The sequence below is a fragment of the Scyliorhinus torazame genome, chromosome 11 (genome assembly GCF_047496885.1).
Source record: "Scyliorhinus torazame isolate Kashiwa2021f chromosome 11, sScyTor2.1, whole genome shotgun sequence".
In the NCBI taxonomy this organism is placed as follows: Eukaryota; Metazoa; Chordata; class Chondrichthyes; order Carcharhiniformes; family Scyliorhinidae; genus Scyliorhinus; species Scyliorhinus torazame.
The window spans coordinates 228,859,161-228,931,249 of NC_092717.1; the positions used below are offsets into that span (position 1 = coordinate 228,859,161).

At 44.1% G+C, this 72,089-nt stretch overlaps 1 protein-coding gene across 1 annotated transcript; it reads left to right on the forward strand.

The window, feature by feature from the left end:
- Positions 1-19,536: 19,536 nt before the first annotated feature.
- On the forward strand, positions 19,537-51,450 carry LOC140385829 (guanine nucleotide-binding protein G(s) subunit alpha). The gene is made up of 7 exons (XM_072468395.1): positions 19,537-19,588; positions 27,629-27,702; positions 28,948-29,006; positions 41,888-42,008; positions 47,025-47,155; positions 48,171-48,238; positions 49,544-51,450. The coding sequence occupies exons 3-7, from the start codon at positions 28,949-28,951 to the stop codon at positions 49,688-49,690; spliced, it is 525 nt and encodes a 174-aa protein (XP_072324496.1). The 5' UTR covers positions 19,537-19,588; positions 27,629-27,702; position 28,948; the 3' UTR covers positions 49,691-51,450.
- The last annotated feature ends 20,639 nt before the right edge of the window (positions 51,451-72,089 follow it).

A 72,089-nucleotide genomic window follows, 5' to 3' on the forward strand; every position in this document is an offset into this window, starting at 1 on the left:
TTGCTACACCTTCCCTCGCCATTTTTTCATCATATAATCTGGAACACTGGGTGCCAGGGCGTAGCACTATAGGAGAATTCACAGGCTACACAAAGCCTGACTGGCTATAGTGTAAACAGTCCTCCTGCGATCTTCAAAGGGGAATTAGGGCATGTACAGGAAAGTTTGATCAATACAAAAGGGAGAAGGGGCTGGAATGATGTGTCAACAAGCTCACTGAGAAAGGCTCATGTGGAGCATAACTACCGGCATGGATCAGTTCAGCCAAATGGACTATGTTCTGATCAGTACATTTTCTATCATTCTAATTATTATCAAATTACTTCAATGCACTGCTTGAATATTTTACAAATATACACTGAGTAGTTCTGGATTGGGACATGTTGGGATAAAGACAGTAAACGTTAAAACAAATGTTTGGTTAGTTCAAACAATTTTGAACACCGTAAATTACAGAATCCCAAATGGCCGATATGCAGATACTCACAGGTGGACCATCAGCCCTTCCATATGTGTATCTTTTATGCTTTTAATCTGCTAGTAAGTGGTAGTTTGAGAACATTATTTGCAGTGTCTGTCTAGATTCTGGGATTTCTGCAGTCAGCAAGATTTACTGCTTGGTGACTCTTGTACAACAGCTTTCCTGTAAGGCAGTGATACTCCAAGTACAATATCTGAATATGTAGCTTTAACTTGCAATTTGTTTTACACACTTAGCTAAAGCGACGTTAACTCACATTTCTTTCTATTTAAATATTATTGTAGTTGTCACTTCAGGAATGTGTATTGTACAAAAGCATAAACATCACTGGGGAATAAGAGAAGCCAAAAATATTTGCCCCGATCTTCTCGGGAGTGGGGGAAACTGCTGGCCAGTGGATACGTGTTATGCTGGATTCTGTGTCAGTTTCTCGGCCTTGCATTAAGTGTCGGGCGATGTCAGGTTGTAGGTTTATTTTGTCAGGGGTTCCTGTCGTCATGCGTTCCAAGTTTGTTTCAAGTGACTGCCTCAAAATGTTGAATCATATCTACCTGAAATTTAAAAATGTGATTCAGGAGTCATTTAATTGCTGCCAACTCTTTTTTTAAACAACATTTTATTAAGGCATTTATGATTTTATAACAACAAATACAAATGTAAACATGACTCAGTAAATACCCCCCCAACCAACAACCATATCCAGCCAACAAGGCTTATACATACAATTCCTCGGTCCCTCCTCCTCTCGCTGATCCCACCTATGCTAAACTAAACTATCTCCCCCTAACCCCCATCCTATTGTATCTGCTATCAGTTTAGTTTTCCCCAAAGAAGTCGATAATGGTGCCACCTCCGGACGAACCCTAACATTGATCCTCGTGGGGCGAACTTGATTTTTTTTAAGCCTGAGAAACCCAGCCATGTCACTAACCCATGCCCCCGAGTCCCTCCACGCTAATAGGATCCGTCTCTGGACTACCAAGGAGGCAAAGGCCAAAACGTCAGCCCCTTTCGCCCCCTGGACTCCCGGGTCTTCCGACACTCCAAAAATCGCCACCTCATGACTCAGTGCCACCCTTGTCTTTATGGACGTGGACATGACATCCGCAAATCCCTACCAGAATCCCCTGAGCTTCGGGCCTGCCCAAAACATGTGGACATGATTTACGGGCTCCCCCGCACACCGCCGACACCTGTCCTCTACTCCTTGGACAAACCTACTCATCAGGGCCACCGTCATGTGTGCCCGGTGGACCACCTTAAATTGTAACAGGCTGAGCCTGGCACATGATGAGAACTCTAAGTAAAGTTATCAGTGGTTGTGACTTGAGAGCAGTTGCTCCCAACTGACCAGAAAGGCAGCCTTAAAAACCCAGATTTTACCTGCGAATTTGGTTCCATGATCCTTGGGGAACAGCAAAGGAGGATTGTGGTCAATCATACTGTCAGACTGTGGCAATATATGTTCAGGGCAGTACGGTAGCACAAGTGGATTGCACTGTGGCTTCACAGCGCCAGGGTCTCAGGTTCGATTCCCCGCTGGGTTACTGTCTGTGCTTAGTCTGCACGTTCTCCCCATGTCTGCGTGGGGGTTTCCTCTGGGTGCTCCGGTTTCCTTCCACAGTCCAAAGACGTGCAGGTTAGGTGGATTGGCCATGATAAATTGCCCTTAGTGACCAAAAAGGTTAGGAGGGGTTATTGGGTTATGGGGATAGGGTAGAAGTGAGGGCTTAAGTGGGTCGGTGCAGACGCGATGGGCCGAATGGCCTCCTTCTGCACGAAATGTTCTATAGAACATAGAACATACAGTGCAGAGGGAGGCCATTCCACCCATCGAGTCTGCACTGACCCACTTAAGCTCTATCCCCGTAACCCAATAACCCCTCTGAACCTTTTTTGGTCACTAAGGGCAATTGATCATGGCCAATCCACCTAACCTGCAATTCTTTGGGCTGTGGGAGGAAACCGGAGCACCTGGAGGAAACCCACGCAGGCACGGGGAGAACGTGCAGACTCCGCACAGACAGTGACCCAGCAGGGAATCGAACCTGGGACCCTAGCGCTGTGAAGCCACAGTGCTAATCACTTGTGCTACCATGCTGCCCAGTTCATGTATTAATATTAAAGCAAATTAATATGTCCTTGTTCACATTATGCCACTTACCAAATTCTGCATCGTAATTATATATTGAGGATTGTGAGGACCTTTCTGTTCAATGCAGTTAGAATCATATTGTGTGGAAGGAGGCTGTTCGGGCGTCTATGCCCAAGTCAGCCCTCTGGAAGAGCTGCCAATCATTTCCACTTCACCCTCCTCTTTCCTCTTAGCCTTGCAATTTTTCCTTTTTTTTTTTAAGTGTTTTTATTGGGTGGTGTACATGGTATAAATACAAATATGCACACACAAAAACAATGGATGAAAAAGCAAGTAATGGGAAAGGTTTTTTCCCCCCTTTTCTGCTGCAGAACGAATAGAGTGGAGGTGTAGACCTTGGGTAGGGTGCTCTTTCCAAGAGCCGGTGCAGACTCGATGGCCCAAATGGCCTCCTTCTGCACTGTAAATTCTATGATTCTATGAAAACAGGGTGGGGGGACATCTGGGTGGAGCCCCTAGTGCTATTTACATTTTTGTTAGTTTTTTATTGCTATTCAGTTGCGTAAACTTCGGCCATGGGTCATTTCTTCTTTCCGTTCTTTTTTCCTATTTTCGCCATGCTGTGTTTGTTGTGGCCATTGTCCTCCCCTGTGCTTTCCCCACCGTTTGTGTTTCCTTCTCTTTTCTCCCTTCTGGTTCTCCTGTTGTTTCATACACCCCCCCCCCCCCCCCCCACCACCACCCCCCAGGCCATCCCGCTCACTCACCCCCTCCCCTCCAATAAATCGCTCAACTTGCTGGTCGCTCATTCTTCCCCCCCCCCCCCCCCAACATCACTCCCTCACCCATTTGCTCGTCCTCTCACGCATCCACACCCATCCACCTACATACAAGACTAGTCTTACCTGAATACTGCCACTAGTGACATTAAAAGGGAGCATGTCCTCTCTTTCCTTCTAATCTCCTGTGCCCTATGGACCGAGCCTCGAGAGGCTGCACTGATCCATTTCTGCTTCAGCCAAAATCAGAAGTCCATGCTGAAAATGAGCAGTGCTACCAGGTCACTGAAAACATTGCCACTGACTGGAAGATCTGGGCCGGTGTGTTGATAAAGATTTGTCTCAGATAACTTTTTTAAATGATATGTTCCTATAACTGGTTTTGAATTGATGTTAATTTTAATTACACGGGGTTTTTTATAATCTTTATTGTCACAAGTAGGCTTACATTAACACTGCACTGAAGTTACTGCGAAAAGCCCCTAGTCGCCACAATCTGGCACCTGTTCGGGTACACAGAGGAAGAATTCAGAATATCCAATTCACCTAACAGCACGTCTTTCAGGACTTGTGGGAGGAAACCGGAGCACCCGGAGGAAACCCAAGCAGACACAGGGAAAACGTGCAGACTCCGCACACCCACCTCCTCTTCTTCCCTGCTACCCCGCAATTTTTTGTTTTAACGTATTTATCCAGCTCCTTTTTGCAAATGACTGTTGAATCTGCTTCCGTCACCCTTGCAGTTGAACATTCCAGTACATTGCAGCTCAGTTTGTAAGACCCCTCTGGGTCTTTTGTTAATTATCTTAACTTTGTGCCCTCCTGTCAGTCGAAACAGTTTCTCCTAATCAGAACTCCACCCACTTCCTCAGTATCTATATCTGGAGGAAGAAGTGCACACAATAATTTGGCACAGGTTTATACCAGGTAATCTTACTGGATCACTAAACAGTGAGCCTTGCTGGAATCATACAGGTGACTAAATCAGGTGAAGAGTAAACCGGATACAGCAGTGAAAAGCATTCTGGTCAAAGAATTAGCAGAGCTTAAGGCAGGAGTTGGACAGGGAGCGGGACACATGAAAAATCAAAAGTTTTTCCAATGTTAGCTAGTTTAAACTTCCTGTGTTGGGTTTTAGCACCAGCAGATGCCATGCGGAAGCTGGCCAGATTTTATTTCTGTTGTGAATTGTTCCAAGAGGATTGTAGTTATTGGTGGGGATGGTTTTGTCCATCTTTTCAGTTGTTATGTCCTTTAGCATTCAAACGTGCTACATCATCAAAGTAATCTTCCCTCTTTTCCATTCCTCTCCCTGAGTTCAGATGCTACAGTTACTTGGTGACTGGCTGTAGTATAAACTACTTTTTGGGAGTCAGTTAGCTCAGTTGACTGCATGGCTGTTTTGTGATACGGAGCGCCACCAGCAGCGCGGGTTCAATTCCCGTACCGGCTGAGGTTATCCATGAAGTTATCCTGAGGTTATCCTTCTCAACCTTGCCCCTCGCCTGAGGCATGGTCTCTGAGGATGGTCCTCTGGGACTATGGCAACTTTTATTTCATTTCAGACTACTTTTACATCATTTGTGCTCCCTTAGCTTCCTTGCATTATTTTATGCTTTTATTCAGAAAGCTTTCTTGAACCTCACGAGCAGACTATTTTCATTTCTCAGGTGTCATTTTGCAGTGCATTTTAAGCCAGCTCTTTCATACGTGGCGATCTGCAAGATCTGAATAGCTACAAAGTGCAACATAATGATTCATTCCTCATGTCAGGAGGTGGGATGTCAGCGCATGCCAAGAAGCACAGACAGCACGTTTAATCTTCATTGCATATTTTTCTGTACTTCATAACATGATTATTTTTAAGGATTTTATATTCCTAAAGCTTGTGCTGTCAATATAGTGTTAGCCATCGAGTTGAATAATGTTGTAATGATGGAGAAAAATATATACCTAAAGAAGACTTAGCTCACAAAAGTGGAAGCGTCAAAGTTTAAGGTCTTTAAACAGTGCTTTTTTAAAAAGAAAATAACATTTTATCATTCCTGATTTTTCTGTAAAACATTAAGCAAACCCAGTTCCCTTTCCCGTGTCCCTCAGGCTCTAACTGTTCGGGCTTTCCTCCATCAGTTTGTCAATTACCATCTTCTTCAGCACTTGAGAGAAAACGGGGAATAAAAAGCACACCATGAGGCCAGTCGCCTTAGAATCCTCCCCTTTTCCCTTTTGAACATCTGCTAAAGATTCTTTCACAGAACCGCCTACCCTTTTATGGGATGATATCCTCCCAGGGACTTAAGTGCAAGAACTGTCTTGGGAATGAGGTCACCTTTAGCTTCTATGTTCCTCCCGGCCCCAATGTATTTAAGAAAGAGACTAAAGAAAGCAGCTTGAAATTGCAGCCTTGAGAAAACCTTGGAATTTCTAACTGTTGCACTTGTCCTTGTTTTTTTTTGTTATATCAGCTGCCTAATCTGCCCTGTATTTCATTTATCATTGGCAAGGGAACTCAGTAACTCTATCAATATTTCTCAAAAGAAATTATTTAGCAAATATGGCTTTCCCATAAACTGCATTCAGTTACAATGAAGTTATTTTGTGTGAGATGTCACTGGGCACAATTTATCTATCTGCCTACGTAGCTACATCTATCTATGTAGCTACCTATCTATTCAAGACGGGACGGGACGGTAGATCCTGCGAGAGACCTCTTCCGAGATTTCCGGCGGTCATTACGCCGCGTGAGCTGTAATGAGATCTCACGAGACATCGCAATCTAGATCTGCCCACAATGGGTGGGATCCAGACTTACATGGATAAGTGAGCTTAACTGCTGAATTAACTGTGCCGACACACCAGATCTAACAGGCCCTCGGAATCTACCGGCCTTGTTGAGGAGATCCCTGCTGGGCACTGATTAGCACTGGTCCCCACAAACCAGGACCAGGCAGAATGGGACGTGGAGGGAGGGGGAAGGGGGGGAGGAAGGAGGGGGGGTCCCCTCCAGGCGATCAGAGAAATCTGGGCAGGGTGCCAAGCTGATGGTGCCAGGTGGCATTTTGCTCATGCTGAGGGTCAGCCCCAAGGATGCCCCACCCATATGAGATGGGGTACGGGGAAGCTCGAGGACCCCCAAACAGGTGAGTTGGGGCTTTGGGGCGGGGGGTGTCCAGCGGTTGCATCAGGGGGCCGAGATGACCCCCCGATCTCTTCCTGCATTTGCGAGTGGAGCCCCTCAGTACAGGAAATGCAACTGATTGCAGCCTCAGGCCCGAAGTGTCGTTCAATGGAGGGGTCTCTCCCACCAAGAAGTCCAGGACTTCTTTTTGTTCAATTGCGCCTACTGCCTCTTCAACACTTGGTATCAAGACCGTGAATTTATTTTTAAATAAAATGTGGGGAATACTATTCTTCAAACAAGAGAAGATCCTTTAACTGCTTTGTTAAACAAGTTTAGAATGAATTGCATTTGTGTAGCACCTTTCACAATCTCAGGACATCCTAAAATAGTTTACAGCCAATGAAATACTGTCGTCTTGGTTACAATGTGGGTACTGAAACCTGCTCAGGAAAACATAGAATAGAATCATTGAATGTTTACAGTGCAGAAGGAGGCCATTGAGCCTAAAATGTCCATTCTAGCTCTCTCAAATAGTCCCACGGCCCAACCTTTTTCCTGAAGCCCTGATTTTGTTTCCTGCTTTCAGGTGCTTATCCAGTTCCCTTTGAAAGACACACCTGGATCAGCCTCCATCACACTCTTAGGCAGTTTGTTCCAGATCCTAACCACTTGCTGTATACAAAGGGTTTTCCTCGAGTCACCATTGGTTCTTCTGCCGCTGGTTTTAAACCCGTGTACCCTGGCTCTCAACCACAGCATGAACAATTTCTGCCTATCTACTCGGTTTAGATTATAACACCCCTATCAAAATCTCATCTCAACCTTCTCAAATGAGAACAGCCCTTTATTCTCCAATCTACCTTTGTAGCTGAAGTCCCTCAGCCCTGAAACCATTCACCTAAATCTTTTCTGCCCTCTCCGTAAAGCCTTCACACTTTTCCCAGAAATGCCCAGAATCGGGCATATGGCTCCAGTTGAGACTGAACGAATGAATCATAAAGGTTCGTCATAATCACCTTGATTTTACACACCCCGCCACTGTTTATAAAACCCAAGATGCCGTCAGTCTTTTTTTTTGAAAGTTTCACGGGGCATTCAGTTGGGTTATTTTCTCGGCAGCCCTACCGGTTCCATCACCATCATGGCTATTCCCAATTTTTGGCTCTTATTCAAGATTTGACCAGATTGCAGCTGGATACCATTGAGATGGAGGTAGTGACGTGTGAGGTGGCTGTACATTTCTACAGACGCAGAACTTTTTATTTCAAGAATATGTTGATGGTTGCTGCTGTGGTTAAAATTTGTGCGCATCTTTTTTTGGGTGGTTTTGATTGGCTGCTGCGGACAGGAGTGAAATCTGAGACTTGTTTTCAAACCATTGTTAATGCTGATTTTGCAGTTAATAAGGGCAATTCATCCAAATGGCTGATTAAACATTATTCTTAAATAGCACTTTTGCACCCCGCCACAGCTTCCATAAAGGTCATGTTCTCTAGGTTTGAACCATGTACCGACCTTGAGCACTAACAGTGTAAGTCCTGCCCCAATCACTGTACCAGATGCCAAACAGTTGATCTCACCAAGTCGCTACCTCTGATGCTGTGCACCTGATTTGGAGATAGTTTGTTTTAAAATGTGATTGTTCCATTTTGATAAACTGTACTGGATGTATCCAAAATGCGCACACAGGAAAGTGAATTTGATATGTAGAGTGGATTGGAAGGGTAGATGGATGGATGGATGATGCACTGGGGTCGAAGGCTACATGGCATTCAATATTCTGGCACACCTGAGTTTCTAGTTTCCTCAGTAAGCGGATGTTTTCATTGTGCAGTTGATTTTGACCAACGGATGACGCAATAGGGAATTGACTATTTAGAATGGTGTTGCATTGTTGTAAAGAGCAGGCTGCGGAGAAAGATGACAGCTGGCCACATAGTGTATGTAGAGAGTAGAATGCTGCACTTTTCCATCAGGATACCTTGCAGCAACTGCAAGAGTCGAGCACAAGTTAGTAAGTGCAAAAAGTATAACATTTCTCACTCTGGTTCAAATTTTAAAAAGACATGCACGCTGATTTTCATTTAGAGAATACAATGCCCCTATTGCTTTTTGGGCTCCCCCGGGTCCTTATTACACATGATGGCGGTCCCGAGCTTTACCCCCACCCAGGAGGAATGTTTCAGATTCTGCTCCACAGTGACCTAGTTATCCATCATAAATAACACAGAGCCCTGTAATTTTATAGTGCTGCTATAAGTAAATCAGAACAAAATGGCCAGGCACATATCTGGAGCACAATAAATCATTGTGGAATTTTTGTATATCGAGTTGTTGGCTTTAATGGACTGGCAGTTGGCCATGTGTTCCAGAGCATATCCTTGTGTTGCAGCACTCGCACTCATGAAATGGCAATTCCTGGCGGACGGGAATAGTGTGTTAAAACTGGCCGCTGATTTGGGATGTTACTCTCACCCTGCATTAGACTTGGGGTTTTACAGAAATATGAATTTATATCCATGCTATTCCTGTCCTTTTTTGAATTTAATTCTTCTTTATTGATTCTGATCACCCAATAATTATTGAACCACACCGGTGCAATCATTTGACATCAGCTTTTGTGGGACAAGTTGGCTTCATAAGAAATCGACAGGTAGACTGATTAGTTTGTTGGCCCTGGTTTTAATAAGTGTTTATTTTTGTAGTCATGCTCCAATCAGTCTGGTAACTCTCCCAGAGTCAGATTTTATGTGGGAACGAATAGAAGTTTTGGTCGACCACTCCTGGGAGTTAGACACTCCACTCACCTCTGGGGCCAAAGCCCACCTAAGCCGAGGAGGTTAAAAGTCTCCTGTGTCTGGTCTGCACAAAAGGTCTATCTGGGCAGTCTCAGTTCAGTTCTTTCATGGTTACAGATCCACGATAATAAATGTTTAAAACTCTCTTAATTTGACGCTCTTCGGTATTAAATTGGCAGCAACCTCACTCAGATTGAATGTTGTGGGAAGTGGAAAATATAATATATCATGTTGGTGCAGCAGATGCTCTTCTGAGACTCATCGTTCGGGCCAGAGCAGATGGAAATTGTGTGTCTGACAAGGATCGACATTGATGGTAGCTGCCTGGAGTTTGATATGTGCAATATTCACAAAAATAAATTGTTGAGAGTGGGGATTGGCTGGGGCAAGGAAGCTTATTTGAAGAAAGTTGCTGTTTGCAGTGAATTGAGCAGCCCACATTTCAATTCATAGTAAAGTTCCCAGATGGCATAAGCGTTGAGCTTTACCTATTTTCACTTTGTTCTTTCAGTGTGTAACGATACTCTGGACTGCGTTTCAATTGTTTTTTAATAAATTTAGAATACCCAATTCATTTTTTCCAATTAAGGGGCAATCTGACGTGGCCAATCCACCTAGCCTGCGCATCTTTTGGGTTGTGGAGGCGAAACCCACGCAGACACGAGGAGAATGTGCAAACTCCACACGGACAGTGACCGGGGGCCAGGATCGAACCTGGGACCTTGGTGCCGTGAGGCAGCAGTGCTAACAACTGTGCCGCCTGACTGCGTATCAATTTTGATGAAAATTCCAAGCTCTCAGTTTTGTGGTAGAGAAGGAAAGTGGGTCACTGTTTTATCCTTTTTAGGTACTGTTTCACTTGCTTGCTCCAGGACACTTCGCCACTTGTTTTGGGATTGTGGGAATCTAATGACAATTCGTCGGAGCTAGATTTAACCACCATTCTCGTGGTAGCACTGCCATTTTTTAACTAATATCTACAAGTCCTCATCCAGTCTTCACTGGACAACACGGCTCACTGAAAAGTATTGTTTTTAACTTCACCTAGTGACTTGTATTTTTACTTTAACATGAGGCAGCGTGTTCTTTTTAGGATTTAAGTGAAGTGTATTAAATTTTCATACTCTGCCCATTGGCATTGTGGAAAGTACCCAGCAGTGCATGGCTGGTTTTGCTCAGTGGGCTAGACTGCTGGTTTGTGATGCAGAACAAGGCCTGGACCGCGGGTTCAATTCCCATACCAGCTTACCCGAACAGGCGCCGGAATGTGGCGACTAGGGGCTTTTCACAGTAACAGGGGCTGGTTTAGCACAGGGCTAAAGAGCTGGCTTTTAAAGCAGATCAAGGCAGGCCAGCAGCACGGTTCAATTCCCATACCAGCCTCCCCGAACAGGCGCCGGAATGTGGCGACTAGGGGCTTTTCACAGTAACTTCATTTGAAGCCTACTTGTGACAATTGGCGATTTTCATTTCATTTTTTCATTTCATAGATTCTGCTATTCCAGATTTGTGTCAGGAGAGCCATATAAAGCCATGTTTTTAATGCTGACGTTTGTTTTGTTTTGATTGTGGGAGAAAGGTATCCATCCATGAGCTAGATGGTATCCCTCCACCTACGCCTGTGCTCACTGACTCACTGCGTAAGCTCCCTGTCTGACAAGGACTCTATTTTAAAAGTCTCATCTTTGTTTTCCAATGCTTCCAATTACCTCACCCTTTCTTATCTCTGTAACAGCCCTACAACCCTCCAAAGGTTTTGGTCATTTGTCCCAATATCACCTTCTGGGCAGCACGGTAGCATTGTGGATAGCACAATTCCTTCATAGCTCCAGGGTCCCAGGTTCGATTCCGGCTTGGGTCACTGTCTGTGCGGAGTCTGCACATCCTCCCCGTGTGTGCGTGGGTTTCCTCCGGGTGCTCCGGTTTCCTCCCACAGTCCAAAGATGTGCAGGTTAGGTGGGTTGGCCGTGATAAATTGCCCTTAGTGTCCAAAATTGCCCTTCGTGTTGGGTGGGGTTACTGGGTTATGGGGATAGGGTGGAGGTGTTGACCTTGGGTAGGGTGCTCTTTCCAAGAGCCGGTGCAGACTCGATGGGCCGAATGGCCTCCTTCTGCACTGTAAATTCTATGATAATCTATGTCACTGGGTGTCAGATTCTGTTAGATAATTCTCCTGTGAAGCACTTCGAGACATTTCCTACATTAAAGGAGAGTATATAGACACAAGCTGCAGTTGTAATAACTCTGTCAACCTGACCTTTTGTGGTTTAAAGAGGGGCCGAGAATGCAGATTGAAGCTATGATCGTCTCATTGGAAATCCAGCATTATGATTGTGACTTCCTCTCCGACGGTCTGACTTTGTGCCAAAATCTCTCCATAGTGTGCCGCACTTGCGAGCGATAAAGCATACCCCATGATCTTTGAAAGACAATTAAAAACATGTGTGGCTGGAAATATTTTTGGAAGTTGTTCCAAATATAGTTTGATGATGCTGGCAAGAGGAGCTTGGGGATATTTCAGATTGCTGAAACTCAATAATTGCTAAAATTACAAAAATCGCTATTGGTTTGACACGAAGTTGCCAACCATAGTAACCAGTTTTCTGGTATTCCATAATTACTCCCTTATTGGGGGGTGTGACCCTCTTAAAAACTGAGCTATTTTTGGTAGGCAGCTGGCTTTTATTTCTTTAAACCCATTCACATAGTTCAATTCTGTTGAAATGCTGGAGTGCCAACACTGATTAGCTCCAGTGGCTCTTGGCCATGTTCACAGGTCACTGCTGGCTGCTTGTAGTCAGTATTACTGAAGATTCTTTTTTAACACAGATATAGTCCCGATTTGTTCAGGTAACGGTGCTAAAGACAGCTGTGAGTGTAAAGCGCAGGTATCCTGAAGGGGAATTCCCCTTCCATATCATTTTATTAAAACAATAAAAAATATATACATGGCCAAAAGATACAAACACTAATTTTGTGTTGGAGAAACAGGGTACCCTCCCCTCAGTACCAACATACGGGAAGGGGGGGGAGGATACTCTGATTATTAAAACAGTTCACAACACAGTTGTACAAAAACAAACGGTACAAGCATCACCAACTCACTCACTCAGCCATGCAACCACTAATTCTGCCTTGATGATTTAACTAATTAGGAATTTCTCCCACTAGTCTCAACTTCATAAATCGAGTGATTCAAGTTGACTGACAATTGCATTGGGCTCAGCCAATGTCAAACTCAACTGCATTGAACTGCTTTATTGTACCAGGCTTCTGAGCCTAGGCAATCATCAGCATTTAAGCCCATACCAGGCAAATATGACTATCTACTCTGAGTCTAAATTAGCTTCTGGAAGTGACAAAAATGTTGTTTCCCCTTTGCATGAGTACCAACATTTGCTGAGGGAATTGGGACTACTGCCAATGGCATGGCATCCATATTTGAACACACACCCATGTCCCATTTACGCATCACCCCTGTGCTCGCTGTGGCTCCTGACCTGGCAACACCTCAATAGTAAAATTCCATTCCATGTTTTCAGATTCACCTCGATGGCCTCATTCATCGCTCTCTCTCTCTCTCTCTCTCTCTGCCTGTGTAATCTCCTCCAACCCTGCTCCCCTCACAGATCTCCGCGCTCCTCCAGTTCAAGTTTGTTCAGCAACCCCAATTTTAAGCAGCCCACGACTGGGGAAGGTGATTTCAGCTGCTTTGGTCCTAAATCTCTTAACCTCACTCACAATCTCTCCTCCTTTATAATGGTCCTTAAAACCTACCTCTATGAACAAGCTTTTGATCACCTGTCCAAATACTTCATTATATGGTTTGGTGTCAAATCCTGTTAATGACACATCTGTGAAATGCCTGGAGACATTTCACTAAAAGGTACTTTATAAACGCGAGTTGGTGTTGTGTCTTGCCAAACAAAAATATGGTGTTGGTGCAAAAGAATTCTCATAATATTGTTCCAGTTCTGTCACTGAAACATTTACGTCTAGAAAAACTCATCTCCCTTTTCGCCACCGAGCAGTTGATAGAAAGAGAGAGATCAGGTAATTGGAAGACATCTAACACTCGGGAGCCGATAATGCCATCTAGAGGAGATATACATGCACTGAAATATAGTCCAGCTGTGAAGACCCAGACAGAGAGTTTCAGGCGAGTAGAAATATGGAGGTGAAAATTTCATCTGCTGTTACACTGATAAAATTGAGGCCTAGCAGACAGCAGCTTAAATTTGCAGAGAGTAATGTGGCTGCTTGTGGTGCCCAGACAAGATGGGAAGGCTTAGGCCCAAAATGGATTATTGAAGAAACCGGAATGTGAGCCACTCGTGGGGTATGTTTGGGAATGTAACGGTGCACATTTAAAGGAGCGGCACGCGTACAGTCACAGATTCTAAAACCTGCTGCTTCAGGAGGAGCGTTACAGCTAGATCGAAGAAACAAGCAATAAAACTGATGGGAGTGGGGCCTGCTTGCCTTTATAGCAGAAATTCAGAACTGGAGAGATGGTGTAATTGGGGTATGGAGCTGGAAATCCACCAAGAAAAGAATGTAGTATGTACTAAGTGGAAGGGAGCTGGTCGTGGCAGTGTGCACCACTTCCTTAAATTCCAGGCCACATTTCCAGTGCAGGAAGACACATATAAGAGGAAGTTAGATAAGTATATAGAAGGAGTGCTGATAGTGTTAGATGAAGCTAGATAAATATATGGAAGGGGTGCTGAGAGGGTTTGATGAAGTTAGAAGGAGACTCATGTCGATCAAACACACCATAGCAGGATAATGCTGTTTTTTAAAATTCTCTGCAAAGAACTTTAGTGATCTCAACTGTTTATTCCTCCCCGAAAACTCTTCCACATGTATGGCATTAATTCATGCAACTGGGACCTGATGGTGGGGAACAGCAGTTCTGAAGAAGTCCTTTGTGTTGGAGTTTGGTGTGTCTGATGGAGAGGGTCATAGACTTTGCAGGAAACGGACAGAGCTGGAAATGGAAACACCCTCGTAATTAGTCCCAGGGGCAAGAAGACTGCAGACTTGACAATTAGGCCAATTAGGAATAGCAGAGGGTCAGGGTCTGAAATGGAGGCATCCGTCCATGCCATGTTAGCCAACCTCAAAGCGATTAGGAGAAGGTTATGACCCTTGAACTGCCACTGCTGATACCTAAAGCTGTTGATTCAGATTTCTGTGGCATTCTGCTCAAAGAAGGCCGATGCTCAATGAGCATCACCCTCATGGAGAGGCTTTCATGAGACAGATGATACGGGTGATATCAATGTCCAATACAACCCAAGAAGGAACCGACACATTGCGATGCTACATAGAATCATAGAATTTACAATGCAGAAGGAGGCCATTTGGCCCATCGAGTCTGCACCAGCCCTTAGAAAGAGCACCTTGCCCAAGCCCACGCTTCCATCCCAGCAACTCGACCCAACCTTTTGGACGCTAAGGGGCAATTCAGCATGGCCAATCCACCTAACCTGCACATCGTTGGACTGTGGGAAGAAACCGGAGGAAACCCACGCAGACACTGGGAGAAAGTGCAAACTCCACGCAGACAGGCATCCAAGGCCAGAATTGAACATGGGACCCTGGAGCTGTGAGGCAGCAGTGCTAACCACTGAGCCACCATGCCAGTCGTGGCAGCACAAATAAAGGCATTGTTCCCCTTATCCGCCAAGATGAACACCTCCAAACTAGTCAATTAGTGCATCCAAAATGGAAACATTTCTCCTGATTTTGTTTCAACGGAGGCGATTAAAGGGCGAGGAGAGATGTTTATGATAAAAACGGACCATCTCCAAATTTTGTCAATCTTCTAGAATAATTTAGGTTATTAGTTATTGAAGGAAAGGGGGATAAATTTTGGGGGAAACGGGGTGGGTATATAAGATAAAGCTTACAGCTCATGTGGAGGATAAACACTGAAATTGGCTGACTGGGGCCAAATGACCTGGTTGTAACTTCAAACGCTGGGAGATTGTTTGGAGAGAGTGAAGGAAAGTTTCTGAAAGCTTTGTTCTTTGGAATGACTTCTTTCAGTATCTAAGAACAGAAAACGCTGTAAATGCGGGTCTGACAGCATTTGCAGAGAGAAACAGAGTATAAACACTTCCAACCGCGCTCAACCTCACTCGTTTGTGAAGCACTAGAATCATAGAATCCCTAGTGTAGAAGGAGGCCATTCGGCCCATAGAGTCTGCACCGACCATTTGAAAGACCACCCTACACAGATCCAATCCCCGCCCAATCTCTGTAACCCCACCTAACCTTTGCACATTTTGGGGCAATTTAGCATCCACCTAACCTGCACATCTTTGGACTATGGGAGGAAACTGGGGAACCCGGAGGAAACCCACGCACACACTGGGAGGATGTGCAAACTCTATACAGACAGTCACCCGAGGTCGGAATCGAACCCGAGTCCCTGGCGCTGTGAGGCAGCTAACCACTGTAACCACTAGGGTAGACAGAAGCTATTTCCATTGACTGGGAGTCTGGGATTAGAGGACAAGCTTAAAGTTAGAGTCGAATCTTTCAGGGATGACGGTAGGAAACACTTCAACATGTTAATGGTGGTAGGAGTATAGTGCTCTCACAAATGGCAGTCGATGCAAGGTCCATTGTTTGTCTTCAGCATGGTAGCACGGTGGTTAGCACAGTTGCTTCACAGCTCCAGGAGCCCTGGTTCGATTCCCAGCTTTGATCACTGACCGTGCGGAGTCTGCACGTTCTCCCGTGTCTGCGTGGGTTTCCTCCGGGTGCTCCAGTTTCCTCCCACAATCCAAAAATGATTAGGTTAGGTGGATTGGCCATGATAAATTGCCCTTAGTGTCCAAAAGGTTAGGTGGTGTTGCTGGGTTACGGGGATAGGTTGGAGGGGTGGGCCTAAGTAGGGTGCTCTTTCCAAGAGCCGATGCCGGTGCAGACTCGATGGGCCGAATGGCCTCCTTCCGCACTGTAAATTCTATGTTCAGTATGGAATTGATCATTTTTTCTGAGGCAGTAATAGTAAGGGATATGGGGCAAAGGTAGGTATATGGAGATAAGCCACGGATCAGCCAGGATCTCACAAAATAGTGGATCAGGGGTTGAGGAGCTAAAAGGCCACTGCTGTTCCTTTGACAGCTTGAGTGGAAGGTTAGCAGGCTTTGAAACAGTGAACCAACCAGGCTGCTGCCCTCCGCTCCAAATAGTCTTGACATGAAATAGACCCAGCAAGCTGAAACTTCCCCACAGCCAAAGTGATTGCAGTCCCATTAGAGCAACCTCATGGGTTTTTGGATTTTACAAACCCACACTGTAGTGTGGTGCTGAGAAGCGACTAACCACAATACAGGTATTTTCATCTGACCTTCAAGATGTTTCTTTGTTTCAGGAAGTTGTATATGTCTCAGCAACTGGTAGCGGAAACCACAAAGCACTTAATTAACCCTTGCTGTAGCATGAGTCAGTTAATCGTATCCGGGTCCTAGCGGCTGGTTACACAACCGAGAGCATTTGTCAAATGGGAGCTCTCGGCTATTTAAAACTAGAAAGTGAAGCCAGAGGCTGACCTACTCATATCAGTAAGAGGACCTATGTTTTCTATAGTGCCCAGCTCAGGGACACTGACAGGCCAGAGATTTGGAGGGGTACCAATGATTTGTCTGTGCATAATAATGCACAGTTTACCTATTTTCTATCTCTCTTTAACCTGTTGTCACAGATGTATCTGTTGTTAGGTTGAATATCAGTGTCGCTGAAATTAATCGTCCCCGAAGCACTTGTGTGGTCTAAAGTGTAAGCATCACCTTCCTGGACAACTCTCCAGCCCAAATGGACTGTGTGTGACTTTAGCAGTGTTTGTGACCAAGCAGTCAGCTTCAAACACACATTCTGTGGCCCGTGATGTACGTTCAGGACTGCTCACTTCCACCTCTGTAATTTTCCCTGCCCTACTTTACACTGCTGTGCCCAAACACTGTTATCATAGACTTTACAGTGCAAAAGGAGGCCATTCGGCCCATCGAGTCTGCACCGGCTCTTGGAAAGAGCACCCTACGTCAGCCCACGCCTCCACCCTATCTCTGTAACCCAGTAACCCCACATAACCTTTTTGGACACTAAGGGCAATTTATCATGGCCAATCCATCTAACCTGTGTATTGTTCCTTGTGTCTGAATAAAACTCGTAGCCCTACAGTTGAAGTAGATGCTTTATTGTGTGAGTTTGTTCTCTCTCCAGCGCTTATACTATATGTTACATCTGAGCTGTCTGCCTGTGTCCTGCTTACCAGCTGCCGTTCCTGTGAAGAGTGCCCCTTGACTTCCTGTTTGTCTATTATATACATCTCTGGTGCTCCCTCTAGTGGTTACTTAGTTGTAGTGTATTTACATTAACTCCTTGTGTATATACAGTGATGCATATCATTACAACCTGCACATCTTTGGACTGTGGGAGGAAACCGGAGCTCCCAGAGGAAACCCACGCAGACCCCGGGAGAAAGTGCAGACTCCGCACAGGCAGTGACCCAAGCCGGGAATCAAACCTGGGACCCTGGAGCTGCGAAGCAACTGTGCTAACCACTGTGCTACCGTGCTGCCCCCACTTAAGTCTGTTATCCACACTTCCTGTCTCTCTTGACTCGCCCCTCTCCCACTCTCTTTCCCCTATCTACCCCCACCATCTGCTTTCCTGACTGCCACCTCTAGGCACCCCATAATTCTGCCTCCTGCACTCAGTGGAAAGTTAATGGACGAGATTCTGCGTTTCTGAGACAAAGTGTTGATGCCAACGCAGCAGTCGTGGACTTTACGACAGCAAAACTGGCGCCAAACCTGGGTCGATTCAGCAACTGTTGAGGTGTTAGCACCTGCGTCACGTGGAGCACAATCGATTCCAATGAAAAGCAGTGTGGGATTCGCCGGGTCTGTGATTGACAATCAGGAGGCTGATGTGGCAACCACATGTACACACTTCACTCCCCACGCACACTATCCCAACCAACAAGATGGCACTGGTTGTGCTGGACCACGCCCATACAGCTGATGGGTCGGCTGGGGCCACAAGGCACCTAGGGGGATGGTCCTGGTGGGACCTATACGACCCGTGGCCCTAAGTTCACAGTGTGCTGTTAGCAGCGCGTGCAGCTGCATGGCTGCCTTGCAGGCTGCGACAATGGTGTTCCGTGCCCGTCCACTCCAACCCAACAGCCCACTCCTGACCACCTCCGCTCCTCTCCCCGGCCCTGGCAGAAGCCGCCCGGCCAGCTGTCAGCAAACTGTGGTGATGTCAGACACTTTCCGTACCCCCCCCTCTCTCTCTCTCTCTCTCTCTCTCTCTCTCTCTCTCTTTCCCCCCCCCCCCCTCTCTCTCTCTCTCCCTCAGCAGCCATGACGCTGGTTTCACAATTTTTAAAAGCACAAGTGAACCTCGCCGTCAGGAACTCGGCCCATCAGAGGCGGAGCATTGCGGAGGCCCCGGAGAATACCGGGTCGGGCTGCTAAGGACATGCAAATGGTGTTTACTGTACGTACGTTCCGGTATGCATTGATACAGCAGTCGAGGTGACGGAGAATTGCGATTTGGCGTCAAATCGGCGCCAGTCATGATTTTGCCATCAGAACCTATTCTCCCCTCAATCACGTTTCCCATTTCAGCGTCAATGTTTTTCCCTTTGCCTTGTCCACTTTTCTTGTTCTGAATACATTATGCAATTAAGGAAATTGAAGTACACAGCACTTAAGTGACCTCACCACTGACATAGCTAATAGTTTAGTCTTGTGCCTGAAAGAGGGAACTCCACATGTAGGATATTTACGGTAAACACAACTCAGATAAAAAGTACTCTGTTGCCCTCTGCAGGCTGAACGCAAAATAATTTTCAGCACCTTTGAGTTTTCAAGAAAAATTCAAGTGACCCAACAGCATTAACCAACTCGCTGACTGCTCAACAAGTTAAAACTACGCATTCAGTACCAGCGGTTTATTGGATGTAATTAACTGGCTAGGGTATGTTTAAATAAACCTGCTCTGTTTGTCTTTCAGATCGTGTTCATTTTTTTATACAAACAGTAGATTGATTACGCATATAATTAGCTGTGTAAAACTAATTTGTATTACAGCAAGTACGTTTATACATGTGGAGATGTTCAAATTGCACTGTTTTCTCAATTGATTTTTCAGCTGTTTTATAAAATACATGTTTTACTTTCTAGGTTTGAGACACAAAACAAAGAACTAAATGGATAATTATTTTCTTTCAGCTTTTTAGACAGAATTGACCAAGTCCGACAAAACGATTACTCCCCATCAGATCAGGTGAGTGACTAAAAGCTTTAACTAAAGAAGATGCACCGCCAGTCTCCTCTGGTTTCTCTTGGACCATAATGGTATATAAAACACCATGGGCGGGATTCTCTGTCCCTCCACACCAGATTTCTGGTTCAGCACGCCGTCGGGATTCTCTGTTTCGCCGGCTGATCAATGGGATTTCCCATTGTGGGGCAGCCCCGCGCCGTCGGGAAACCCCCGGGTTGCCGGTAAACCGAAGCATCCCGACGGTTTTCAGCCCCGCATATACACTCGTGATAGTCGAGTTTCTAAGATGTACAACGTTAATGTTTTCAAGAGGTTGACATGTTACATTGGTTTGGACCAAGTGAAGTCCAAATAAATGGAATAAAGCAAAAACCAACACAAAATAATTCATATTCATAGTCCAACATTTATTTTCTTGCAGTGCAAACTATATAATGTTCACCCATATCAATTATCTAACATCCAAGTGTTTTGAGCGTTTATTTACCCGTATTCGTTTTCATTAGTATTTATATATTTACAGTGAAAACAAATCACTAATATCCCCAGGATTATACTTGGGTTCTGAAATATCTGGGGTGCGATTCTCCGCTCCCGCGCCGGTTGGGAGAATCGCCTGGCGCGCCATTTTTCCCCGCGACGCCGGTCCAACGCCCTCCCGCGATTCACCCAAGCGGCGAGAACGGTCCCGTCGAGTTCTGCGCGGCGCAGGCCAGAGAATCGCCCGGGACACCCAAAATGGCGATACTCCGCTACACCCACTATTCTCCGGCCCAGATGGGCCGAGCGGCCTGCCCAAAACGACGGCTTCCCGCCGGCGCCATCCACACCTGGTCGCTGCCGGCGGGAACAACGCGGGAACGCTGGGGGGGGCGGCCTGTGGGGATCGAGGGGGTTCTTTCACAGGAGTAGGACTCAAAAGGAGTCTGGCCCCTGATCGGTGCCCACCGATCGGCTGGCCAGCCTCTCTGAAAGAGGACTTCCTTTCCTCCATGCCCCACAAGATCCATCCGACATCCTCTTGCGGGGTGGCCTCGCGTGGTTGCCGTCCTCCCCATGCGCGGGTAACGCCAGTTACGCCTTTTACGCGGCGCCAATGCCCGGCGCGCGCTGCCGACGCTGCTTTTGCAACACGACCCCGAGTTTCTCGCGGCCCCGATCCTAGCCCATTTTCGGGACCTGAATCGGTCGAGACCGGGGCCGTTTTGCGCCGTCGTGGACCTCGACAGCGTTCACGACGGCGTGGGCACTTAGTCGCGGGAGCGGAGAATCGTGCCCCTGGGCTTTGATTCCTGAAATTTGAACACCAGGGACATGAAAAATTTTGGGATTTTAATGCCAAAAAATCAAGAGGTCGACTTTTACATGAGATCAGTTTGTACACAACCATATAGGATAGTAAACGCCGCAGCAAGAGTCAAATGTACATTCATGTTTGCTTTATTTTGAACTATAAATTTTCTGCAGTTTACCCGCACAGAATGGTTATAGAAATGGTTTTGTCACCAAAGTAAATCCTATCTCCCTCAATTACATTTTGGGATCACAGGACAATGCAATCAAAAGTAATTCTTTGATTTCTAAGTATTTGAATTTCTTAGGAATTGAAGTATGCATGCTACAGTGTGCGTGCATGGATTGCATGTACTTCCAGTAAGGTTGCTATGCACATTCCCCACAGTAAACATGAGTACTACCACAGGAACTTTACTGTAACAAACCTTTTGTGACTAAAATCCTTCCTGGAATTCTATCCAGTAGCCATGAACAGATCATCCCATTTAATTGCAGTTAATTGATTTCTTTGCAGTTTGCATTGCTTCAATTTAAAACCTCAGATGTGACTTTTCCTTCTCCCTCTCAAACTAACAATTTTAGGCATATTATGGTCACTCTTCACAAGGTTCACCCTTGCTATTAGATTATTAACTAATCGTGTTTCATTATTCATCACTATATTAAGAATGACTTGTTCTTTTGTCAGTTTTAGAAAATATTGTTTCGGAAAAAGCTTTAGGTTACAGTATACATTACTTCCCATTAAGGAAGTTAACAGGTCAGGGAGGCCATTTTGAACTTGCTGATGGCCAAACTCAAAAAGCATGTTAGTGCACAGCCATTGACTGCACAGCTGGGAGATAACAAGTAATGTTTTAACTGAGGAAACATTTGTTGGTGGTAGGGTTTATTGTTTCAGGTGGGATACAGTGCCTTTTTAGATTCATTTTCACAGCATGCAAAGAGGCCCTTCGGCCCAGCACGTCCGCGTCGACCATCAATCACCTAACTATTCTAATCCCATTTTCCAGTACTTTGTCCGCAGCCTTGTATACAATGGTGCTCATCTAAATATTTTTCAATTGTTGTGAGGGTTCCCACCTCTACCACGCTTTCAGGCAGTGAGTTCCAGATTCTAACCATCCTCTGGGTGAAAAAGTTTTTCCTCACCTCTCCTGTAAACCTGCCCATTACCGTATATTTATGCCTCCTGGTTATTCACCCCTCCACTAAGGGGAAAAGTACCTTCCAGTCCACCCTATCCATGTCCCTCGTAATTTTATACATCTCAATCAGGTCCCCCCTCAGACTTCAATGTTCCAGGGGAAACAACCCCAGCCTATCCAGTCTCTCTTGATAGCTGAAACGATCCAGCGCAGGCAACATCTTGGTGAATCTCCTCTGCACCCTCTCCAGTGCAATCACTTCCTTTCTATAATATGGTGACCAGAACTGCACACACTACTCCAGCTGGGGCCTGACCAGCATTTTATACAGCTCCAGCATAGCCTCCCTGCTCTTGTATTCAGTGCCTCCGTTAATAAAGGCAAGAATCCCATAGGCCTTCTTAAGCACCTGATAAATCTGTCCTGTTGAACCTGCACACCAATGTCCCTTTTATCCTCTGCACTTCCTAGGGTCCGACCATTTATTGTATATTCCCTTGCCTTGTCAGTCCTCCCAAAATGCTTTAGCTCACATTTTTCAAGGTTAAATTCCATTTGCTCTCTTCTGCTCATCAAACCAGCCCGTCTATATCGTCCTGTGATCTAAGGCCTTGCTCCTAACTATTTACCATACCAACAATTTTTGTGTCACCTGCAAACTTACTTATAATACCTCCTACATCTGCATCCAGATCATTAATGTATACTACAAACAGTAAGGGACCCAGCACTGATCCCTGCGGAACACCACTGGACACAGCTTCCAGTCTCAAAAATAACCTTCAACTCCTACCACTAAGCCAGTTTTGGATCCAGTCTGCCAAATTTCCCTGGATCCAATAAGATCGGCCTCCCATGTGGGACCTTGTCAACTGCACTACCCTCATCTACACACCTAGTCATCTAGAGGAGTTCAGTCAAGTTTGTAAGACAAGATCGCCCTTTGACAAAACCATGCTGATCATCCTTGATTAATCCTTGCCTCTCCAACAGGGGCTGGTTTAGCTCACTGGGCTAAATCGCTGGCTTTTAAAGCAGACCAAGGCAGGCCAGCAGCACGGTTCAATTCCTGTACCAGCCTCCCCGAACAGGCGCCGGAATGTGGCGACTAGGGGCTTTTCACAGTAACTTCATTGAAGCCTACTCGTGACAATAAGCGATTTTCATTTCATTTTCATTTCAAGTGATGATTAATTCTGTCCCTCAGAATTTTTTTCAGTAGTTTCCCTACCACTGAGTTAAACTCACTGGCCTGTAATTTCCTGGTTTGTCCCTACTTCCCTTGAATAATGGCAGCCCCACATTAGCTGTCCTCTGGCACCTCTCCTGTGGCCAGAGAAGATTTGACATTTTTGTCAGAGCTGTTGCAATCTCCTTCCTTGCCTCCCACAGCAACTTGGGATACATCTCATCTGGCCCCAGGATTTATCCACTTGTTAAGTTGTTGAAGTAAATAACAGTGCGCCTCCCTGATTTCTATACCTGCATCATCCTCCTCCTTCGTGAACACAAATGCAAAGTACTCATTTAAAACCTCACCTATATCTTCCAGTTCCACAAACAAAATAGGCCCTATTCTTACCCTGGTCAACCTCCTGTCCTCAATATACTTATAAAACACCTTTTGAATTTTCCTTTATTTTACCCGCCAGTGCTTTTTCATGCCCCCTCTTCGCTCTCTTAATTCCTTTCTTAAGTAACCCCTACACTTTCTATATTCCTGTTGGGCTTCCGCTGTTTTCAGCCCTCGGTATCTGTCATGGTCCTCCCTTTTTTCCTTATCCAACCTTGGATATTCCTTGACACCCAGGGTTTTCTGGACTTATTACTCCCATCCTTTACTCTGATGGGGACATGTTGGCCCTGTACTCTACTTCCTTTTTGAATGAATCTCACTGCTCTGATGTAGATTTTCCTACAAGTGGCTGCTCCCAGTTAACTTTAGACAGATCCAGTCTTGTTTTATTAAAATTGGCCCTCCCCCAATTCAGAACCTTAATTTCCAGTCGACCTTTGTCCCTTTCCATAACTACCTTGAATTGTACCAAGTTATGGTCAGTGTTTCTAAAATGCGCCCCCACTGAAACTTCATCCACTTGCCTGACTTCATTCCCTAAAACTAGATCCAGCACCTCCCCTCCCTTGTAGGACTTTCTATGTATTGGTATAAAATGCTCTCCTGGATGCATTGGAAGAACTCTGTCCCCTCTAAGCCTTTCACACTTTGACTAACCCAGTTCATATTGGGCAAGTTGAAATCCCTGACTATTATTACCCAATTTTTCTTACAATTCTCAGAGATTTGACTCCATATCTGACCTTCTATCTCTCCCTGATTGTTTGGGGGCCTATAGTACACTCAGCAATCAGATCGCCCCTTTTTGTTGCTAAGGTCTACCCATATGGCTTCATCTAAGGAACCTACTAAGATATCATCCCTGAGTGCTGCTGTGGTGTTCTTCCTAATCAATAATGCAATTTCTCCCCCTCTTTTACCTCTCCCCTCTATCACGCCTGAAACCTACACTCTGGGACATACAGCTGCCTGTTTTTGTGATTGCAATAATGTCATCATTCCACGTGCTGATCAACATTCTGAGTTCATCAGTCTTACCCATCAGGCTCCTTGCATTGAAATAAATGCAGTTTAATCTGCCAGTCCTCCATGTGCCTTATACCCTGTCTGCTCCGCACACTGCACGTGCCTGGTTTATGCTTTATATTTGACTCCATCTTCTCACCCACTGTACTGTTACTTTGGATCACCCCCTCCCACCTTCCAAATTAGTTTAAAGCCTGCCCAGCAGCATGAACAAACCTCCCTGACAGGATATCTGCCCCTCACCAATTCAGGTGCCACCCATCCCTCTTATACCGGTCCCATCTGCCCCAGAAGCGATCCCAATGATCCAAATATCTAAAGACCTCCCTCCCGCACCATCCCTCTAGCCACACATTTACCTGACTTGTTCTCCTATTTCTATACTCACTCGCCCCTGGCACAGAAAATAATCCCAATATCGCAACATTAGATTTTCTGTTTTTTAACCTTCTGCCTGACACCCTAAATTCATGTTACAGGTCCTCAACCCTCTTTTTCTATCTCCATCACTTGTACCCGATCTTGCAGGAGCTGCAGCTGGAGACACTTCCTGCACACATGCGGGCCCTGGGAACTGGAAACCTTCCTGGTCTCCCACATGGAGCAAGAAGAGCAGTCGAAAGCTTGGAGATCTTCTGCTTTAAATTAAATTCATCCTTTTAATATCAAATAGTATTAACCAGTATTAACTATTATTAAAAAGGGGCCTTCGCCAGTCCTTATTATTATAGAATACATAAAAATGTACCCAGCCAATCAGCTGTTTTGATTTCCTGGTTCTGCTTTCAGATTTACTTTTACTTCACTCTTTTATTTTTAAAGCTTCATCCTAACTGCTATACGTTTCAGTTATCTACGTTTCAGCTCTTTAGACACAGTCCCTAATATCAGTTACTCACCAACCAATCAGCTTACCGCTTTCCTGTGATGTTAATCTTCATGTTTTTTTATTTTTTTTCAAACCCAGCTGCTGCTTAGGCAGTGGCTGTCCCTCCGGGCCTCACGTTCCCTTTAACATCTGCTCCCAGTAGATTGTCCCTTGCAGGTCCAGTGCCCTTTGCTGCCTAAAGGTGAGTGAGGGCCTCAAACCTCGCTTTCCCTTTATCCTGTGCCCCCAGGCGGGTGTCCCTCACAGGTGCGGTGTTCTCTGCTGCCTGATGGTGACCGTTTGGCCACCTCTGCATGGTGAGGCTGTTGAAGCTCTAATATCATGCATCCGCTGTTCTGCAAGGCAGTGGCAGGCCCCGTCATGGCCACAATCTGCCTTTGAGGATTGTGCTGAGCAGTCACCTCCTGCCTCCGGGCAGCACTAAGTATCACTAATTGGACACCGAGTTTGCCACCAGCCCAATTAGATCATCTAAATATGAAGATGACATTACATGAGCGACGCAGGCATAGGTCAGGACCAAGAGATTATCCAGGCTTCGGATTGTCCTCGGGTTGTAAATCTCGGTCAAGGTCTCTGTACAAGAAACAGGATGCAGATGTCCTGAAGAAGGTGCAAAAAAACAATTCACAAATATTCAAAAGAATGGGAACAAAATGGAGCGATTCCAGTTATCAGAAAGGACAGAACAGGTTCAGGTTTCACAGAGAAGTCTCATTGATGGGAACATAGGATTTGGGAACAGGTGATGCGCAATCTAAGCTGGTGTGTGGACCACATAAGTGGCCCTCCTTCATTCATCACAGTAGGCCACAAGATTGAAATTGGGTTTGTTCACCATCCATGACCCCATGAATAAAATTAAATACATTTAACACGCCTTGAATATTTCTTAAATTTCCCTTTATCTATCCTGCTAGTTACCCCCTCAACGAATCTAATAAATTTGTCAGGCATGATTTCCCCTTCATGAAGCCTGACTGATTATTTTATGTATTCCTAAATGTTCTGCTACTACACCCTTTATAATGGAGTCTAACATTTTCCCAATGACAGATGTCAAATTAACTGGCCTATAGTTACCTGTTTTTTCATCTCCCTCTTTTTTTGAATAAGGGAAATAAATTGGCAATTTTCTAATCCCCTGGGACTTTTCTAGAATATAAGGATTCTTAGAATTTCCCTACCAGTGCATCCGCTATCTCTAGCTACTTTATTTAATATCCTAGGATGCAATCCATCGGGTCCAGGGGACTTAACGGTCTTCAGCCCATTAGTTTCCCTGGTACCTTTTCTCCAGTGATTGTTATTACCACCACCCTTGCTACCACCCAGGGGAGACCATGGTGCAGTGGTAATGCCACTGGCCCTAGTATTCTAATGTCCTGGGGACACGGCACCTGGTGGAATTTATATGTAATTAATCAATTCAGTTATTTAACAAAAAAGCTGGAATTGAAAGCTAGTGGTGCCATGAAACTATCATTAATTGACATAAGAGCACACCTGGTTCACTAATTTTGTTTATGGAAACTGTATGTGACTGCAGCCCAACAACAATATGGTTGCCTCTTAACTGCCCTCTGAAATAGCCTAGTAAATCTTTCAGTTGTACAAAACTGCCAGCGAAAACTCAATGCTGGATCAATATCCTGGAACTCTCCTCATATTGTGGGTATACCTACACTGCAGCTATTCGAGAAGGTGATTCATGACCATCTTCTTGAGGGCAATTAAGTATAATCTACAAATGCTGGCCTTGCCAGTAACCCTCAACTCCCATGTGGAGTAGTTGTCATGATGATCATAGTTGTATTCATGAGGAAGCTGAATAAACACGAGAGAAAGGAATAGGCTGATATGTTGATGGGGTTAGATGAAGAGGAATGAAAAGAGACTCACAAGGAGCATAAACACAAGCATTTCAGTCTGTTATATACACAATAGATATCCCAAAAAACACACCTATCATCAATCCTGTTCAGGTGAAGCTTTGTGCAGAGGAGTTTGCCACCATGGCTTCATCTTTGCTTTGTTGCACAGATATTGTTGTAGCAATTTTCTCAGCCAGAAATATTTGTGAATACCCTTCTCCTTTCCACCAGGATTTGCTCCGATGCAGAGTTTTGACATCGGGGATTTTTGAAACAAGATTTCAAGTTGACAAAGTAAATTTTCAGTGAGTATGTTTTTAAGATCATTGCTATAATTTTGCTGTCACAAGAACATGTTGAATTCCTTCAACGAAAACATAAGTAAAGTAGTTCGGGAACATCCAATCTGAAAGGAACTCTTGGACTATCCCTTTGAAGAGTATTTGCACTGTTGGAGGGATTGTTTTATTGAAGAACTCCACAATAATCATTAGGAATGGGCAACAAATGCTGGGCTTGCCAACCACATCACGGGAATACAGGGAGGCGGGGGAGATATTCAAGGCTGGTACTTCAATGGACAACTGAGGTTTGCTCCATAGTGGACAATGCTGCAGGTGAAATGTTAACCTCCTCTCTTTGTCTACACAGGCAAAGGTAACAGATCCCATGCTGCTATCCAGTGAACAGGGAATTCTTCAGTGTCCTGACCAGCAGATCTCCCTCGTCCTAAAAAATACTCCAGTTATTCATTCATTTGCTCCATGTCAAACTGGCTGCCACCTTTGTCTACACTGCAGTAACAGTATTTCAAACGAGTCATTGCAAAGTGCAATGAGCTGCCTTGTACAAATCCAAGTTATTTTAGTCATTCTTGTTGAGGAAGCACTGAAATTCAACTCATTTATTACTTTTGTGAATTTACAGTGTTCAATGAAGCCACCTTCATATATTTTTTTTACATTGTATGTACTCTTCTCAAACTCCTCTCCTGGCACTAGTTCCCAATTTGTTTTCTCAGTCACGGGTGACAGCTGTAGTCACGTGATGACTTTCTGGGCTTTGTGAAGACTTGGGAGATGCTAATTGAGAGGTGCATGTTATAATTATTTCCTGATAAAGAGTAAGGACTATCCAAAAAGGATATTGAAGATGCTGGTATGAGGATAGGAAGTAATGCTGAAAAGTCCTAACACTGAGTTGGATCAATACAATCTTGGTGGACAGTGGAATTTTTTGGAGTTTCAAATTGGCTTCCTCAATCATAGAGGAAAGTGTTTAAACTGAGCTCTGTAGTTTAATTCTGGGTAGCAATTAACAACCAAGTCATTACAAAGATGAGGCAATCATTGCAATATTAAATCACAGCAAGAGAATGTTCTGCCATCATCAACAAAAAGTCATTGTGTAGTATTCCTTGTAAACTGATCCCCCGCTCTACTTAGCAAGTCACACTTTCTCCCACTCCCCCAAGCAATAACCTTTGTGTATTTCAATATCTAATATACAAGCAAGACTCCTAACTATGTTGTCTTGTCTTTCTTTTCCAGTATGTTTGATGTGGGAGGACAGAGAGATGAACGTAGAAAATGGATCCAGTGCTTCAATGGTTAGTAATCATGGAGATGCCTTTAATGTGAGAAAAAGCCTTCTGTTGTTCTCCTGGATGTCTCTTATTAATGTTCCACAATTACATGGCTACTGAATTTAGTGCACACTACTGAATTCTTCCTGCCATTTACTCCCCTTCGTTTATTTTACCCTGTTGTCACTTAATCAAATAATTAGTTTACAAGGATCTGTTCCAAAAAGCATGGAGTGATGGCCATGTCTAATTCCTATTCATAAATTAGTTCATTAATCACTACACGTTCTGCACTTTGCATAACTAACAGCTGAAAATATGCAGGGTGTGAATAGGTGGAGGTTAATGTTAAGCATATTGATTTCAGTTTCTTACTCAACTTGTAGTTTCAGGAAGTCCAGTTTAGCAGGTAAATCCACATTGGTGTGACGTGCAGCTAGGGATTGGAAATGAGCAGTTTCTCAATTCACCACCCTGATCCAGGACTTGAGGTATTAGTTAGCTACATGTTACTGTCACATAAAGGTAGCTGTTCCAGTAAACGGCAGAGGAAAGGCGAGTAGAACAATCTGCTTCCTGATGCTTTTGGCGGGGGTGAGTTTGAGGAAAGAGGCCGGGGGGTCAGCAGTATCGGGTCCAGCAGCTGTGGAACGTCTGGGGGATGGTGGTGGTCCTGGAATTGGAATAGCCCAAGGCAGTGGTGTTGTATCTTTAGTCTAACAGAGAAAAATAAATAGATTGGCGAAGCACATGGGTTTAATGCAAGATCAACAGAGGTTTATTGACTGTCTTCACTGTAGAAGGTTTGGCACAAGACTCGCCTAAAACCCGCAATAGCCAATGATATCACACATGCCACGTGATTCCCTTCTTAAAGAGACATTGCACACAACTACAATAGCCCACATATATAACATCCCTCCCCTTTTACTTCTCAGGTCCAACATATCTAATAACTAATGTTTTAACATAGTCATTTATATATATATGTGCAAGTGCAGATATCATATTATTACAATATAATAACAGTCAATAAGATAGACAATCAGGTGGGCATCGGTATTTCTCGCTGCCTGCCTGTGCACTTCCGGGACTTTGTCATTCTTGACCATAGATATATTTTCTGGTCCTCTGGTCGATGTGTCTACCCTGGAAGGCATTACAGTCTCTTTTTCTGAGGAAAGTCTAGTAATAGAAGGTACTTCTGATACAATCTCTTCCATAGATGAATGAGAAGTTACAGTCAGATGGAACTGAGAGTGTTGCCTCTGGAGGTAGTTCTGGTACTGGCACACAAACACATGTTGCCAATAATTGATCCGCACGGTGTCTCCACGCTTGGACCTTAGGTTATTGCTTAGTCTGAGCTAATACTGTTGCAGGGACGCACTTCTCACTAGTGGTGTATCTGCGCACCTTGTTCTCCTTGTTGAAGTGAGTGTTTCCTTGAGTTACTTTCCCGTCTCAACATCTGCGTGTTGGTTTCACTCTACTATGTCAGATGTCTCCGCTGGCAAGAGTAAAGGTAGTGTTCAGCTTCCTTTTCATCAGTAGCAAAGCTGGGGAACTTTGTGTAGTTGCATGTCGTATTTTGTTACGTTGCTAAAAATTTGTTCACACGGCGATGAAGTGAACCTTGATCCTCCAAAGCTTTCATTGCCTGCTTCATTGACTAGACATAACTTACGGTGAAACCATTCATGGATGGGTGGTAAGGTGCTGACTTAATATATTGAACTCCACAGATTTTAAGTAGTCTTCGAACCCTTGGGCTGTAAACAATGGCCCATTGTCGCTCATGATCTGCTCTGGTTTTCCGAATCCCATAAAGATCTCGTCGAGTTTCTGAATAGTGCCACTTTTATAAAAAAAATAAAATAAAAAAAAATTTGAGTACCCAATTAATTTTTATCCAATTAAGGGGCAATTTAGCTTGGCCAATCAGCCTACCCAGCACATCTTTTGGGTTGTGGGGGCGAAACCCACGCAAACATGGGGAGAATATGCAAACTCCACACGGACAGTGACCCAGGGCCAGGATCGAACCTGGGACCTCGGCGCCGTGAAGCTGTAGTGCTAAACACTGGGCCACTGTCAATAGTGCCACTTTAAATGTGCATCTACAACAACCATGAACATGTGCCCTTCGACCACCAAAGACAATGTGTAGATGTTGCCATGGCATTTTAGGCCACTCCCATGGAGACAATGGGGACACCGGCAGTGCGTTCCTTACCCGCGCACCCCAGCATAGTCCTGCTTTTTCTTCTCTTCTACTTGGGCATCAGTTCCTGGCCACCAGAAGTAGCTTTGTGTTAGTTCCTTCATTCCTTCATGTAATTGTTCCAATACTCTTTGACACAAATTTTGAGTAATAATTACTGTCATCCCCCACAACAGCCATCCACCCTGTGCTGTTAATTCAAGTCTCCTGGAAATGTGCGGTTTTAATTCGGGATGTTTTCCGGCTATCCTCTTCTTTAATACCATTTCCAGCGCCTTCCCCATCACAGGATCATTTCCGGTTAGTCTTTGGACTTGAGCTGCAGCCACTGGAACATTCTCGATCTGTGAACAGTAAAATATATTATCATGACTAGGTGTTGTTTGACCAGCTAGTGAAGGTAAGTGTGATAATGCAGTGTTTTTCAAACATTTTTTTCCCGGGAACCGCTTTTACCAACCGCCCGACCTCCGTGACCGACGCCACCCGAACTTCGCGACACACTATTTTTGCTTACCTTTAATGTGACAGGTGAACCCGCGTTGTCCTCACAATCTCACTTGCCTTGTCATTCAATGTTAGATTTCTGCTAAGGACTTCAGCTGATGATTTAAGTTCTCATGGTCGTGCAGGCTTGGAGGGCCAAAGGGCCTGTTCCTGTGCTGTAATTTTCTGTGTTCTATCTTCTCGTTGCATCCTTTGAAAAAAATCAAGAAGTTTGTCCTCGAACCCGCCATGCTTATTCTTCAAATGCCTTTGAGGGTTTTAAACTTTCATTTGCCAGTACTTCCCGCACATAACACACATGGGCTTTGCATCCACATTTGCAGTGGCACAATTAATGAAGCCATACCTCAAGAAATCATTCTTGTACTGCTTTGTTTCCGATTTCAGCTTTGTCTTAATGGGTTGTTCATCAGAGGCCCTGGAGCTCACATTAGCACTGCTTTGCCCTGCCGTGGGCTCTCCTGGCAGCTTTCTCCAGCAGATTCAGTTGTGAGATCCTGGCCTGTTTGTGTCTCTGGTCCTTTCTTCCTTGTTACAAAATGATTAATCTTCAGTTCTTCACACAGTCCTGTTGCCTGCTTGCTGGCAGTTTATAAAATGGAGGAATTGCTCCGTGATTTCGTACTCAAAGTACCAAGTGATGTTAGCGTGACGTTAGCATATGTACAGGTGTGTGTTGGCACTTCTCCCGTGACCGGGAACACCGCAACAGATCGCTCAGCGACCCTCCAGGCCACCCACACGCGGGTCGTGGCCCTGAGTTTGAAAAACTGAAATAATGCATGCACGTTGACATGATTTTTGAATTGACGTTATTTGATCTCGTAGGAATTTGCAGATAGTATCAGCGACCATCGTTGGAATTTATTTGCAGTCAACGAAGGGATACCTTTGTGTGGCCCAAAAATAGCTGCTAAGTGTCTGTGGTCCATCAGCAATGTGAAGTGACAGCCATACATGTATTGGTAAAATTTCCATACACAAAATACAATACTCAACGCCTTCTTCAACTGAGCGCAGTTAGATTCTGCACTTGTTAATGTACGAGATGCAAAAGATATAGATCTTTCTTCTGCTGAAATTAGTATATATGTGATACCACTGATAAAACACGGTACGGTGAAGCATCACAGACAAGTTGTATGGTAACTTCAGGTTGAAATATACCAACACTCCTGACTTTCTCATTGCTTCTTTTGCAGATTAATATGATTTTTCACATTCTGTTGTCCATTGCACACGGCAACATATGTAAGGGTTTCAATAGGGTTGCCAGATTCTGGACAAATTGTCCATCACAGTTGATTAACTCTCGGAATGACCTAAGTTGAATGACATTCATTGGTGGCGGAGCCTCCTTAATAACTTTCATTGTTTTTAGGTGCTTTATGCAAACCCTTGCTATCAATTAAATGTCCGAGATATTGTGGAGATGTCTGGAAGAAATCACATCTCTCTTTCCTGACACCAAGCCCCTGAATTTGGAGTCACTTCAGTGTAGCTTCTAAGTGTTGTAAATGTTCTTGTTTATTTGTGCTGGTGACCAACATATCATCTAGGTCAGGGTTTTTCAAACTCCGGGTTGTGACCTGCAGGTGGGTCGCGGGCAGGTGTTGGGAAGGTCGCAGAGCAATCGGTCCCACCGTTCCCGTGGTGGTTCCCGCTGTTCCCGTGGTGGTCCCGATCGCAGGAGAAGCACATAACAGCCACTACAGGCTTTTACGTGGAGAATTGCGGCCACTGCCGCCTTTTAAATGGAGGTACAGATTAGGCTGCTGATGGAGTCTTCCAGCCAGAAGCGGCAGCAGAGAGTGGGTCATGTGAATTGATATGAAGCGCTGACCAAAGACGTGCTATTGGCGCCAAAGCAGGGAGCAGAGTTGCTTCGACTTTGTAGCTGTTGGCAAGCAAGGCAAGTGAACTGTGCAGATCAATGTTTTTTTAATAGTAAGAGATGCCCAGAATCTCAAATAGGCAGTTTACCTCTTGGAGAGCATTTCACAACAAAAGCTGCTGGAGAGAATCCAGGGCAGGGCAGGGCAGAGCTAGTGTTAGTGTTAGAGCTCCAGGGCCTCTGAAAAAAGAAACAACTCGGGACAAAGAAGTATAAATGATTTCTTGAGGCCTGATTTTGTCAATTGTGACAATGCAAATAAGGAGGCAAAGCCCATGTGTGTTATATGCAGGGAAGTATTGGCAAATAAGAGAAGTTTCAGATTTTGAAAGTGAAGTGGTGAGTGAAAAATTCCTTTTGAGGCTGAGACCGCAGAGTCCGGTATTAACTTACAGCTGACACAAAATTAAAAGACTACGCTGCTGCAGCTTGCCTGTAATACCATGTGAGCCAAAAGCTCACGAAGCCATCAGCATTCTGGTGTAGCACTTCCCAGGAATGTCCAGTGCTGAGTAAACGTGCATTCCGTGGTTATTGCCGTCACGACGACCTACATGTGTGAGGTTGGATTTTTCGTTTTCATAAAGATGAAATGACACAAATGAACTGGCTGAGGCCTGCACACGATATGCACATTGCCCTCTGCTCCACTGACCCTGATTCAAGTGAGATCATGAGGACAAACCATTAAAAGGTAAGCAAACATGGCGTATGTTGCAACGGTCGGTCGCCGTATGTCACGAAGGTCGATCGGAGAATGTCACTAAGGTCGGTCGGAGTATTTCACGAAGGTCGGTCAGCGTGTGTCATGAAGGTCGGTCGGAGTATGTCACGAAGGTCGGTCGTATGTCACGAAGGTCGGTCGGTCGTATGTCATGAAGGTCGTTCGGCATATGCCGCGAAGTCAAGTCAGCGTATGTCGCGAAGGCCGGCCTGAGTATGACGTGAAGGCCAGTTGACATGGGTCACAACGGTTAGCTGGCGTAGATCGTGAAGGACAGCCGGCGTGGGTCGTGAAGGTCAGCCGATGTTTGGCCATTTGCCAAAAGCAGGTCCGAGGAAAAAAGTTTGAAAAGCACTGATCTAGGTAACACTGTGCCCCCTGTAAATCTCTACGGATCTGGTTATTTGAGTTTTGAAATAAAGCTGGTGCAGACATTATTCCAAAGGCAATCAATCTCTTGTAGCGGAATACGCCTATGTGAGTGATGATGGTGAGCAGGTGTGGAAATTCAGCTGCCGCATTCATTTGTAAGTAAGCCTGCAATAGATCAGTTGTTTTAATACATTTAGAGTGCCCAATTCATTTTTTCCAATTAAGGCGCAATTTAGCGTGGCCAATCCACCTACCCTGCACATCTTTGGGTTGTGGGGGCGAAACCCACGCAAACACGGGGAGAATGTGCAAACTCCACACAGACCGTGACACAGAGCCGGGATCGAACCTGGGACCTCGGCGCCGTGAGGCAATAGGGGTGATAGATCAGTCTTGCTGATCTTCTGTCTCCTGCTAGGCCTGCAAACAAATTTAATCAATAGTAGAGGGTATTGATCTGCACATAAAACCAGATTGATTGTCGTCTTAAAACTCAACAGATATGAATTGTACCATCCTGCTTCGTGACAGGTACAAAAGGGGTTGCCCAGTCACTAGTGGTGATGGGTTTGAAGACTCCCGTTTCCACAAGCCTCGGTGGTTCAGATTCTACCTTTGGCGGTATTGGATAGGATATGGCTCCAACCATGGGACCATAGAATCCAGACAGCGCACAAAGAGGCCATTCAGCCCATTGACTCTGCATCAGCCCTCTGAAAGAGCATCCCACCCAAGCCCACTCCACCGTCCTATCCCTGTAATCCCACCTAACCTGGACACTAAGGGGCAATTTAGCATGGACAATCCACCTAACCTGCACATATTTGGATCATGGAAGAAAACTGGAGCACCGGCTGAACCCCACGCCAACATGGGGAGAAAGTACAAGGTCTACACAATCACCCAAGGCCGGAATTGAACCCAAGACCCTGGCACTGTGAAGCAGCAGTGCTAACCACTGTGCCACCCCTACAGACAACCTTGATACATTTCAGCTGGCGACTTTCCTTGATGTTCAGGGACACTTGTACACCTTTCATGGACCCCAGTGTGTCTTGAAAAACTATGCTGTATTTTCCATTGTAGTCTGTAAGTATGATTTTGAATCAACTGAACTGTTTACAGTGCTCCAGTTCAGTTTAATCCTTTCTTACCAAGAGCAGTCAAAGAGAGCTGGAAACTTCCTCGCACCACATGGAGTGGTAACTCTGGGGTTTGTCCACTTACCTCAACCTTGACTGTGATGTAACTTCTCAGTGGCACTATCTCTCCAGTAGAGCTCCTCAAGATCACATCTGGTTTCAAGGCAGGTGTTAAGTTTATGTTCATCGATGGTCTCAGGAATTCGGGAGATGGCACCTCCACATCGAGCTCCATTTTAATAGGTTGCCCATTTAGTTTTGGCACTATCCAAAAGCGGTGTGACTCACCCTGGACTGTTCAACTTCTCATCAGAATGAAATTCTCTAGTTTGATTGAGGTTGTTGTTTTCTTCCACATTGTGAATTTTCGTAGTTGAATTTGTTTTGTTTCTTCATCTGGAGAAGGTATTTTACTCCAGCAAGCTCTTGCTCTGTGACCAGTTCTGCAACAATTCTTAATTGGCTGTCCTTGCTCCAGCAATCAGACTGTGAATGGCCGTTTTTGCACAGTGATGACGGGCCTGTTGCTGGGTGGATGTCTTCTGGGCTGCATCCAGTTTATGGATCATCGTGCTCGCTCTGAGCTGAGAAGCATCCTGAGCTGTGAGCTCCGTCAAAACAGCAAAATCAAATGTCAAAATCTTCAGACTTAGATTGCATTCTATTAATAACCCTCTTTGTATTGCTTCATTTTTCAAACCACACACTAAACAATCTCTAATTGTGTCATCTAACAAGTTGCCAAATTGGCAAAACTCTGCAAGTCCCTTGAGGGTTGGAGTGAACTGCGCAATATATTCCTCTCCTCACTGATTTCGATGAAATCGAAGCCTCTCTACAATAACCAAGGACTTTGGTAAATAATGATCTAATATTTTAACCAAATCTTGATATATCTTATCCCCAAGTTCTTGGGCTGAACTAAGTGTCTTAGCAAAGTAAAAGTTTTGCTTCTAATTGTACTTGGGAATACGGGGACTGTAATCTCTTCTGAAATTTTATTGCTAGAATATAATAATGGAATCTCTCTGAAAATGATTTCTAGTTCTCCAAGTCTTCATCAAAAGAGCCCATCGCACCAAAATCTTGTGCCATTTCTCATGATGTTGGAATGCTCTCCCCTTCGCTTAATTAATAATAATCTTTATTATTGTCATAATTAGGTTTACATTAGCACTGCAATGAAGTTACTGTGAAATACGGTGGTTTAGTTCATTCAAGAATGCTTACCAATTTCAAATAGCTTTAACTTACATCACCATTGACTTGCAACTGCTTTAACTTGCATGCAAGTTATGATAATCTTTTGTTCTCTGCCCCACTCTACCTTTGTATCTTACTGTATCGCACATGGTGAGCCCCACTGCCTGACTCCTCAGATTGCTGGTTCAAAATTGGTATGGGCCCTTCCTTTGAATTTTTGGCCATACCGATTCCGATGCCAATGATTTCTGACCTTCTGTTAATCTGTTGATCAATCGATTTTCTTTCTTCTCATCCGTTCCTCATCGTCGGTTTCTTTTTGTAAACTGTTGCATCTTTAGGCTAACGGTGCAAAGGAAATAGATTGCTGAAGCACATGGGTTTAATGCAAGATCAACAGAGGTGTATTGTTTAGGTCTTCACTGTACGAGGTTAGGCACTAGATTCTCCAAAAGCCTGCAAAGTAGCTGATGGTGTCACACATGTCACTTGATTCCATTCCTAAAGAGACATTGCACACAATTGCAATAACCCACATATATACCAAAATGATGGCGCAGATTTATTCTTGTGCAGCCTGGAGGATCAATTCTCCTAACTCAACAAAAATAATTTTGATTCATATAGACCAATCTGCTTATTGAATCAAATAGACCAATCTCCTTATTGAATCCTGTAGACCAATCTCCTTATTGAATGTGGATGCCAAACTGTTGGCAAAGATCCTGGCCACACGGATTGAGGATTGTGTCCCGGGGTAATAGGGGAAGATCAGACGGGATTTGTTAAGGGATGACACCTGGCGACCAATATTAGGAGGCTCTTGAACATAATCATGATGCCTACAGAGGGTTACGAAGTTGAGGTGGTGGTGGCTATGGACGCAGAGAGGGTCTTCGATCAGGTGGAGTTGGAGTACTTATGGAAGGTCCTGGGATGGTTCAGGTTTGGGCAGGGATTTGTTGGCTTGTTCCGGTTGCTTTATCAGGCACCAGTGGCAAACATGCAGATGAATCGGGTGAGGTGGGTGTATTTTAGACTGTACTGGGGGACGAGGCAGAGGTGTCCACTTTCCCCACTGCTGTTTTCCCAGGCCATAGAGCCTTTGGCAATGACGCTACGAGCTTCAAAGGTTTGGCAGGGAATAGTACAAGGGGGGGTGGAGCATTATACAAGAGATTTGCTCTTGTATATATATCAGAGCCATTGGGTGGGGGGGGGATTGGAGAGATTATGGGGATACTAGAGGAATTCAGCCGGTTCTCGGGATATAAATTGAGTATAGGTAAAAGTGAGGTTTTTGCGATCCAGACAAGAAGGCAGGAGAGGAGATTGGGGGAGATGCCATTCAAGGTGGTGGGAGGGAGCTTTAGGTACTTGGGTATCCAGGTGGCACGGGAATGGGGACAGCTCCACAAATTGAATCTGGGTAGGCTAGTAGAGCAGATGAAGGGAGACATCCGGAGGTGGGATGCTCTCCCGCTGTCTCTGGTGGGGAGGGTACAGACTGTGAAAATGACAGTCCTCTCGAGGTTGCTGTTTGCTTTTAGTGTCTCCCAATTTTTATCCCCAAGGTGTTTTTCAGGAAGATGAATGCAGTAATTTTGGGATTTATTTGAGCCGGTAAAACCCTGCGGGTGAGGAAGGTGCAGCTGGAGCGGCGGAGTGGGGAGGGGAGGCTGGCTCTTCCCAACTTTAACTATTAGTGGGCAGCGAATATATCGATGGTCGGGAAGTGGGAGAGTGGTCGGTGTGGGAGCGTTGGAGGTGGCATCCTGTAAGGGCGCAAGTTTGAGGGCATTGTTAACGGCACCTCTGCCATTCTCGCCGTCTCCTCCACAAGCCCGGTAGTAGTGGCAGTCCTGAGGGTGTGGGGACAGTGGCGGCAGCACATGGGTTGGAGGGGACTTCGGTGTGGGCACCGATATGCGATAACCATCGGTTCGCTCCGGAGGGGCTGGATGGGGGCTTTCGGAGGTGGCAGCGGGCAGGGATCGAGAGATTTGGTGACCACTTTCTGGATGAGGGTTTTCTGAGTTTGTAGGAGGAGTTTGAGTTGCCAAGTGAGAACGGATTCCGTTACCTGCAAGTGAGGGATTTTGTACAAAGGAAGGTCTCGAGCTTTCCATGCCTCCCGCAAAGGGGGATACAGGATAAGGTGATGTTGAGGACAGGGGTTTGGGAGGGGATCGTCTCGGACATCTATAAGGAGCTGATGGAGTGGGAGAGAGCCCCAATAGGGGAGGTGAAGAGAAAGTGGAAAGAAGAGTTGGGGCAGGGGAGGGAGGGGTTGGTGGCTGGGTTATGGGACGAGGCCCTGCGGAGAGTTAACACGTCCTCACCGTGTGCCAGGCTCAGCCTGATCCAGTTCAAAGCGGTCCACAGGGCTCATATGACTGTGGCTCGGATTAGCAGGTTCTTAGTGCACACCAGTCTTCCACCTCCTCTATGTGGAGGATGTCCTGCGAATAATGTACACATGTTCTGGGCGTGTCCGAGGCTGAGGGGCTTTTGGCAGGCATTTGCGAACGTCATGTCAGAGGTCCTGCAAGGGAGGGTGGCTCCAAGTCCAGAGGTGGCGATCTTTGGAGTGTCGGAAGACCTGGGTGCCCGGGGTGGGGGGGGGGTGGAGAGAGGCCGTTTTGACCTTTGCTTCCCTGGTGGCCCAGAGGTGGATTTTACTGGGATGGAGGGACTCTGAGCCACCGAACTCGGGGGTTTCTTAGGCTTGAGAAAATTAAATTTGCCTTGAGGGGTTCGTTACAGGGGTTTGCTCGGACTTCTTCGAGAAAAATTAGACTGTGGGTCGGGGGGGGGGGGGCTTGGAAGTGACGAATAAGGGTAGGAAAACCAATGGCAAGAGGGCCGGGAAGGGCTGGCAGTGTGTTTTATAAGTGGTTGGGGTTTGTGTTCGGGGGGGGGGGGGGGGGGGGGGGGGGATGGTTATTTTGTTGTAGTGTTAAAATTATAAATGCCTCAATACAATATTTTCTGAAAGAAAAAAAATGTTATGATAATTGGGATCTTTTTTACCTCATTGGAACCAATTTGAATTGAAAAGGAACCCACCACCTGAAAAATTTGGGCTCTTTGGCCTGTTGATGGTCGGCCCTTTTACAAATGGTGCCATCTGTGTTAATGGGATGGCAAGTCTACTGGTCCCTTTTGCTGAGGCTTTACAGTGCTGTAAACACCCAATTTCAGTGAGTTAATACTCTTTCGGCGTGTTCTTCAAAAGAATAAAGATAAATGGAGTGGATTGATCATTCAAGAAGAACAATCGACCCAACGCCTTTTACATAAATGGTCCCTTTTGGATAAACCATAAAGCAGCCTACCAGCCTTCTTACTGTATCCAGAAATCCCCTTCTCTTTTCCCTCCAAAAACACATTAATTACCTAATGAACTCATTGGGTTTTTTTCCTCCCCAACAAGCCAGCATTTGTTGCCCATCCCTAATTACTCTATTAGCTATTCTGCACTGTTGGCCTGATATTGCATAACAGATTTTCACGCCTGCAGTGCACATAAGTTCTGAAGATTGGTCTTTACGTTAGCACCACAACAGTGGCATTCACAGCAAGCCAACATGTAGTCCATGCTCAGTTATAAGAACATAAGAACTAGGAGCAGGAGTAGGCTATGTGGCCCTTCAAGCCTGCTCCGCCATTCAATGAGATCATGGCTGATCTTTTGTGGACTCGGCTCCACTTTCCCGCCCGAACACCATATGAAATGAAATTTGCTTATTGTCATAAGTAGGCTTCAAATGAAGTTACTGTGAAAAGCCCCTAGTCGCCACATTCCGGCGCCTGTTCGGGGAGGCTGGTACGGGAATGGAACCGTGCTGCTGGCCTGCCTTGGTCTGCTTTAAAAGCCAGCGATTTAGCCTAGTGTGCTAAACCAGCCTCTATTCCTTTATTCTTCAAAAAACTATCTGTCTTTATCTTGAAAATGTTTAATGAAGGAGCCTCAACTGCTTCGCTGGGCAGGGAATTCCATAGATTCACAACCCCTTGGGTGAAGAAGTTCCTCCTAAGCTCAGTCCTAAATCTACTTCCTCTTATTTTGAGGCTATGCCCCCTAGTTCTGCTTTCATCCGCCAGTGGAAACAGCCTCCCTGCATCTATCCTATCTATTTTGCGACTCATGCACTAGGACACCCAGGTCCCTCTGCACAGCAGCATGTTTTAATATTTTATCATTTAAATAATCCCTTTTGCTGTTATTCCAACCAAAATGGATAACCTCATATTTGTCAACATTGTATTCCGTCTACCAGACCCTCGCCCATTCACTTGGGGACCAAGGACACATTGCCCTTGGTCCCCAACTCCAAATCATCTATGTAAATTGTGAACAATTGTGGTCCCAACACTGATCCCTGAGGGACACCACTAGCTACAGATTGCCAACCAGAGAAACACCCATTAATCCCCACTCTTTGCTCTTTATTAATTAACCAAACCTCTATCAATGCTACTACTTTACCCTTAACGCCATGCATCATTATCTTACGCAGCAACCTTTGGTGTGGAACCTTGTCAAAAGTTGTAGAAGACTTCAGCTTTGAATGATCATTTTGGATATAATCAAATCTGTTCAGTATGCTATCTTTGCTGGTGAAGCCACTGATAGTATAGTTATCATTAAGTTCTGTTAAAGATCAATTGATTGTATAGTTAGCATTGGAGGCAATAAAACATGTCTTCACCAAAATATGTTAATACACAAATTCAGGCATATTTTTTTTCTGCACCCAGTAATTCTGTTGTCTTCTTCCCTTCCCCATTCCCCTACCCCCCTTTGATTGGCCCACTGCAACCTATCGCATGTAGACGTCACGGCTATTATTTTTGTGGTGGCCAGTAGTAGCTACAACATGGTTATAAGGGAAGACAATAACACCAATCGACTCCGAGAAGCTCTTGATCTCTTCAAAAGCATCTGGAACAACAGGTAAAAAATAATCTTGCCTTTATTTTTCCCACCCACACTCTAGTCATCATTTGATTGTCAACATTCGTGCCACACAAGTGCCAGGCAATGGCCATCTCCAACAAGGGAAAATGTAACCATCTTCCCCTGACATTCAACGGCATTACCATCGCTGAATCCCCCACTATCGACATCCTGGGGATTACCATTGACCACAAATTGAACTAGCCATATAAATACTGTGGCTCCAGGGCTAGGAAGTCTGAGGCAAGTAACTCACCTTCTGACTCCCCAAATCCTGCCCACCATCTATATGGCACAATGGCATACTCTCCACTCGCCTGAGTGAGTGCAACCCCAACAGCACTCAAGAAGCTTGAGGCCATCCAGGACTTAGCAGCCCACTTCATCTTCACCCCATCCACCACCTTAAACATTCACTCCTACCAATGCCCATTGGCACCACTGTGTACCATGCAGCAACTCACCAAGGCTCCTTCAACAGTGCCTTCTAAAACTGCGGCTTTTACCAACTATAAGTACAAGGCAGCAGAAACCTGGAAACAGCAATACTTATAAGTTGCCCTCCAGGTCATTCACCACCCTGACTTGGAAACATATCGCTGCTCCTTCACTGCCACTGGGTCAAAATCCTGGAATTCCCTCCTTAACTGCACTGGGTGTACCAATACTGCATGGACTGCAGTGGTTCAAAAAGGAGACCCACACCACCTTCTCAAGGGCAATCAAGGATGGCCAATAAATGCTGGCCGAGCTAGCGGTGCCCACATCCCATGAAAGACAAAAAACACTTTTGAAGTTTCCCTGTTTAAAGGGTAACCGATGCTCTTTTTCCCCCCAAATGTTTAGGGCTGCGCTTGCTGCAATTTCCAGGTTTTTTTATGTCTCTTCTGACTTATAATTATTAGGAATTGGACTAAGACTTCACAAACTTAATTTGCTTTTGGCTTTTTTTTGTGGCCACGTATGAGAAGAAATGTCAAAGGCATATCCCTCAGCAGTGGCAGGGCTGCGGTTTGTTCCGTTCGACAGAATCATATTTTGATCAAGGGGATAGATTTCGAACAGGTCTAGCAACTCGGGACTGGGCAACCATGAGGTTTTGTGGGACATCAGCAGCAGAATTGTATCAACTACAATCTGCAACCCCATGGCCCAGCATATGCCCCACCAGCCAGAAAAACCCACAGCCAGCAGCCATCTTTCCTACTACAGCTCTCTACTCACAATTATGGGTTCAGAACTTTGACAATAGGCAGAATACAACCGCCGTGATCAGGCTATTGGCCTGGTGGTTACCCAATTGGAAGAGTGCCCAGAAGAAGCAGGCCCTTAATGTCTTAACACTCAGATTTTGGAAAATCTGTGCAGGGGCCTGATGGATTCAGACTGTGTTGAGCGGCAGGCACTTTGGGATGGTTGGCACCTAACCTGCAACCAGGCCAAATGTTTTCAGTATGAATAGGAATTCCGAAAGACTCCTGCACAATGTACTCATAGTCCGACCGAGAAATAAAATAGATAAATTCCAAATAAATGTTTGCTTCCATTAAAAGAAAGAAATACTTAATTTTTGCGATTCTGTCTGGACGTTTCCCCAATTTCATGTGTGAGATTCTTTTCACACAATTCTCCTGGAGGATTGGAAGGAGGGATCGGAGTGATTATTACCACAGCTTTGGCAGAAAATCCTGTTAGGGCCTCTTAAAAATAAATGAAAAATATATAAGTAGAGTAAACACTATTTCTCCAAATGTGATTATATTTGCAAGTACAATATGATTTGGTATTGGTTTTAAATGGCATAATATTGATACCTTTGATGCCTCTCTGTATATTTGTGGTAACATGCCACAAGACAGGAGGTTGTAGCTTTGATATTCTGTCTGTGCTGAGTTAGGTAATGGCAGCAAGGATAATATTACAGGTGCCAGAATTAGCCGTAGCTTGCCTGAACCAGGAAATGGGGAAAATGTCAGCTCGTTCCCACTCTTGCTCAGCATCCAGTGTCTCCTGCTGTGGAGCTGATGTGAAGTGCGGATGTTAGATGAGGTCAGAGTTAGGTTTGGCAGTGATGCGTTCCATAGTTGAACACCCAGCATGGGCTCTTGGCTAAAGGATGGTCACTTGTACTACATGTTTGAGAATGATCAACATCTGAGGAAGTATAATCACAGCAGGGGAAGAGAGAGAGAGGAAGAAACAAATTACATGATGTAACTTCAGATACTTCAGTTTGTTACATAGACCCAGGCCATTTGACCCAGCTTTTATGCTCCAGAACAACCTCCTCCCACCTCTCTTCAGCTAAACTCATCAGCATATCCTTGTTTGGTATCTGGTGGTCTGCTGAGAAGCTGTGACGATCTGGCTGGCTGAGAACATTGCAGTACTGGCACAGTAATTAACTATAATCTCCAACGGACAAAAAAATGTACCTTATGTAATGCACTTTATAAAAACTCTTTTACATTGCTGCAGGACTTGTGACCAATTTCAGGTACAGCATAAAATTTGAAACCTTGCAACATATATATAGATATATACTTAATGATCCACAACCAAGAAGTTGACGGGGGTGGGTGATGCAGCATTTCAGTGCAGCTTGGCAGGGTGCATATTTTACACGTGTGGGACATTAGCCTAAATCCCATCCATTTACTGCCTTTGGAGCAAGCTATTGGTGAGGATGTTTGCTGACGGACAGGTACACTGGGCCAATGGCTTCCTTCTCAACTATATCCTTTTAAGATTCTGAAGGCCACAACTCTATTTCAGTGCCTTGTTCGAGGGCTGCTTTGGTTTGTGGCAGCGTGCTATATGCATATGAACAAAGGTACAGATTAGGAGCTTGAGTAGGCCAGCTCTGCCTTTGAATAAGATCTTGGCTGATCATGGGCAGGACTGGGACTGGTATCCTTGGGGGGGGGGGGGGGGGGGGGGAGTTGCTGGAGCATCTAGGGAGGGTTTAAACCAATATGGCAGGGGGGTGGCAACCTATGTAAGGATTCAGAGCAGGGGGAATCAAGAACAAGAGAAAAAGACAGCAAGGAAAATAAGAAAGTGATAGGCAGAGAAATCAAGGGCCAGATCCGATAAGGGCACAGTAAAAAAATATAGTAGGGATGAGACAAGATACATTAAAAGGATTAGCCTTCAGGTTTTGCAACTGGGGGCAGCACGGTGGCTAGCACAACTGCCTCACAGCGCCAAAATCCCAAGTTCGAACCCAGCCCTGGGTCACTGTCCGTGTGGAGTTTGCACATTCTCCCCGTGTTTGCGTGGGTTTCGCCCCCATAACCCAAAGATGTGCAGGGTAGGTGGATTGGCCACGCTAAATCGCCCCTTAATTGGAAAAAATGAATTGGGTACTCTTAAATTTATTTTTTAAAAGGCTTGGAGCATTCAAAATATAATGGATGAATTAATTGGGCAGATAGACGTAAAGGGATATGATATAGTTTGGATTAGTGACGAAATGTGAGGTTATCTGATTTGGTAGCAAAAATAGGAAGGCTGATTATTATTTGAATGGGTGTAAATTAAGAGAGGTGGATACTCAGCGGGACCTGAATGTCCCTGTGCATCAGTTGCAGGTACAGCAGGTAGTAAAGAAGGCAAATGGTATGTTAGCCTTCATAGCGCGAGGATTTGAGTTAAGGGATAGGTATATTTTACTGTAATTGTATAAGGCATTGGTGTGGCCACACCAGAAGTATTGTGTGCAGTTTTGGGGTCCTTATCTGAGGAAGGATGTTCTTGCTATGGAGGGAGTGCAGGGGTTTACCAGGCTGATTCCTGGGATGGCAGGACTGTCATATGAGAAGAGACTAAGCCAGTTAGGATTATATTCATTGGAGTTTAGAAGAGTGAGGGGGATCTCATAGAAATTTATAAAATTCTAACAGGATTAGACAGGGTAGATTCAGAAAGAATGTTCCTGATGATTGGAGAGTCCAGAACTTGGGGTCAGAGTTTGAGGATAAGGAATAAACCTTGTAGGACTGAGGTGAGGAAAAATGTCTTCATCCAGAGAGTGGGGAATCTGTGGAATTCACTACCACAAAAAGTAGTTGAGGCCAAAACGTTGTGTAATTTCAAGGAGTTAGATATAACTCTAGGGGCTAAAGGGATCAAGGGATATGGGGGGGATCAGGGTATTGGACTTGATGATCAACAATGATCATAATGAATGGCAGAGTTGGCTCGAATGGCCGAATGACCTCCGCCTGCTTCTGTTTTCTCCACATTTTCCTAGTCTGATCTAATTGTGGCCTCAACTCCACATTCTGCCTACCCCCGATAACCTTTTACTCCCTCGGTAGTCAAGAATCTGTCTACCTCTGTCTTAAAAATATTCATTCACCCTGCGCCTGGGGAAGGGAGTTCAAAAGATTCACAACCTTCTTGGGAGAAAAGATTTCTCCTCATCTCCATCTTAAATTTTTAAGTTTTAAACTGTGTTCCCTAGTTCTAGTCTCTTCCACCGGGGGAAACGTCCTTTCAGCACCCTGTCAGGTCCCCTCAAGATCGTATATGTTTCATTAAAATCACCTCTCAATGTTCTAAACCCTGAAAGATACAGGCCAGCCTGTTGAACCGTCCCTCTTATGATAACCCCCTCACCCCAGGTATCCGTTGAGTGAACCTTCTCTGAACTGCTTCTAACCATGCATTGATACCCTTCCTTAAGCAAGAAGACCAAAACTGTACACAGTACTCTAGATAAAGTCCCACAAATGCCCTGCTGTGTACTACGTAATTGTGAGTCTCCACATCCTGTCACTGCACACTCCGCAGCTTTATCTTCCACACTAGGAAACTAATAGTTCACAGACAAATGAAAGGACAAATTCACATTGACACCGATAAGAAATGTTGGGTGAGTTGCAAGTAACCCTTGGGCCATGTTAGATGTGTACTACAGTGTGACTATTGCTCAAATTCCAGATAACACGACACCACCTAAGTAGAATGAGCTGTTTTACCATGTGCTTGTTGTTGTCCCTTCGCTAGGTGGCTGCGGACCATTTCTGTCATCCTCTTCTTGAACAAGCAAGACCTTCTGGCTGAAAAAGTGTTGGCAGGAAAATCCAAAATTGAAGACTATTTTCCAGAGTATATACGCTATACTACACCAGATGATGGTAATGGTTTCAGTGACTTATAAATTGTGCCGAGCTTTTTTAGGAACATGGAGCAAAGGAACAGTGGGAGGCCATTTAACCCCTCAAGCCTGTTCTCCCATTCAGTGAGATTGTGCCTTATCTGTGGCCTAACTTCACCCACTGGCCTTAACTTCCATTCCCTTAATACCCTTGCCGAGCAAGAAATCTATCGATCTCTGATCTAAAATTCACAAATGACCCAGCGTTATTGCTGATAAAGAGACATTCTGTCAAAGATTTCTGTCTTGCCCCCACTCATCCGTACAGATGCAAGAATACCAAATTTCAAAGGGAACAGAATTTATACTGCATGAGAAAACAGGGTGCTGATTGATTTGCCAGTGGACTCTGGTCAGGTATTGCCATGGAGAATGCACCAGGGTACAGTTATCCCCCAAGCTTTTGATTTGAGTCAGAAAAGGCCAGTCGACTCTGCCATGGGGAATGCACCCATTTTACCTCAATAAACTAATTGCTCACGTGCCTTGATTGCATTTGTAAAGATGAGAAGTATTTTAAGTGAATTTATCGATGGCCTGTAAGGACTTTCTCAGTTCATTTATCATTGTTCAGGCCTCCCTCTGTCATATACCCTTATCCTTTCCTTTTAATGTATCCTTTTTGTTTAATCTCACCCTTTGATCTGGGATAATAGCCACTTTGGCGTTTTCACTCTTGGAATGCCATCAAATACTTGTATAAAACTTGCATTTTTGAAGTGGCATAATCTTAGAACCCCCCACTGCCCCCCTCTCCAAAATGAGGTGCGTTAAAGAAACAGTGCGCCTGAATTTAAATTTTTGGCATTAATTTCATTTTTGGAGCCATTCAAATGTCTATCAGAGGCAAGTCCGCCCGTCAGCCTTCCAATTATTGACCGATTCACTTCAACAAATCTTGGTATGATTGATAGCAAAACAGTAACAATTAATAAACTGTTTCTTGAACTGAGATTTATTTTTTTTAATTCATTGCTTCTTTGTTTTGGGAACAGCAACCCCAGAGCCTGGAGAAGACACACGAGTTACCAGAGCAAAATATTTTGTACGGGATGAGTTTCTTGTGAGTATTCAATTGAGATTAATGCAGTGTTGGGAAAGAAATCCATGCAACAGAACTGCTGCTTGTGAACCAAAAGCAAAATCCTGCAGATGCTGGAAATCTGAAATAAAGACATAAACGCTAGAAATTCTCAGCAGGTCTGGCAGCATCGGTGGAGAGAAACAGAATTAATGTTCCAGGTCAAGAACCTTTCATCTGCCCCAGGAACACTCCTCTCCCTACACAGACAAGCTGAATATTTACAGCATTTCTGTTTCCAGTGGAGAGTTTTATGTTTCATTTCAAAAATTGAAGAGTAATGCCAAAACCCATAGTTTGAGAAGAATACAAGATAATGGACCCTACCCAAGGTTTTTCGCCATTTATGCTTCAGTGTGATTCTCTCCTCCTCTGTCTTTAGTTCAAGATTTTTTTTGTCTTACCCCTTCTTTCCCTACAATTGCATCTTCAAACTTTTTTATGGAGTATCAATGTAATTTGGTTTCATATTTACTATTATATTTTGATCTGGAATGGGCAGCATGGTGGCATAGTAGCTAGCACTGTTGCTTCACAGCGCCATTGTCCCTGGTTACATTCCGGCTTGGGTCACTGTCTGTGCGGAGTCTGCACGTTTTCCCCGTGTCTGGGTGGGTTTCCTCCGGGTGCTCGGGTTTCCACCCACAAGTCCCAAAAGACGTGATTATTAGGTGAATTGGACATTTCGAATTCTCCCTCAGTGTATCCGAACAGGTGCCAGAGTGTGGCGACTAGGGGATTTTCACAGTAACTTCATTGCCGCGTTAATGAAAGCCTACTTGTGACAATAATAAATGTTATTATTATGATAGGGAACAATAGGTGTTATAGGTCTGAATTCCCCAATATAACTTGACTAACCTTGTAAGATCTCTGTGCTCCTCCAATTCTGATCGCTTCCACATCCCTGATTTTCCACCCTCTGTCAATGGCAGCCATTCCTTCAGCTGCTTAGGCCCCAAGCTCTGGAATTCCCATACTAAAACTCCCTGGCTCTCTATTCATCTCTCCTCCTCAAAATGTATCCCTTTTAGTATCTCCTTGTCTGGCTAAGTGTCAAATGTTGTTTCGTAATGCTGCCATGAAGTGCCCCTTGGATTTTTAACTATGTTGAAGATGTTTTATAAATGCACATTACTGTTGCTCTAGTGATACAGTAAAGCTTGGTTTGCGGGTTTATGTGGCTGAACAATAAGAGGGTAAATCTGTAGTGTTACAAAGGGTACGTCCAGTGACTGAGTAACTTGGCAGTCTGGACATGCTCACAGCTGTTGTTTCTTTCCACAGAGGATCAGCACAGCAAGTGGAGATGGGCGCCATTATTGTTACCCTCACTTTACCTGTGCAGTAGACACAGAAAACATCCGCAGAGTATTCAATGACTGTCGAGACATTATTCAAAGAATGCATCTTCGCCAGTACGAACTGTTGTGATGGAGAAACAACCTGAGATCTTGATTTTTGGACTCCCTGATTCCTTTTTCTTAATGTGCCCGCACAGGGTGGAAGAAATACGAGTGAAGTGTGTCAACTTTGCTCTCTAAACTCTCTCTTCCTTCATTCCTTGATTCCTGTGTTCTCCCTCTCCATTTTATGCGCATCACATTGTTTTTTTTTAACTCTGCTTTTCCCTTTGCGGTTCCATTGAGCCCTCTGGCTACCTCTGTGTCTGACAGACGCCCGAGTACACCTCAGCCTGTCTCCCTGCAGGCTCGTAGCTCTACCGTCTAGTCGTCTCTGCCCTTGGGCAGCACATGATGGCACTACCTTCAGACCTCTCCCTGTCTGGGTTTCTTTTCAACACAACACTTGAGAGTACTTGATGGGGAAAATATATTAGGATGAAAATGCACTTTTTGCATCGGGTAATTAAAAAAAAACTGTCGAGGAAGTTCACACAATGTAGCAGCACCACGATATTTAATAGATTCACTGTTTTTGGCATTAAGACATGCAGGACGGCTGAAAGAAAAGGACCTCGTCTTGAGCCAGTGATGGCCAATGAAATAAAAAAAAGAGGCAGGATGTCCTACAAATAGGAGCAATTTTCTGAGGTCATTGGGACTACCGAGTCTCACCACATCTTAGATCTTGAACAGAAACTGCTTCGGTCTATACACCTAGGCTGAAAACTATCACACACTAATGTTTGTTCAAGCTGTCCATTATGATCCCTTAGCTTCGATCATGTATGGACAAATAGTCCTACATTTGTTTTTTTTTGGTTTGTTTTACTGCTGATTATTATCTTGTACAGACTGTAAAATGTATTATTTTGTACAACTTTATTGAAGAAAAATACTTGTAGAAGATCTTTGTGCCTTGATTATGGCCGTACCTGTAAAATGAGCTAAGATGTAAGTATGTTTGATTGCGCTGTACAGCTTTATGTCCAAACCCTGTCTACAGTAGTGGCTGGAGATGGGGGCGTTTATCTGTAGAGATTAGTTTTTTTCTGGTTTATAAAGAAGGAAAATGCTCTTTAGTAAAAGAAAACCTGTATAAATTATGCAAATTAACCACTTACCTTTACAAGAAGAGGTCAGAGGTGACGAGATGTTGCAACATCATTGCCTTGTTTTGGATTCTCAGCTTTAACACATCGGAATCCATCCAAGTGTCCAAAATGCAACATGGAATTATTTCTATGGGAACCAAGGTTTTTTTGCTAGAAGTATACATGTTTGGTAATTCTTCGGTCATTCATAGACTTTCACAAATGCGCAGGCATTGTGAATGTGTGAGCACCATTAGATAGGGTCTTAAATCCTTGTACCAACAGCAGCTTTTATTGTGCAAGTAAATAGTAAGAAACGGTAAAAAAAAATACTAAGGTGTAAACCTTTGTGTCTGGCCTAAGAGAATTACATAATGACATTTTTATTTCTCTTTTAATAAAGAGATATGTTAGAAAAGTTTATTTTAAATATTGTAGAATTTGAGATGTGTGGAAAATTTCTCAGACTTGAATAATTTATGCAAATCACATTCTCAGAACAAGTTGTGGTACAGTAAGGAAGAAAAAGCAAAAATCACTGTAGCAATAAGGCATGTCCTTTTTAGTGACTATTACACTGCTTTATATTTTATACTTAGGTGTTTTATGTCTCTGTGAGTATATACTTTTCATGTGTCTGAGATAACTTGTACAATTTGTACAATGTTAAAAAAAATTACAGTTGCAATAACGGAAACCCAGTTAAGTGTTAGTTCTATACTTTAAAATGGAGACCTGACGTGAAATATCTTCCCCGCGCCCCCCCCCCCCCCCCCCGCCCACTGTGCGTATCGTTTGGAGTTTTATTTTTGCCACCTCTATGCTTAATTAACATCTACCTTTGCAAAACCTAACTACGTTTCTAAGTAGGGAAGATGAGGAGAGGTGTTCATGTCAGGGGAACACATCTTACCTATAAAATATCGAGGCAAGCTTTGCACCACATGTTGATTTTCTATTAATGAATCAGATTGTGTTTATTGCTGTAGAGGTGATAAGATATCTTGTCCTCCCGTCTCCAATGCTGTGAAATTGAAATTCTCAAACTGAGAGCTCATCAGATCGATCAAGACTGACATGAGACCAAAATCCATAGTGTAACAGTTATAATCTGCTCTGCATTGCAAAACTCTAGCACATGCAGAAATTTTCACCTGTATTTTTGAATTCCACGATATTTTTCTAGGTGTAAATGACAGTAAACAGATGGTTTATAAATGGCTTTACAATTTAATGTCACAGTGCACAAACCTGGCGCAAATACAATAGGCCAAGTGGTCTCCTCCTGTGCCATAAACTATCTAGGATTCTTCCCTGCCATTAGGTGCTAGTAATCTAAAGCAATGTTTTGGAAACTGGATGTTGCACTTGGTAGTCTTTCTGCCCCCTCCCCCGCGATCCAAGCTTGGAATTCAGCACAAACCTTTGGCATCAAAATCATGTCTCACTGTTGGCTGTAAAGGTTCTTTATAGAATTTACAGTGCTGAAGGAGGCCATTTGGCCCATCGAGTCTGCACAGGCCCTTGGAAAGAGCACCCCAGTCAAGCCCCAACCTCCACCCAACCTTTTTACTTGGACATGAAGACAACTTAGCAGGCCAATCCACCTAACCTGCACTTCTTTGGACTGGGAGGAAACCAGAGCATCCAGAGGAAACCCACGCAGACATTGGGAGAACGTGCAAACTCCACACAGAGAGTAACCCGAGGCCAGAATTGAACCTGGGACCCTGGAACTGAGAGGCAGCAGTGCTAACCACTGTGCCACCCTGTGTGAAATAGGCTTGATTACAGGCTCATAGTCCAGGAACAACCAATTGCCTAGATGGTGCTATTTTTGAGTTTGGGTTTAGTTTACTTGCTATATAGAACATAACAGTGGTGGCTTGCATTTGATCCTGAGCAAGACGTGTTCAATGCTACCTCTTCGTGACAGTAATGGAAAAAGGAGTTCTGTGCCCCCAAGCAAAAAAAAAATCATGCAGGTCATAATATGTGAAATAAAAATATCTTCTGGTGGACAAGCATTTTACTATTAATTTAAAGAAAGGTGCTTTGTGTCAGGTGATCTGGGCACAAGAAGAGCACAAAATCAAGTTGTGTCAATACATATATTACAGTTTATTTTTCAAAATAATTTTTGATGGGTTGGAACAATGAAGCCAAAACTACAGGATTTTGATCTTTCTTGAATGATCTATTATTGCACTTTAACTCTCCTTGTCAGTAACAAAGGAAACCATCTGTCTTCCAAAAAGACGATATTTGGCAGGAATGCCACTCACTCACATAACAGAGACCATTCCTAGCAAGTATTGTGTATTGGGAGTTCTTCATTAATTCTGATGAAATCCGATAATATGGGAGTTGGGATCCAGTTAAGTCCAACCAGGATAACATCTCATATCCTTGGGAGTCTTTTTTTTTTTTAAGTGTAAATTAATCTTTGTATAAAAATGTTTGTAATGTTTTATTGTAATGACATTTCCAAAGGATCATAAAGTTTGCTGATCAATTATATAAATTAATAACTTTATAGAGATTAGTTGAAGTCATCCAGAGCAGGGCCACGCTTTAGGGGCGAGGTTAGTGCTCATCTTATAGAAGGATCTAAATGTAGATATTTCTGAAAGGATCTTGATTGTGATAAGTCTTGGTGATGAAAATTTCTAATGTTTTCAAGTACAACAGTGAGCAATTAATGTCCAAGACATATCATTATTTCAAATCTTCCTTTGAAAAGAGCAGACACGTTTAGGAGAGCAACAAAAATGTATTTTCAGATTGATAAATGAATATGTGGTACACCCATAAAATAGATAATTATGTAAAATGTTAGTTAATACTCCAGTGTGACTCAAGAATTTACTATTCATTAGCAGAACTGTAGAGATAAATGTCATTCCAGGGGGAATGAGGACATTGCAGTTAGTCTTATTGAGAAAAAGGAATGTAGCTGAGATTCTTGGAATCCCTATAGTGAAGAAGGGGGCCATTCAGCCCATCGAGCTTGCATGACCCTCTGAAAGAGCACACTATCTCGGCCCAATCCCCCCACCCTATACCAAAGAACAAAGAACAAAGAAATGTACAGCACAGGAACAGGCCCTTCGGCCCTCCAAGCCCGTGCCGACCATACTGCCCGACTAAACTACAATCATCTACACTTCCTGGGTCCGTATCCTTCTATTCCCATCCTATTCATATATTTGTCAAGATGCCCCTTAAATGTCCCTATCGTCCCTGCCTCCACTACCTCCTCCGGTAGTGAGTTCCAGGCACCCACTACCCTCTGCGTAAAAAACTTGCCTCGTACATCTACTCTAAACTTTGCCCCTCTCACCTTAAACCTATGCCCCCTAGTAATTGACCCCTCTACCCTGGGGAAAAGCCTCTGACTATCCACTCTGTCTATGCCCCTCATAATTTTGTATACCTCTATCAGGTCGCCCCTCAACCTCCTTCGTTCCAGTGAGAACAAACCGAGTTTATTCAATCGCTCCTCATAGCTTATGCCCTCCATACCAGGCAACATTCTGGTAAATCTCTTCTGCACCCTCTCTAAAGCCTCCACATCCTTCTGGTAGTGTGGCGACCAGAATTGAACACTATACTCCAAGTGTGGCCTAACTAAGGTTCTATACAGCTGCAACATGACTTGCCAATTCTTATACTCAATGCCCCGGCCAATGAAGGCAAGCATGCCGTATGCCTTCTTGACTACCTTCTCCACCTGTGTAGCCCCTTTCAGTGATCTGTGGACCTGTACTCCTAGATCTCTTTGACTTTCAATACTCTTGAGGGTTCTACCATTCACTGTATATTCCCTACCTGCATTAGCCCTTCCAAAATGCATTACCTCACATTTGTCCAGGTTAAACTCCATCTGCCATCTCTCCGCCCAAGTCTCCAGACAATCTAAATCCTGCTGTATCCTCAGACAGTCCTCATCGCTATCCGCAATTCCACCAACCTTTGTGTCGTCTGCAAACTTACTAATCAGACCAGTTACATTTTCCTCCAAATCATTTATATATACTACAAAGAGCAAAGGTCCCAGCACTGATCCCTGTGGAACACCACTGGTCACAGCCCTCCAATTAGAAAAGCATCCCTCCATTGCTACCCTCTGCCTTCTATGGCCTAGCCAGTTCTGTATCCACCTTGCCAGTTCACCCCTGATCCCGTGTGACTTCACCTTTTGTACTAGTCTACCATGAGGGACCTTGTCAAAGGCCTTACTGAAGTCCATATAGACAACATCTACTGCCCTACCTGCATCAATCATCTTAGTGACCTCCTCGAAAAACTCTATCAAGTTAGTGAGACACGACCTCCCCTTCACAAAACCGTGCTGCCTCTCACTAATACGTCCATTTGCTTCCAAATGGGAGTAGATCCTGTCTCGAAGAATTCTCTCCAGTAATTTCCCTACCACTGAAGTAAGGCTCACCGGCCTGTAGTTCCCGGGATTATCCCTGCCACCCTTCTTAAACAGAGGAACAACATTGGCTATTCTCCAGTCCTCCGGGACATCCCCTGAAGACAGCGAGGATCCAAAGATTTCTGTCAAGGCCTCAGCAATTTCCTCTCCAGCCTCCTTCAGTATTCTGGGGTAGATCCCATCCGGCCCTGGGGACTTATCTACCTTAATATTTTTTAAGACACCCAACACCTCGTCTTTTTGGATCACAATGTGACCCAGGCTATCTACACCCCCTTCTCCAGACTCAACATCTACCAATTCCTTCTCTTTGGTGAATACTGATGCAAAGTATTCATTTAGTACCTCGCCCATTTCCTCTGGCTCCACACATAGATTCCCTTGCCTATCCTTCAGTGGGCCAACCCTTTCCCTGGCTACCCTCTTGCTTTTTATGTAAGTGTAAAAAGCCTTGGGATTTTCCTTAACCCTATTTGCCAATGACTTTTCATGACCCCTTCTAGCCCTCCTGACTCCCTGCTTAAGTTCCTTCCTACTTTCCTTATATGCCACACAGGCTTCGTCTGTTCCCAGCCTTTTAGCCCTGACAAATGCCTCCTTTTTCTTTTTGACGAGGCCTACAATATCATTCGTCATCCAAGGTTCCCGAAAATTGCCGTATTTATCTTTCTTCCTCACAGGAACATGCCTGTCCTGTATTCCTATCATCTGACACTTGAAAGCCTCCCACATGTCAGATGTTGATTTGCCCTCAAACATCCGCCCCCAATCTATGTTCTTCAGTTCCCGCCTAATATTGTTATAATTAGCCTTCCCCCAATTTAGCACATTCATCCTCGGACCACTCTTATCCTTGTCCACCAGTACTTTAAAACTTACTGAATTGTGGTCACTGTTACCGAAATGCTCCCCTACTGAAACATCTACCACCTGGCCGGGCTCATTCCCCAATACCAGGTCCAGTACCGCCTCTTCCCTAGTTGGACTGTTTACATATTGTTTTAAGAAGCCCTCCTGGATGCTCCTTACAAACTCTGCCCCGTCTAAGCCCCTGGCACTAAGTGAGTCCCAGTCAATATTGGGGAAGTTGAAGTCTCCCATCACCACAACCCTGTTGTTTTTACTCTTTTCCAAAATCTGTCTACCTATCTGCTCCTCTATCTCCCGCTGGCTGTTGGGAGGCCTGTAGTATACCCCCAACATTGTGACTGCACCCTTCTTATTCCTGATCTCTACCCATATAGCCTCACTGCCCTCTGAGGTGTCCTCTCGCTGTATAGCTGTGATACTCTCCTGAACAAGTAGCGCAACTCCGCCTCCCCTTTTACATCCCCCTCTATCCCGCCTGAAACATCTAAATCCTGGAACGTTTAGCTGCCAATCCTGCCCTTCCCTCAACCAGGTCTCTGTAATGGCAACAACATCATAGTTCCAAGTAGTAATCCAAGCTCTAAGTTCATCTGCCTTACCCGTAATGCTCCTTGCATTAAAACATATGCACTTCAGGCCACCAGACCCGCTGTGTTCAGCAACTTCTCCCCGTCTGCTCTGCCTCAGAGCCACACTGTCCCTATTCCCTAGTTCTCCCTCAACGCTCTCACCTTCTGACCTATTGCTCCCGTGCCCACTTATTGATAATCCCAACCAACCTATCCCTGTAATCCGACCCAACCTTTGAAGATTAAGGGGCAATTAATCATGGTCAATCCACCTAACCTGTAGATCTTTGGACTATGGGAGGAAACGGGAGGACCCGGAGGAAATGCACGCAGACCCGGGTAGACACTGCAAATTCCACGCAGGCAGTCATCTGAGGTCAGAATCTAACCTGGTGCTGTGAGGCAGCAGTGCTAACCACTGCCACCGTGCTGCCCCTTGATCTGATCACACTTTGCAGCTTCCTGGAAGTTGCATCGGTCAGAATTGAATTAAACTAATTTTCCTTGTGGTTGAACTGACTTCATATGCATACTACCAACCATGGAGTGAGTAAACTGACTGTGTAAATCCTACCAACCATGGACTGAGTAAACTGACTGTGTAAATCCTACCAGCCATGGAGTGAGTGAACTGACTGAATACTACCAACCATGGAGTGAGTAAACTGACTATGTGAATACTACCAACCATGGAGTGAGTAAACTCACTATGTGAAAACCACCAACCATGGAATGAGTGAACTGACTGCAGGTGAATACTACCAACCATGGAGTGAGTGAACTGACTGTGAATACTGCCAACCATGGAGTGAGTGAACTGACTATGTGAATACTACCAACCATGGAGTGAGTAAACTGACTATGTGAATACTACCAACCATGGAATGAGTGAACTGACTGCAGGTGAAGACTACCAACCATGGAGTGAGTGAACTGACTGTGAATACTGCCAACCATGGAGTGAGTGAACTGACTATGTGAATACTACCAAGATTGGAGTGAATGAACTATGTGAATACCACCAACCATGGACTGAGTAAACTGACTGTAGGTGAATACTACCAACCATGGAGTGAGTAAACTGACTATATGAACACTACCAACCATGGAGTGAGTGAATACTACCAACCATGGAGTGAGTGAACTGACTGCAGGTGAATACTACCAACCATGGAGTGAGTAAACTGACTGCAGGTGAATACTACCAACCATGGAGAGATTAAACTGACTATGTGAATACTACCAACCATGGAGTGAGTAAACTGACTGTAGGTGAATACTACCAACCATGGAGTGAGTAAACTGACTGTAGGTGAATACTACCAACCATGGAGTGAGTAAACTGACTGTGAATACTACCAACCATGGAGTGAGTAAACTGACTGTAGGTGAATACTACCAACCATGGAGTGAGTCAACTGACTATGTGAATACTACCAACCATGGAGTGAGTAAACTGACTATGTGAATACGACCAACCATGGAATGAGTGAACTGACTGCAGGTGAATACTACCAACCATGGAGTGAGTGAACTGACTGTGAATACTGCCAACCATGGAGTGAGTGAACTGACTATGTGAATACTACCAAGATTGGAGTGAGTGAACTATGTGAATACCACCAACCATGGAGTGAGTAAACTGACTGTAGGTGAATACTACCAACCATGGAGTGAGTAAACTGACTGTAGGTGAATACTACCAACCATGGAGTGAGTAAACTGACTGTGAATACTACCAACCATGGAGTGAGTGAACTGACTGGAGGTGAATGCTACCAACCATGGAGAGAGTAAACTGACTATGTGAATACTACCAACCATGGAGTGAGTAAACTGTCTGCAGGTGAATACTACCAACCATGGAGTGAGTAAACTGACTGTAGGTGAATACTACCAACCATGGAGTGAGTAAACTGACAATGTGAATACTACCAACCATGGAGTGAGTAAACTGACTGTGAATACTACCAACCATGGAGTGAGTAAACTGACTGTGAATACTACCAACCATGGAGTGAGTAAACTGACTGTAGGTGAATACTACCAACCATGGAGTGAGTAAACAGACTATGTGAATACTACCAACCATGGAGTGAGTAAACTGACTGTGAATACTACCAACCATGGAGTGAGTGAACTGACTGCAGGTGAATACTACCAACCATGGAGTGAGTAAACTGACTGTAGGTGAATACTACCAACCATGGAGTGAGTAAACTGACTGTAGGTGAATACTACCAACCATGGACTGAGTGAACTATGTGAATACTACCAACCATGGACTGAGTAAACTGACTGTAGGTGAATACTATCAACCATGGAGAGAGTAAACTGACTATTTGAATACTACCAACCATGGAGTGAGTAAACTGACTGTAGGTGAATACGACCAACCATGGATAGAGTAAACTGACTGTGAGTACTACCAACCATGGAGTGAGTAAACTGACTGTAGGTGAATACGACCAACCATGGAGTGAGTGAACTGACAATGTGAATACTACCAACCATGGAGTGAGTAAACTGACTGTGAATACTACCAACCATGGAGTGAGTAAACTGACTGTGAATACTACCAACCATGGAGTGAGTGAACTGACTGCAGGTGAATACTACCAACCATGGAGTGAGTAAACTGACTGTAGGTGAATACTACCAACCATGGAGTGAGTGAACTGACTGCAGGTGAATACTACCAACCATGGAGTGAGTAAACTGACAATGTGAATACTACCAACCATGGAGTGAGTAAACTGACTGTGAATACTACCAACCATGGAGTGAGTAAACTGACTGTGAATACTACCAACCATGGAGTGAGTGAACTGACTGCAGGTGAATACTACCAACCATGGAGTGAGTAAACTGACTGTAGGTGAATACTACCAACCATGGAGTGAGTAAACTGACTGTAGGTGAATACTACCAACCATGGAGTGAGTAAACTGACTGTGAATACTACCAACCATGGAGTGAGTAAACTGACTGTGAATATTACCAACCATGGAGTGAGTGAACTGACTGCAGGTGAATACTACCAACCATGGAGTGAGTAAACTGACGGTATGTGAATACTATCAACCATGGAGTGAGTGAACTGACTTTGTGAATACTATCAACCATGGAGTGAGTGAACTGACTGTAGGTGAATACTACCAACCATGGAGTGAGTAAACTGACTGTAGGTGAATACTACCAACCATGGAGTGAGTAAACTGACTGTCGGTGAATACGACCAACCATGGAGTGATAAAACTGACTATTTGAATACTACCAACCATGGAGTGAGTAAACTGACTGCAGGTGAATACTACCAACCATGGAGAGATTAAACTGACTATGTGAATACTACCAACCATGGAGTGAGTAAACTGACTGTAGGTGAATACTACCAACCATGGAGTGAGTAAACTGACTGTGAATACTACCAACCATGGAGTGAGTAAACTGACTGTAGGTGAATACTACCAACCATGGAGTGAGTCAACTGACTATGTGAATACTACCAACCATGGAGTGAGTAAACTGACTATGTGAATACTACCAACCATGGAATGAGTGAACTGACTGCAGGTGAATACTACCAACCATGGAGTGAGTGAACTGACTGTGAATACTGCCAACCATGTAGTGAGTGAACTGACTATGTGAATACTACCAAGATTGGAGTGAGTGAACTATGTGAATACCACCAACCATGGACTGAGTAAACTGACTGTAGGTGAATACTACCAACCATGGAGTGAGTAAACTGACTGTAGGTGAATACTACCAACCATGGAGTGAGTAAACTGACTGTGAATACTAACAACCATGGAGTGAGTAAACTGACTGTAGGTGAATACTACCAACCATGGAGTGAGTAAACTGACTGTAGGTGAATACTACCAACCATGGAGTGACTGAACTGACTGTGAATACTACCAGCCATGGAGTGAGTGAACTATGTGAATACTACCAACCATGGACTGAGTAAACTTTCTGTAGGTGAATGCTACCAACCATGGAGAGAGTAAACTGACTATGTGAATACTACCAACCATGGAGTGAGTAAACTGTCTGCAGGTGAATACTACCAACCATGGAGTGAGTAAACTGACTGTAGGTGAGTACTACCAACCATGGAGTGAGTAAACTGACAATGTGAATACTACCAACCATGGAGTGAGTAAACTGACTGTGAATACTACCAACCATGGAGTGAGTGAACTGACTGCAGGTGAATACTACCAACCATGGAGTGAGTAAACTGACTGTAGGTGAATACTACCAACCATGGAGTGAGTGAACTGACTGCAGGTGAATACTACCAACCATGGAGTGAGTAAACTGACAATGTGAATACTACCAACCATGGAGTGAGTAAACTGACTGTGAATACTACCAACCATGGAGTGAGTAAACTGACTGTGAATACTACCAACCATGGAGTGAGTGAACTGACTGCAGGTGAATACTACCAACCATGGAGTGAGTAAACTGACTGTAGGTGAATACTACCAACCATGGAGTGAGTAAACTGACTGTAGGTGAATACTACCAACCATGGAGTGAGTAAACTGACTGTGAATACTACCAACCATGGAGTGAGTAAACTGACTGTGAATATTACCAACCATGGAGTGAGTGAACTGACTGCAGGTGAATACTACCAACCATGGAGTGAGTAAACTGACGGTATGTGAATACTATCAACCATGGAGTGAGTGAACTGACTTTGTGAATACTACCAACCATGGAGTGAGTGAACTGACTGTAGGTGAATACTACCAACCATGGAGTGAGTAAACTGACTGTAGGTGAATACTACCAACCATGGAGTGAGTAAACTGACTGTCGGTGAATACGACCAACCATGGAGTGATAAAACTGACTATTTGAATACTACCAACCATGGAGTGAGTAAACTGACTGCAGGTGAATACTACCAACCATGGAGAGATTAAACTGACTATGTGAATACTACCAACCATGGAGTGAGTAAACTGACTGTAGGTGAATACTACCAACCATGGAGTGAGTAAACTGACTGTGAATACTACCAACCATGGAGTGAGTAAACTGACTGTAGGTGAATACTACCAACCATGGAGTGAGTCAACTGACTATGTGAATACTACCAACCATGGAGTGAGTAAACTGACTATGTGAATACTACCAACCATGGAATGAGTGAACTGACTGCAGGTGAATACTACCAACCATGGAGTGAGTGAACTGACTGTGAATACTGCCAACCATGTAGTGAGTGAACTGACTATGTGAATACTACCAAGATTGGAGTGAGTGAACTATGTGAATACCACCAACCATGGACTGAGTAAACTGACTGTAGGTGAATACTACCAACCATGGAGTGAGTAAACTGACTGTAGGTGAATACTACCAACCATGGAGTGAGTAAACTGACTGTGAATACTAACAACCATGGAGTGAGTAAACTGACTGTAGGTGAATACTACCAACCATGGAGTGAGTAAACTGACTGTAGGTGAATACTACCAACCATGGAGTGACTGAACTGACTGTGAATACTACCAGCCATGGAGTGAGTGAACTATGTGAATACTACCAACCATGGACTGAGTAAACTTTCTGTAGGTGAATGCTACCAACCATGGAGAGAGTAAACTGACTATGTGAATACTACCAACCATGGAGTGAGTAAACTGTCTGCAGGTGAATACTACCAACCATGGAGTGAGTAAACTGACTGTAGGTGAGTACTACCAACCATGGAGTGAGTAAACTGACAATGTGAATACTACCAACCATGGAGTGAGTAAACTGACTGTGAATACTACCAACCATGGAGTGAGTGAACTGACTGCAGGTGAATACTACCTACCATGGAGTGAGTAAACTGACGGTAGGTGAATACTACCAACCATGGAGTGAGTAAACTGACTGTAGGTGAATACTACCAACCATGGAGTGAGTAAACTGACAATGTGAATACTACCAACCATGGAGTGAGTAAACTGACTGTGAATACTACCAACCATGGAGTGAGTAAACTGACTGTAGGTGAATACTACCAACCATGGACTGAGTAAACTGACTGTAGGTGAATACTACCAACCATGGACTGAGTGAACTATGTGAATACTACCAACCATGGACTGAGTAAACTGACTGTAGGTGAATACTATCAACCATGGAGAGAGTAAACTGACTATTTGAATACTACCAACCATGGAGTGAGTAAACTGACTGTGAATACTACCAACCATGGAGTGAGTGAACTGACTGCAGGTGAATACTACCTACCATGGAGTGAGTAAACTGACGGTAGGTGAATACTACCAACCATGGAGTGAGTAAACTGACTGTAGGTGAATACTACCAACCATGGAGTGAGTAAACTGACAATGTGAATACTACCAACCATGGAGTGAGTAAACTGACTGTGAATACTACCAACCATGGAGTGAGTAAACTGACTGTAGGTGAATACTACCAACCATGGACTGAGTAAACTGACTGTAGGTGAATACTACCAACCATGGACTGAGTGAACTATGTGAATACTACCAACCATGGACTGAGTAAACTGACTGTAGGTGAATACTATCAACCATGGAGAGAGTAAACTGACTATTTGAATACTACCAACCATGGAGTGAGTAAACTGACTAGGTGAATACTACCAAGCATGGATAGAATAAACTGACTGTGAATACTACCAACCATGGAGTGAGTAAACTGACTGTAGGTGAATACGACCAACCGTGGAGTGAGTAAACTGACTATATGAATACTACCAACCATGGAGTGAGTAAACTGACTATGTGAATACTACCAACCATGGAGTGAGTGAACTGACTGCAGGTGAATACTACCAACCATGGAGTGAGTAAACTGACTGTGAATACTACCAACCATGGAGTGAGTAAACTGACAATGTGAATACTACCAACCATGGAGTGAGTAAACTGACTGTGAATACTACCAACCATGGTGTGAGTGAACTGACTGTAGGTGAATACTACCAACCATGGAGTGAGTGAACTGACTGTAGGTGAATACTACCAACCATAGAATGCGTGAACTGACTGCAGGTGAATACTACCAACCATGGAGTGAGTAAACTGACTATGTGAATACTACCAACCATGGAGTGAGTAAACTGACTGTAGGTGAATACTAGCAACCATGGAGTGAGTAAACTGACAATGTGAATACTACCAACCATGGAGTGAGTAAACTGACTGTGAATACTACCAACCATGGAGTGAGTAAACTGACTGTGAATACTACCAACCATGGAGTGAGTGAACTGACTGCAGGTGAATACTACCAACCATGGAGTGAGTAAACTGACTATGTGAATACTATCAACCATGGAGTGAGTGAACTGACTTTGTGAATACTACCAACCATGGAGTGAGTGAACTGACTGTAGGTGAATACTACCAACCATGGAGTGAGTAAACTGACTGTAGGTGAATACTACCAACCATGGAGTGAGTAAACTGACTGTCGGTGAATACTACCAACCATGGAGTGATAAAACTGACTATTTGAATACTACCAACCATGGAGTGAGTAAACTGACTGTAGGTGAATACTACCAACCATGGAGTGAGTCAACTGACTATGTGAATACTACCAACCATGGAATGAGTGAACTGACTGCAGGTGAATACTACCAACCATGGAGTGAGTAAACTGTCTGCAGGTGAATACTACCAACCATGGAGTGAGTAAACTGACTGTAGGTGAATACTACCAACCATGGAGTGAGTAAACTGTCTGCAGGTGAATACTACCAACCATGGAGTGAGTAAACTGACTGTAGGTGAATACTACCAACCATGGAGTGAGTAAACTGACTGTGAATACTACCAACCATGGAGTGAGTAAACTGACTGTAGGTGAATACTACCAACCATGGAGTGAGTGAACTGACTGCAGGTGAAAACTACCAACCATGGAGTGAGTAAACAGACTATGTGAATACTACCAACCATGGAGTGAGTAAATTGCCGGTGAATACTACCAACCATGGAGTGAGTAAACTGACTGTAGGTGAATACTACCAACCATGGAGTGAGTAAACTGACTGTCGGTGAATACTACCAACCATGGACTGAGTAAACTGACTGTAGGTGAATACTATCAACCATGGAGAGAGTAAACTGACTATTTGAATACTACCAACCATGGAGTGAGTAAACTGACTGTAGGTGAATACTACCAAGCATGGATAGAATAAACTGACTGTGAATACTACCAACCATGGAGTGAGTAAACTGACTGTAGGTGAATACGACCAACCGTGGAGTGAGTAAACTGACTATATGAATACTACCAACCATGGACTGAGTAAACTGACTGTGAATACTACCAACCATGGAGTGAATGAACTGACTGCAGGTGAATACTACCAACCATGGAGTGAGTAAACTGACTATGTGAATACTACCAACCATGGAGTGAGTAAACTGACTGTAGGTGAATACTACCAACCATGGAGTGAGTAAACTGACAATGTGAATACTACCAACCATGGAGTGAGTAAACTGACTGTGAATACTACCAACCATGGAGTGAGTAAACTGACTGTGAATACTACCAACCATGGAGTGAGTGAACTGACTGCAGGTGAATACTACCAACCATGGAGTGAGTAAACTGACTATGTGAATACTATCAACCATGGAGTGAGTGAACTGACTTTGTGAATACTACCAACCATGGAGTGAGTGAACTGAATGTAGGTGAATACTACCAACCATGGAGTGAGTAAACTGACTGTAGGTGAATACTACCAACCATGGAGTGAGTAAACTGACTGTCGGTGAATACTACCAATCATGGAGTGATAAAACTGACTATTTGAATACTACCAACCATGGAGTGACTGAACTGACTGCAGGTGAATACTACCAACCATGGAGTGAGTAAACTGACTGTAGGTGAATACTACCAACCATGGAGTGAGTGAACTGACTGTGAATACTGCCAACCATGGAGTGAGTGAACTGACTGTAGGTGAATACTACCAACCATGGAGTGAGTAAACTGACTATGTGAATACTATCAACCATGGAGTGAGTAAACTGACTTTGTGAATACTGCCAACCATGGAGTGGGTAAACTGACAATATGAACACTACCAACCATGGAGTGAGTGAACTGAGTGAAGACTACCAACCATGGAGTGAGTAAACTGACTATGTGAATACTACCAACCATGGAGTGAGTGAACTGACTATGTGAATACTACCAACCATGGAGTGAGTGAACTATGTGAATACTACCAACCATGGACTGAGTAAACTGACTGTAGGTGAATACTACCAACCATGGAGTGAGTAAAGTGACTATGTGAATACTACCAACCATGGAGTGAGTGAACTATGTGAATACTACCAACCATGGACTGAGTAAACTGACTGTGAATACTACCAACCATGGAGTGAGTAAACTGACTGTAGGTGAATACGACCAACCGTGGAGTGAGTAAACTGACTATATGAATACTACCAACCATGGAGTGAGTAAACTGACTATGTGAATACTACCAACCATGGAGTGAGTGAACTGACTGCAGGTGAATACTACCAACCATGGAGTGAGTTAACTGACTGCAGGTGAATACTACCAAACATAGAATGCGTGAACTGACTGCAGGTGAATACTACCAACCATGGAGTGAGTAAACTGACTGTGAATACTACCAACCATGGAGTGAGTGAACTGACTGCAGGTGAATACTACCAACCATGGAGTGAGTTAACTGACTGCAGGTGAATACTACCAAACATAGAATGCGTGAACTGACTGCAGGTGAATACTACCAACCATGGAGTGAGTAAACTGACTGTGAATACTACCAACCATGGAGTGAGTGAACTGACTGCAGGTGAATACTACCAACCATGGAGTGAGTAAACTGACAATGTGAATACTACCAACCATGGAGTGAGTAAACTGACTGTGAATACTACCAACCATGGTGTGAGTGAACTGACTGTAGGTGAATACTACCAACCATGGAGTGAGTGAACTGACTGTAGGTGAATACTACCAACCATAGAATGCGTGAACTGACTGCAGGTGAATACTACCAACCATGGAGTGAGTAAACTGACTATGTGAATACTACCAACCATGGAGTGAGTAAACTGACTGTAGGTGAATACTACCAACCATGGAGTGAGTAAACTGACAATGTGAATACTACCAACCATGGAGTGAGTAAACTGACTGTGAATACTACCAACCATGGAGTGAGTAAACTGACTGTGAATACTACCAACCATGGAGTGAGTAAACTGACTATGTGAATACTATCAACCATGGAGTGAGTGAACTGACTTTGTGAATACTACCAACCATGGAGTGAGTGAACTGACTGTAGGTGAATACTACCAACCATGGAGTGAGTAAACTGACTGTAGGTGAATACTACCAACCATGGAGTGAGTAAACTGACTGTCGGTGAATACTACCAACCATGGAGTGATAAAACTGACTATTTGAATACTACCAACCATGGAGTGAGTAAACTGACTGTAGGTGAATACTACCAACCATGGAGTGAGTCAACTGACTATGTGAATACTACCAACCATGGAATGAGTGAACTGACTGCAGGTGAATACTACCAACCATGGAGTGAGTGAACTGACTGTGAATACTGCCAACCATGGAGTGAGTGAACTGACTATGTGAATACTACCAAGATTGGAGTGAGTGAACTATGTGAATACCACCAACCATGGACTGAGTAAACTGACTGTAGGTGAATACTACCAACCATGGAGTGAGTAAACTGACTGTAGGTGAATACTACCAACCATGGAGTGAGTAAACTGACTGTGAATACTACCGACCATGGAGTGAGTAAACTGACTGTAGGTGAATACTACCAACCATGGAGTGAGTAAACTGACTGTAGGTGAATACTACCAACCATGGAGTGAGTAAACTGACTGTGAATACTACCAGCCATGGAGTGAGTGAACTATGTGAATACTACCAACCATGGACTGAGTAAACTGACTGTAGGTGAATGCTACCAACCATGGAGAGAGTAAACTGACTATGTGAATACTACCAACCATGGAGTGAGTAAACTGTCTGCAGGTGAATACTACCAACCATGGAGTGAGTAAACTGACTGTAGGTGAATACTACCAACCATGGAGTGAGTAAACTGACAATGTGAATACTACCAACCATGGAGTGAGTAAACTGACTGTGAATACTACCAACCATGGAGTGAGTAAACTGACTGTGAATACTACCAACCATGGAGTGAGTGAACTGACTGCAGGTGAATACTACCAACCATGGAGTGAGTAAACTGACGGTAGGTGAATACTACCAACCATGGAGTGAGTAAACTGACTGTAGGTGAAAACTACCAACCATGGAGTGAGTAAACTGACTGTGAATACTACCAACCATGGAGTGAGTAAACTGACTGTGAATACTACCAACCATGGAGTGAGTGAACTGACTGCAGGTGAATACTACCAACCATGGAGTGAGTAAACTGACGGTAGGTGAATACTACCAACCATGGAGTGAGTAAACTGACTGTAGGTGAATACTACCAACCATGGAGTGAGTAAATTGCCGGTGAATACTACCAACCATGGAGTGAGTAAACTGACTGTAGGTGAATACTACCAACCATGGAGTGAGTGAACTGACTGTAGGTGAATACTACCAACCATGGAGTGAGTAAACTGACTATGTGAATACTACCAACCATGGAGTGAGTAAATTGCCGGTGAATACTACCAACCATGGAGTGAGTAAACTGACTGTAGGTGAATACTACCAACCATGGAGTGAGTAAACTGACTGTCGGTGAATACTACCAACCATGGACTGAGTAAACTGACTGTAGGTGAATACTATCAACCATGGAGAGAGTAAACTGACTATTTGAATACTACCAACCATGGAGTGAGTAAACTGACTGTAGGTGAATACTACCAAGCATGGATAGAATAAACTGACTGTGAATACTACCAACCATGGAGTGAGTAAACTGACTGTAGGTGAATACGACCAACCGTGGAGTGAGTAAACTGACTATATGAATACTACCAACCATGGACTGAGTAAACTGACTGTGAATACTACCAACCATGGAGTGAGTGAACTGACTGCAGGTGAATACTACCAACCATGGAGTGAGTTAACTGACTGCAGGTGAATACTACCAACCATAGAATGCGTGAACTGACTGCAGGTGAATACTACCAACCATGGAGTGAGTAAACTGACTATGTGAATACTACCAACCATGGAGTGAGTAAACTGACTGTAGGTGAATACTACCAACCATGGAGTGAGTAAACTGACAATGTGAATACTACCAACCATGGAGTGAGTAAACTGACTGTGAATACTACCAACCATGGAGTGAGTAAACTGACTGTGAATACTACCAACCATGGAGTGAGTGAACTGACTGCAGGTGAATACTACCAACCATGGAGTGAGTAAACTGACTATGTGAATACTATCAACCATGGAGTGAGTGAACTGACTTTGTGAATACTACCAACCATGGAGTGAGTGAACTGACTGTAGGTGAATACTACCAACCATGGAGTGAGTAAACTGACTGTAGGTGAATACTACCAACCATGGAGTGAGTAAACTGACTGTCGGTGAATACTACCAACCATGGAGTGATAAAACTGACTATTTGAATACTACCAACCATGGAGTGAGTGAACTGACTGTGAATACTGCCAACCATGGAGTGAGTGAACTGACTGTAGGTGAATACTACCAACCATGGAGTGAGTAAACTGACTATGTGAATACTATCAACCATGGAGTGAGTAAACTGACTTTGTGAATACTGCCAACCATGGAGTGGGTAAACTGACAATATGAACACTACCAACCATGGAGTGAGTGAACTGAGTGAAGACTACCAACCATGGAGTGAGTAAACTGACTATGTGAATACTACCAACCATGGAGTGGGTGAACTGACTATGTGAATACTACCAACCATGGAGTGAGTGAACTATGTGAATACTACCAACCATGGACTGAGTAAACTGACTGTAGGTGAATACTACCAACCATGGAGTGAGTAAAGTGACTATGTGAATACTACCAACCATGGAGTGAGTGAACTATGTGAATACTACCAACCATGGACTGAGTAAACTGACTGTGAATACTACCAACCATAGAGTTAGTAAACTGACTGTAGGTGAATACTACCAACCATGGAGTGAGTAAACTGACTATATGAATACTACCAACCATGGAGTGAGTAAACTGACTATGTGAATACTACCAACCGTGGAGTGAGTAAACTGACTGTTGGTGAATACTACCAACCATGGAGTGAGTAAACTGACTATGTGAATACTACCAACCATGGAGTGAGTAAACTGACTGTATGTGAATACTACCAACCATGGAGTGAGTGAACTGACTGCAGGTAAATACTACCAACCATGGAGTGATTAAACTGACTGTGAATACTACCAACCATGGAGTGAGTAAACTGACTATGTGAATACTACCAACCATGGAGTGAGTAAACTGACTGTAGGTGAATACTACCAACCATGGAGTGAGTAAACTGACTTTAGGTGAATACTACCAACCATGGAGTGAGTAAACTGACTGTGAATACTACCAACCATGGAGTGAGTAAACTGACTATGTGAATAATACCAACCGTGGAGTGAGTAAACTGACTGTAGGTGAATACTACCAACCATGGAGTGAGTAAACTGACTGTGAATACTACCAACCATGGAGTGAGTGAACTGACTGCAGGTGAATACTACCAACCATGGAGTGAGTAAACTGACTGTAGGTGAATACTACCAACCATGGAGTGAGTAAAGTGACTATGTGAATACTACCAACCATGGAGTGAGTGAACTATGTGAATACTACCAACCATGGACTGAGTAAACTGACTGTAGGTGAATACTACCAACCATGGAGTGAGTAAAGTGACTATGTGAATACTACCAACCATGGAGTGAGTGAACTATGTGAATACTACCAACCATGGACTGAGTAAACTGACTGTGAATACTACCAACCATGGAGTGAGTAAACTGACTGTAGGTGAATACGACCAACCGTGGAGTGAGTAAACTGACTATATGAATACTACCAACCATGGAGTGAGTAAACTGACTATGTGAATACTACCAACCATGGAGTGAGTGAACTGACTGCAGGTGAATACTACCAACCATGGAGTGAGTTAACTGACTGCAGGTGAATACTACCAAACATAGAATGCGTGAACTGACTGCAGGTGAATACTACCAACCATGGAGTGAGTAAACTGACTGTGAATACTACCAACCATGGAGTGAGTGAACTGACTGCAGGTGAATACTACCAACCATGGAGTGAGTTAACTGACTGCAGGTGAATACTACCAAACATAGAATGCGTGAACTGACTGCAGGTGAATACTACCAACCATGGAGTGAGTAAACTGACAATGTGAATACTACCAACCATGGAGTGAGTAAACTGACTGTGAATACTACCAACCATGGAGTGAGTAAACTGACTGTGAATACTACCAACCATGGAGTGAGTAAACTGACTGTGAATACTACCAACCATGGAGTGAGTGAACTGACTGCAGGTGAATACTACCAACCATGGAGTGAGTAAACTGACTATGTGAATACTATCAACCATGGAGTGAGTGAACTGACTTTGTGAATACTACCAACCATGGAGTGAGTGAACTGACTGTAGGTGAATACTACCAACCATGGAGTGAGTAAACTGACTGTAGGTGAATACTACCAACCATGGAGTGAGTAAACTGACTGTCGGTGAATACTACCAACCATGGAGTGATAAAACTGACTATTTGAATACTACCAACCATGGAGTGAGTGAACTGACTGTGAATACTGCCAACCATGGAGTGAGTGAACTGACTGTAGGTGAATACTACCAACCATGGAGTGAGTAAACTGACTATGTGAATACTATCAACCATGGAGTGAGTAAACTGACTTTGTGAATACTGCCAACCATGGAGTGGGTAAACTGACAATATGAACACTACCAACCATGGAGTGAGTGAACTGAGTGAAGACTACCAACCATGGAGTGAGTAAACTGACTGTAGGTGAATACTACCAACCATGGAGTGAGTAAAGTGACTATGTGAATACTACCAACCATGGAGTGAGTGAACTATGTGAATACTACCAACCATGGACTGAGTAAACTGACTGTGAATACTACCAACCATGGAGTGAGTAAACTGACTGTAGGTGAATACGACCAACCGTGGAGTGAGTAAACTGACTATATGAATACTACCAACCATGGAGTGAGTAAACTGACTATGTGAATACTACCAACCATGGAGTGAGTGAACTGACTGCAGGTGAATACTACCAACCATGGAGTGAGTTAACTGACTGCAGGTGAATACTACCAAACATAGAATGCGTGAAC

Bases quoted from the DNA above. Each gene is read 5' to 3' on its own strand.
- LOC140385829 (XM_072468395.1), top strand. From the start codon at position 28,949: ATGTTTGATGTGGGAGGACAGAGAGATGAACGTAGAAAATGGATCCAG. The intron at 47,156-48,170 runs GTAATGGTTTCA...TTTTGGGAACAG, and splicing joins CTATACTACACCAGATGATG to CAACCCCAGAGCCTGGAGAA. The intron at 48,239-49,543 runs GTGAGTATTCAA...TTCTTTCCACAG, and splicing joins TTGTACGGGATGAGTTTCTT to AGGATCAGCACAGCAAGTGG.